This window comes from Tiliqua scincoides, chromosome 5 (assembly GCF_035046505.1).
Source record: "Tiliqua scincoides isolate rTilSci1 chromosome 5, rTilSci1.hap2, whole genome shotgun sequence".
Classification (NCBI taxonomy): Eukaryota; Metazoa; Chordata; class Lepidosauria; order Squamata; family Scincidae; genus Tiliqua; species Tiliqua scincoides.
Window position 1 is genome coordinate 98814628 of NC_089825.1, and position 60948 is coordinate 98875575.

Here is a 60948-nt window from a genome sequence, read left to right on the forward strand (position 1 = left end):
CTCTTGTCTGTTGGGTGGGGTTGGGGCAATGCCATGGTCAGGAAGAGAGCGGATATCTTTGAAAGCACCTCCATTTATATCCTATCTCCCTTTCTGGCCACAAACTACCTACACATATCCGCTTGGACTTGCAGCAGCAAAATCACAGTCACAGTAGATCCATTGCAGCAGCTAAGACTTACTTCAGGACAAAGAAAGAAATGTTCCCTTACACAATTATTTTTGTTCTGCTCAGATGAACAACTCCATTGCCGCACCCCTCTTCCTTACACCTCTTTAGTTTTGTTTCCTTTTCTCATTGTACTTGGAATGATGTTTTTCACTGTACAAGCAAATATCCAATATTGTAGGTGTCATTGTCCCCTAAAATTGAGTGCTGTGCAAACCAGCACTAAAAAGACATTGTTCTTAATGGGACAAGAACCTGACAATGACTGCCCAGAATACACTGCTCTGATTGACAATAGCTGTCAGTCATGCCCAGGATGAACAAAACTATAGCAAAAGAGTACTCAAGGAAATGCCATTGTGGGTGGTACTACTGTAAATGTATATGTGGCGCACATGACAATGTGCTAGACCTTATCTTTGCCTCAATGTCAATCTAATTTCAGAATAGAGTACAAACATTATCAGCATGTCCTGGCCTTCCTTTTTGCCATTCATGAGATCAATAGGAATCCCAACCTCTTGCCCAACGTGACCTTGGGCTTTAAAATCTATGACAACTTTTTTGAAGGAATGGCCACATCTAAGTCCATCCTGGATCTACTCTTCAAACAACAAAGGAATGTACCCAATTACAAGTGTGGTAAGAAAGGTGATGTCTTGTCTGTCATTGGGGGATTCACGGTAGAGTATGTCATCCAAATGGCCAACATTCTTAGCCACTACAAGTTTCCACAGGTATGTACATTTGGATGCATGAATGGGTGGCATAAAACCGCTCTTCACTTCTTATATTATTTGGGACTTTATCAGTGAATGCCTTTTTTTAGCTTGAAAAGTATTGCAAAGGGGCAATGCAATGCAATAAGTATATCATTTATTCAGAAGAAATAACCATTTGAGGAGGTCCTTGAGATCTCAGTTGTATAGGAGGACATAACATGACTGATCTGTAACCCAGATGTGGGCAGAGAGACCTCCAGCTCATAATAATAATAATAATAATAATAATAATAATAATAATAATAATAATAGTCGGGGTCGCTGCCTCCCTCCCACCCTGACTGACCTGGAGAGGCTGGGGGAGGGACCCCCCCACTGACAGCAACAGCCAAAGAGGAGGAGGAGAGGCTGCCTGGACCCTGGGCATGCCTGCCCAGCTGCCTGTTCCACCAAACACGAGGGAAAGAAGGGAGGCAGGGACCAGAGCCCCAGGCCCCTGTAAGGAAGTGGGAGAGGGTGAGGGAGGAAGGGGGGAGCAGAGAGGGCTTCATAACGGAGGCCTGTGATGAGGGTGAGGAGGGCAAGGTGTGGAGCGGTTCCTGCTGCCCCACTGGTGAACACCACCCTCAAGAGACAGAGAGGAGGATAAGGGTGCTGTGACCCCTTCCCTTTGGTCACTCAGCTGAGGCTCCTGAGGCACTCCCCTCCACCCTTCGTTAGGCCTCCTCTCCTTTGCTGGGAAGGCCTGGGAGGAAGGGAACCAAGCTCCACAGACAACAACCACCTCGCCCCCACAAGACACCTGACAATACTAATGTTGGTATTTATATACTGCCTTTCTTGGTCATCCGATTTCTCCTCAGACTTTAATTCAAGGTGGTTTGCATAGCAAGGTTTTCCAAACCCCGTAGGAACCTTTATAATAGAATAGTTCTGATCTTTCATAGAAAGCCTCATTACAGCTGAATTCCTTCCCAGTCTGGCCTCCCTCTGGCTGCTTCGCCTCCAATGCAACTTGACAGCAACTCCTCCCTGCCACTGATGGTCAACTCCTTATCAGCATGTCGAGAGCTCCCAGATACTTCTGGTTGTTCCGAACTGGTGTCCCCAGATCTTCAGGCATACAAGGCAGCAGCTCCACCACTGAGCCAGACCTCCTGCCCTAAACATGCTTTTCAGTGTATAGCACCCAGGTTTGAATCCCAAGAAAATGTGTCATAAATGCAGCCAGTTATATATACTGTTCTTAAGCTTAAGCACGCCAATCCTATCACACAAATTTCAATATTGCTTAGTCATGTCTCATATTCTAGCGATACAAACCATAGAAGTGATTTTAATCTTTTAAAAAATGGGAACTTGAAGCTTGGCAAAACAATAGCTTGATCTGAATCAAATATGTTACCCATTTCAGGACATTAAGTGATGGCTTGTGGACAAGGTAAAAGGAAATGTGTTGTAACTCATTTGGAGCACAACCCTATGCATGACTACTCAGAAGTACACAAGTAAGTCTCATTGTGTTCTATGGGCAGTGGCATAGCTAATGATTGTGTAGTCCAGTGCTAAGTTCAAAATGTTTCCCAGGAAGTGATGTCACAACTGGAAGTGATGTCACACCCTGGCTTTAAAAAAAGTGAAAACTGGAGGAGCACACCTCCTCCTCCAGCAGCTCACCACCCACTTGCTCTGCTGCCTCAGTGGCATTGCTAAGGCATCTGTTTGCTACCTGGGGTCAAAGTTGTTTTTATTTTCTGCTTAATTGGCCACAACTTTTGATAGAATACAGATATTCCAATGCCATTTTTTTCATCGCATTCTGCATTAAATTACCTTTCCAATGATATATAACATGATGCTATTATTCATACATACCAATATTTTCACAACTTTGGTCACTAGTGTCAAGCTCAGCTTGCTGTCCTGCTAAAGCTTGATGCCCAGTGCAACTGCTACCCCCTGTACCCCCTTAGCTAAGCCACTGTCTATGGGGCTTCCTCCCAGGAAACTGTGCATACAATTACAGACTTACTATAATTTAATGATGGGAATGTATAGACAGATACATTATTCAGTACACTTAGCATATCATTGATAAGCAAAAGTCTGGATTGTACAATAAGTACTTTAGTTTGGAAAACGGTGGTTAATTTTCTAAGCTGTTATAAGCCATGTTTTCCCCCATTAGATTACTTATGGTACGTATGAGAAACCAGTCACAAAAAATAATTTCCCTTCTTTATACTGGATGGCAATAAGGGAAGGTACTCTACACACCGGCATAGTCCAGCTACTGCTGCATTTCCAATGGACATGGATTGGTCTCATTGTTTCAGACGATGATAATGGAGAAGGCTTTCTGCAGAGGCTTACACCACTGCTAACCCGGAACAGCATTTGTGTTGCCTTCTTAGAAAGGACTGGAGCCAAGGATCTTAATTCAGATCCCACTCAAAATACATTCTTGCAAAATATATGGAGGATACGCTCCACACTTTTATCCACGACAGCCAACGTTGTTATTGTTGACGGGGACTCTCAGACTCTGGAACCATTGGAACTCCTTTTATATCTAGCTGAATTTATACATAAACATCTTATAGGGAAGGTTTGGATCACATCACCTCAGTGGGATTTCGTCAGCACTGTTTACACTGAGGGCTTCTGTGCAAAAACATTCCATGGGACTTTGTCTTTCACAACCTCCGTGAAGGCCGTGCCAGGATTCCAAGACTTCCTTCAGACTCTAAAGCCTAAAAAGTCACTTGCACATTTTCTCTGCTTTTTTTACAAATTGGCATTCAGGTGTTGCGGTGATGTGAAAATTAAAACTTGTAAACACTGTACCGGAGAGGAGAAACTGGAGAGCCTGCCTCAGACTGTATTTGAGATGGAGATGAGTGATGTGAGCTACCGTATTTACAATGGTCTCTATGCTGTAGCACATGCTTTAAATGCCATATATACGTCCAGGCCAAAAAGAATGCTGAACGGAGACACAGGCAAACCTTTGAACATTGAACCCTGGCAGGTATATTCCTCACTGTATTGAAACTGTTATGTATGGTGCAATCCCAAGCACACTTACTAGGAAGATAATTGGAGCACAGTGGAAATCACTTCTATGTAAACTTGCTGTGGATTGAATGGGTGGTGTGGGTGAAATCATGTTCCCAGGCAAATGGGGGGGGGCATATTGCTAAAGCTAAGCAGATCTGAAGCTTGCAGGACTTTGATGACAGACCTCTTGGATATCCCAAGCACATTGCTTTACAGCCCAAGCCTATGCATGTCTACTCAGATGTAAGTCCATTGCGTTCAATGGGGTTGACTCCTAGGAAACCGAATAGGGTTGATGCCTTAAGTTCCAAAATGTAAGAAAAGTGGAATATAACAGGAACGTGTGATTCAAGCCACAGGTGAGACAGAACTTCCCCTTTGTAGCCCATGGAAAAGTGCCACAGCTGCCCCGCCTGCTTCCACCTGATGAGGCTCTCTTTACAACCGAGAAAGCAGAAGCAAGGAGAGGCTCCTCAAGTGTAAGCAGGCAAGTTTACAGCACCAATGAGCTGCACTGTAGCCCCAAGTAAAGGAACAATTGTTTCCTGACCTCAACAAGGCCTCTGTGACTACCCTCACACTGCAGGATGCAGAGCAGGCCCCATTGGCATAGTTGCATCAGTGCTGCAAAGTTTGGATTGGGCCCATAGATGTGGACAAGTTGGATATGATGGTTAGCTGAGAGGAGAGGAAGATGAGGAAGATCTGCCAAGCGTATTCTAATACGTTTCAATAAATGAAAAAAGTTCTTTTAACTTGAACATCTCAGGTTTACAGGTGCCTTTTCTGACCAGGGGTTTGGTAACACAGTGCGCAATATATATTATCAGGTGTTTTTTATTTTTGTCCAATCTAGATGCACTTTTTTTTGAAGAATGTCCACTTTAACAATGGTGCTGGCCATGAAGTCTGGTTTGCCAAAGAGGGACTGTCTTCTGGACTTGATGTCATCAACTGGGTCACTTTCCCCAATCAATCCTTCCTTAAGAACCCAGCTGGAAAGTTTTCTCCAAGTCAAGATTTTACCATCCATGATGAGGCCATTGTGTGGAATAGCAGATTTCAGCAGGTAGGGCTGAAAATCCTTCAGCAAGGTGACCTCTTCATTTGCTTGGGAACATTCCTGAACATGACAGCATTCCTGGAGGCATGCATTGCATGCTATGGTGGGGGCAGGATGGAGAGGCCTTTGAGATGTAAAGGAGCATACTTTCCCCTGACCTCTGTATAGACCCCTTTACAGCCTAGAGGTCTCCTTTTACCTATGCCAGCTCTATAACTGGTATCAGCCCGAGGAGAGCCCGAGAGTGGGGAAGCTTGAAAACTAGGGGATAGGATTTGACATGCATGACTCCCACCAGATCAACCCCTTCCCTCCCTGACCGACCCCTGTTCCTCCCCTGAAGTGCCCAATTACTCCTCCTCTCTGCCCAATACCCAACCCTGCCAACAACTTACTTGAGTCTCCATTTATGGCAGCCAGAATGTGTCCTGCAATGCTGGAATGTGAATCCTAGCAGTGCAGGGTGACCAAAGGATTTTACCCCTGAAGTGCAATTGTATACCTGACTACTCAGAAATAAGTCTCACTAGGTTGAATTGGGCTTACTGCCGGGAAAGTGTATATAGGATTGCAGCCTTACAGTCACAGTTGGTATTGTACAAGTCTTGAAGGAATGCTGAAACAAGCCATTAGTACATATACCTAAAGTTATTATCCAAATGAATTTTAACTGATCTATTTTCCCCAAACATCCCAGAAGCTCTAAATCTATCCGCACTTACCTCGAGTAAGACCCATTGACTATCACTGTTAAAAGCATATACAAGCTTTTAAAATTACAGATCTGAAACATTTCCCCAACTTACATACCATGGTAGCATAAAGTCTATTAAAAATAGAATGCACATTGAAATGAATGGGGACCCATCCAAAATTGGGTCGCAACTCACCTAATGTGTCCTGACCAACAGTTTGAGAAACACTGAATTAGACTGCAGCCTTAGAGTCACAGATCGGTATTATCCAGGTTTTGTAGGATTGCTACGACTACACCATTAGTACACATGACTAAAGTAAATATCCTCATCCACTTTAATCTAAACTTGTACTGGGTCTTTCCTGTCCTCTACAGACACAGAATAAAATCATTTTAAACATATTTACAAGGCACGTAGCCTCTCACGTTGATTAATCAAACATCTATATTGAGAAAAAGATGGTTAATAAATATACCTATATTGAGAAAAATATCAGATAGATAGCTGGGGTTTGAGTTGGGCCCCACTCACAGGAGGGCCCCACCTTTTCACAAGTTGAAACACACAGAAAAAAGGAGGATGTCCCTAGTGTTGAGTAATAAAAGACAGCTTCCTCTTATGTCCCATTCTTTTTATTCTTAGATGCTACCCCATTCAGAATCTAATTGCTATTGGGCACTCGTGTGCCATGGAGGGTAAAGGGGACAGACGTCCCAGGGTTCCACCCCTCTGCCCCCCTGCCAGCATCCTTGCCTGCATCCATGCCTCCCAACCACCACTTTCACCACTTTCAGCTGCCCTTCAGAGACCTTCTGGGGGCCGGGGAAGTTGCATATGGTCTCCTCCTGCCTCCAGAGGCCTTCTGAATCCTCTGGAAGGCTTCTAAAAGCCCTTATAAGAACTCCAGAGGGCCAGAGGAGACCACGTGTGACCTGGACGCGATGGTAAGGGGTGGCAACCGGTGGGGGGGGGCAGTATTCTCTGATCCTGAGACCGGGCAGCACAGGGGCCAGGAATGCCAGTGCAATTGCCAATTCCCTGATGAAATAAAAGCACGCTGAGTTTTCTGCTAGCAGAAAGGCACTTTGGGATTAAACCAAATCCTGGTGTATTTCCTACTTCTTTTGGACTGTGCTCTGAACTGCTTTGAGACCCAGTAGGAAAAACAAATCTCTCTGCCGACTCTCCATGTAGTCAAATACCACAGGAGTCTACAGCAAGTCACTGGCAAAAGGGGAGTTCTCTGTTGCTGGTCAGGACCAAGTTGATCTCCTGTTCTTGATAAGCTGAAGTGCACTGAAAGAGAAGGATGGTCGTGGTGGTGGGCATCAAATGTTTGCTTCAGCGTTTCTTCCCCTTCTTTCTTCTTAGAATCCGCCTGGTTCAACCTGTGTTGAGAGCTGCCGTGTCGGACATAGCAAGACGGTTCGAGAAGGGAAAGCCATCTGTTGCTATGATTGTACTTTGTGTCCAGATGACATGATATCTAACCAGACAGGTGATTGACAGTGCCCTGAATTTACAGGAAATATTTGCAAATATTTGTCCACCCTAACACCATAACATATGCCTAGGTATGGTCTGTTCTTCTCTGAATACTTAAATCATGATGCACGGTTTCTTAAAGGGAAACTGGTTACAATGATAACAAGGGAGGAACCTTGAAAGACCTCAGAGGCAGTCCATTACACAGTTCAGTGCACTTAACTCCACTGGTGCCTGTCACTTGCTGCGTTTTGTCATTCCCCTGATACTAAGCATTGTTCACCAGGAAAATGAGGAATTCTTGTCCAACGTTTGCTTTCAAGCTTCCATCATTCTTCTGGATTCATAGAGCTACTGACACTCTCTTTGTCCTTTTCAGATGCAGCTCATTGCGTCAAATGCCCAGAAGATCAGTACCCAAACAAGAACCAAGATCAATGTATCCCCAAACAGACAGCCTTCCTAAACTACGAGGAACCCTTAGGAATTGGTTTGGTTTCTATTGCTTTTTCCTTTACAGCAATGACAGTTATGGTGATACTGATCTTCTTAAAGAACTGGAACACTCCCATTGTCAAAGCCAACAATCAAAACCTCACCTGCATTCTTCTCAGCTCCATCCTGCTTTGCTACCTTTCCTCCCTTCTCTTCCTTGGAAAACCTAGCAAGGTGTCCTGCCTTCTCCGACAATCAGCTTTTGGCATCATTTTCTCTGTGGCTGTTTCTTGTGTTTTGGCAAAAACCGCCACTGTGGTCCTGGCCTTCATGGCCACCCAGCCAGGGAACAGGATGAGGAAATGTCTGGGGAAAAAAGTGGCCCACTCCATTGTTCTTTCCTGTTCCCTCATTCAAGTGGGGATTTGCACTGTATGGCTGTACACCTCTCCTCCTTTTCCAGATGTTGACATGCACTCCCAGACTGAGCACATCATAGTGGAGTGTAATGAAGGGTCAATCATCATGCTCTATTCTGTCCTGGGCTACGTTGGTTTTCTGGCCCTAACCAGCTTCACAGTCGCTTTCCTTGCCCGAAAACTGCCAGATACTTTCAATGAAGCCAAATCCATCACCTTCAGCATGCTGGTCTTCTGCAGTGTGTGGGTCTCCTTCATTCCTGCTTACCTGAGCACCAAGGGGAAAGACGTGGTGGCCGTGGAAGTCTTTGCCATCCTGGCCTCCAACACTGGCCTCCTGACTTGCATTTTTCTCCCTAAATGCTATGTTATTGTTCTAAAACCAGATCTCAACTCCAAGCAGCTGCTAACAGAGAAGAGAAGTAATTAAATCGGATTCTAAGATGATAGTTGTTTTGCATGTTTTTCTCTCTATATGTATCCATACTGTATGAATACTGGATCACAGCATATCACATTTTTAATCATCCTGATTCTTTAGAATCCATTTGGTGGGGTGAGAAATCATTTCAGATGCAATAATTGCACCTTCTGGGTAGCTATCCACGGATAATGTTAATAATGCAAGATACAACCCAGAAGTCAAAATGTGGAAACAAGGAAATACCAAGTTCATATTAAAGGCATGATGCTAAGACAGCACAGGTGACCAAAAGAACCCAATGGTTTCCATCCTCTAAGAATCGTCCTCCAAGAAGTCCTTCCTTCACAAGAGGAACAGTTTTTCCAAGTAGGGACCTTTATAGCCTACTTGACTATTGGAAATTTGCATGCAGTATCTACTTTTTTTTCCAGTCATGGATATTTCTGGTCATGATGCAATAACCCAGCTTCTTCTGAACATTATGATGCGCTGCTTCTCAGTCATGTTACTTAGAACTGGTTGTTTTCTTTCAACTTTCATCATCTAGTTCTCGGCCACTTAGTCATAATGAGCTCTAGGCTGGTGCATCAGATCAGAATACGCACCCTACTCTGCTGCACTGGTGGGGTCGCTGGGTCAGAAAGAGAAAGATCTCAATATACCTTCAGAGGCATCAGAGGGGTGTGTGTGTGGAAGGTGTGTACCAGACCAGAGGACACCCTCAGGGGCATGGCACCACTAGTGGCCAACATTTTGGAAACTTTTGGAAAATGTGTATTTCTGAATAAAAGCACAATGTTATAAATCATTGGAATAATAATTTCATGAAGAACGTAATGAAACAAACCATGTTGATTTATCTGTATTCTGTCATATATTATGGCCAACTAATCTGAAAAAGAGAACACAACTGCCTTATGTAACAAAAGTGAATCTCTTAAACTCAAAACTGACCAATGAGACAGATTGTTCCAAGAGCCTATGATGTGTTATTGTGACTCAGCAGGCAACCAATAAGGTGCTCATATGCAGAGATGGGCAAGTGAAGCACAGCTTGACCTGAGTCAAGTTATGAGTCTCCACCCCCTTTAACCTGACACAAAAAGGAGCCCTAACAAGCAGTGGCATAGTTACCTCATTTGACACCCAGGGCCCATCAATTGTTGTCACCCCATAAAACATCATTCATTCATTCATTCCTTCCTTCACATTTTTATACCACTTTTCCTCTAAGCAGCTCAGGGTGGCATGCATGGTTCCTCTCCTTATTTTGTCCTCACAACCCTGTGAGGTAGGTGAGGAAGGTGAGAGATAGTAATGTTCATGACATGAAGTGAATAATAATAAAGGCAGAAAATAAATGCAGTGAATATTTCCCCACAAGCAACGCATGAAATTCTGCAGCAAATGGTGTATTACATGATGGTATTATTCCTCAAAGTCATGATTTCTAGAATTTTGGTCACTTGGGTGTCACCCACCCCCCACTCCCCCGAGGACGTCTCATTGACCTGTTTTGAGTTAAGGCAGTGATTCTCAAACTTTTAACACTGGGACCCACTTTTTAGAATGACAATCTGTCTGGGACCCACCAGAAGTGCTGTCATGACTGGAAGTTGCATGATAAAGCAAAATAAAAAAAAATAATTCAAAATAAAATTAAAGAAAAACAAATAATTAAATAAGGGGAAGCCAGCCCTGTTTCACCAAGTGAATTTTCTCTGTAGCCTGTCTGCTATAACATCCCCTCCCCCAATAGTGAGATTTCCAGCCCTCCCAGTGCCCAGTTCAGTGTAAGTTTTTATATTTCAAGCACATCACTATCAGGACCCACCCGGCTTTACAAGTCTAAAAACAAAGAAAAATTGACCTTACCAGCTGACGCCTCTGTTCCATTATTTTGGGGTTGGGGGGTGCTGCCTTCTGGAGCATTGGTTGAGCTCCGCTTTCATCGGATTGGGACCATGTAGCTAGCCTTGCATTCCCCTTTGCCTGACTTGACCAGCAGCCAAGGCACCGTTGCTTACTCGTGAGTAAACCTGACATGTGGCTTACTTTTGCTTTCCATAGGGCTCAATACATTCGTCTGCTTGGAGGGAGGGACTTCCTTCTTAGGTGTTTTTTGGGGGTTGTTTTCATTCGATAGGAACCATTCTGGTGCCTTTGGATTCCTCTCAGTCTGCTCTTTCAAAGGGACTAAGGAAAGTTTGCCTACTCGTAAGTAAACATGCAATATGTCTCAATTTCACTTTCCATAGGGCTTCATGCATTTTTGGGATTCCTGTTTTTTGGCCATAACATTTGATGGAAAGGAGATACCTTACTCCATTTTTTCCCACTGCATTCAGCTAGAAATTCAGCATCCAACGGTATGTAGCATGATGGGGTTATTCCTAACCTCTGCGATGTTAGCTATGTTGGGTCCCTTGTCCGACCCCTGCCTTATCTGGCTGCAGGCCAGGAGCAGAACCGCCTAGCCACAGAGCCACCACTGCCTCTCCAGCTGACCAGACAAGACACAGGCCAGCTGGATGGGAGAGACTGGCCAACGGAGCTCATCTGACCAGAGAAGGTAGCAGGGCAGAGTCACCATTAACCACCAAAGAGGAGGGAAGCAGGCTAGGGTCAGGGCCCTTTTAAGCCTATAGAGGGAGGAAGGGGAGGAGTCGAGGGTGTGGCTGGGGTGAATAAAATCAGAGAAGCCTGTGATGACAGGCAGTTCTGGAGAGGGAAGTCAGGAGCTCCTGCCTGAAGACCAAAGGCCTTAGGTCCTGCCTCCAGGGAGGAGGACAAGGGTATCGTGAACCCCTCTCCCTGACTTGGTCTGAGGCTTCCCCTGCAAGGAACCCCAGGGAGGTGGACACCCCACCCAGGCGTCCCAAGAGACCATCCAGTTGACCCTTGGCAGCCAGCTGGGTGACCCCAAGAGACCCCCTTTTGGGGCACCCCTAACAGGTCATATGTGGTGTCGCTCCCCAAGGGTGGTACTTGGGGTGGACCACCCCCCTGCTGCTCGCTAGCTACACCGCTGCTAACAAGCAGACTTTCTGAGTTGCCGAGGGCATTTTGGGGACTTTAAAAGACTCCAGTCCCAAGTTTTTCTGCAAAATTGTCAGCTGTGCCTCTGTGGACAAAAATGGAGCTGCTGCCAGGGTGCGTGCGTGTGCGTGCGTGTGTGTATGTTGCAGTTCTCATTTGATACTCCCCTGCTATCCCCATCCCATCTGTAAACAAGGTGGAAGGGGGTGGAACAAACTGCGTGAGAGTAGGGACAGAAGCAGTAAGAGGCAGTGTTGCAAGGTCGAGAGCAAAGTTCAAAAGCAAACTCAGTAGTCAAGAATGGTGATTGTCTACAAGCTTTATTCATTGCCAGCAAAGGGCCTCTTGGGGACTCCTGTCCAAATGAGGAGAGCAATGAGTGCTATGTGGGAACTCTCAGTGCCTGCAGAGAAAAGCAATGTTCCAGTGTGAACCCTTTGTTTAAATAGTATTTTGGCTTCTTTGTTTGAAAATCTCACACTGTCATTGGCTGGGGTTATGACATCAGAGATAGAGCACTTTACAAACATCTGATTGGCTAGTTTCAAGTTATAACTGAAAACATACATTGAGACATATATTTTAACAACCACTAGATGGCACTGTTTACTCAATTACTACTGGCCTTTGGTATGTCTTTGTTTATCTCTGGCCATTCCTCACTGACCCTGACATGTTTCAAACAGCCATCTGCTTATCTATTCAACATTCTTTGTACCAGACACTGTGGAGCTGTGTGCCAACATTGTTTAAACCAAGTCCTCTTTAGTTGTGATTCTCCATATGTGTACTGTTACCTTTGGGTATAAAACTATACAAAACAAACTTAGTTGTAAATAAAGATTTTAAGAGACTTTCCTCCTTATTTTAATTAAATCTAGCTCCTTCTGCCAGCGTTTACCTCTTGACAGAGATTCTTAGGAATGTTTTGCCAGTTAGGGCTTTTCATATTATCTGGTTCCTGTCCATTCCTGCCTCCATTTGTCAAACAAGATAAGAAGTTGCATTACTAAGACTTCCTCATTAAAATGTTCCTAATTGGGTGTCTTCTTAGCCCCACACTCTGATTTATGTTGTCAAGAGATATGTTTTTCCAATTAGTTGGAGCAAGCCATCCTGCTTCCTGACTACTAAATCCCTTTTTGACATGAAACTTTGCTATATTGGCACCTCCCAGCCTTCAATATATGCATACATGACTGTAATTTGATTTAAAGAGAAGCCTAATAAAATAATAGTTTTAGAAATCCAAATGCTTTTTCTCTCTGGTCTAAGAAAGCCTGAATGCAAAAATCCCTTTTAATTCTCTGTTCAGTTGTTCTGACATTCAAGCTTTGGGGGTGTAAAAATGAAACTACAGCTTAGCCTCATTCATCATACCAATTAAACTCCAGCTTCTTTGTCCTTTGAAGCTCAAAATCTTATCTCCTTGTCAGCTTAGCTAAGAAATATTCCTTGCTGATTTATAGCCTGCACTTCCTACATCAGACCAGAGAAACGGATTCTTTGTAAGTCTGTTTGTGAAATGCTAAGCATATGAACATGACATTTTCCTTATTTCTTAATATTTGTTTGTGAAATGCATAACATTTTGTTTTAACTATAAACATCCATAAACTTTTGGTTCATTAACATTATTAACATAAGTAAACATAAATGATTAGTTTCAGCATAATGGCTACTTACATTCACAGCATGGCACAACATTGGCTTCATTAAACATTTGGTCTGTTAGCATGAGTGGCTTCATGGCTTTAAATTAAACATGTGAGACTAATTTGTTTAATTACCTTATTGCCAACATTTGTTTATGCTAAGCACTATTAAGCTTGTATACATTCTCCCATTAACTGCTAAATGATTTAACTTTTAATGACTTGTTTTTGCTTGGTCCAGGGCCTTCACCAGCCTGCATCAGCAGGAGGGTCACATGCAGCAGCTGGTAGGTTTACCAGGATGATGCACTCCTTTGTAGCTCGACTCAAAAGTAGTTCCACTGTGGCCAGTCATTAAATGAGCCTGCTGAAACCATGCCATTTTTTCTGCATGACTATGAACCACCACTACCCTTGGCCAACACCTTCTTCCCACACTTGTTAGGGGGGAAAAAAGCATCCAATGATTATCAGTTCCTTCAGAGATGCTCCCACCTCCCCACCACCACCCCTCCTTCTCAGTGCAAAACCAAAACATTAACCCTTCCCTGTCTCCTGGCTGGAATTTCCCTGCTGCTTGCCCTGTCTGAAGGATGGCCCCATAATGTCTTTCAAGCCTCGAAAAATGTAAGCCAGCACACCCAGACAGAGACAGAGCTCCCACAAAGCTCCCTGGAAACCTTTGAGTAGAGGAACAAATTGAATACTTCAATAGGGCCCAATCCTGTCCAAGTTTCCAGCACCAATGAGCTGCACCGTAGCCCCAAGTAAAGGAACAATTCTTCCCTGACCTTGACAAGGCCTCTGTGACTACCCTCACACTGCAGGATGCAGAGCAGGCCCCATTGGCACAGTTGCATCAGTGCTGCAAAGTTTGGATTGGGCCCATAGATGTGGAAATGTTGGATATGATGGTGAGCTGAGAGGAGAAGAAGATGAGGAAGGGCAGGATTGAGAGGCCTTTGAGATGTAAAGGAGCATTACTTTCCCCTGACCTCTGTATAGGCCTCCTGACAGCCTAGGGGTCTCCTTGTACCTATGCCAGCTCTATAACTGGTATAAGCCCAAGGAGAGCCCGAGGGTGAGGAAGCTTGAAAAATGGGGGATGGGATTCGACATGCATGACTCCCACCAGATCAACCCCTCCCCTCCCTGACCAACCCCTGTTCCTCCCCTGAAGTGCCCTTTTACTCCTCCTCTCCGCCCAATAACCAACCCTGCCAACAACTTACTTGAGTCTCCATTTGTGGCAGACAGAAAGTGTCCTGCAATGCTGGAATGTGAGTCCTAGCAGTGCAGGGTGACCAAAGGATTTTAACCCTGCAGCGCAATCGTACACCTCACTACTTGGAAATAAGTCTCACTACGTTGAATTGGGCTTACTCCCAGGAAAGTGTATAAAGGATTGCAGCCTTACAGTCACAGTTGGTATTGTACAAGTCCTGTAGGAATGCTGAAACAAACCATTAGTACATATACCTAAAGTTAATATCCAAATGAATTTTAACTGATCTATTTTCCCCAAATATCCCAGAAGCTGTAAATCTATCCACACTTACCTCGAGTAAGACCCATTGACTATCACTGTTAAAAGCATATACATAGTATCTTGTTAAAAGTACAGATCTGAAACATTTCCCCAACATACATACCATGGTAGCATATAGTCTCATATATTAAAAATAAAATGCACATTGAAATGAATGGGGATCCATTCAAAATTGGTTCGCGACTCACCTAATGGGTCCTGACCAACAGTTTCAGAAACACTGAATAAGACTGCAGCCTTAGAGTCACAGATCAGTATTACAAAGGCTTTGTAGGATTGCTACGACTACACCATTAGTACACATGCCTAAAGTAAATATCCTCATCCACTTTAACCTAAACTTGTACTGGGTCATTCTTGTCCTCTACAGACACAGAATAAAATCTTTTTAAACATATATGCAAGGCACGTAGCCTCTCATGTTGATTAATCAAACATCTATATTGAGAAAAAGATGGTAAATAAATATACCTATATTGAGAAAAATATCAAATAGATAGCTGGGGTTTGAGTTGGGCCCCACTCAAAGGCGGGCCCCACCTTTTAACAAGTGGAAACACACAGAAAAATGGAGGATCTCCATTGCTTTCTTGTGCCACAGTCTTCCAATTTCCATTTGCAAGTCTTTAATATTTGGCAATTTTCTCCAGTTCTTTATTTTCTACTCAACTGTTACCAGGTATTGCATTGTCTACTGTTCTGACTTTCTTATTCTTCTTATCAGTGATGGTCACATCTGGTGTTTTGTGTGGCAAATGTATTCTAAAATCCCAGAGCACTCTGATTTCTTCATTCTTTGCCACCTTTTCAGTTTTGTGGCAACTGGTAGTTACTCGTAAGGGCCAGATATGATAGAATCATGAAGCTTATTTGTTGTCATTCACTAGGAAATAAGCCACCTTGCTCAGTAAGGTGGGATATAAGTGTATAAATAAATAGTTGTGAATAAATTAGGGAAATTAAAATGCTGTTGGATAATTTATTGTACATTTTGCCCTAAAGGAAGGAAAGCAGTGGAGCAGAGGCAATTTTGATAGGAAAAATGAGTCAGGGGAAATGAGTTAAGGCACCCTTCCACCCTCCACTGTTCTAGTCAAGTTCCTAGTCCCCATTGTTGCTTTTCACTAAACATACACACAGTTAAGTGTCTGTTCATGTATCTGTTGAACCCCATCTAGTTTGATCCTCAGCTCCCTGGCTTAAATAAGGATTCTGCATCTCTCTCAGACAACAAAAAGTGATTTCCCCTTTCAGCTTTGCTCATATGCTCCAGAAAAAGCTAACTAAGCTTTATGTCTGTATCCTTCCTGTGGCTTAGCCAGCAACGTTTTGTCCTGTTGATTGTCCATTAACTTAAGGGACTGCCTTTTGGAATGTGTATCCACAGTATCTTCACCCACAAGGTACTTGCATCTACCAACCCCAAGTGCACCTTTTGACGTGTGCACTTACCCTCCGCCCATCTTGCCTCAATGAAATAGTTCATCTTCAAGGCAAATCCCATGCAATAAAAGAAACTCAGAGGTGTGGTTAACATTCCATTGCTCTTCCTGCTGTTGGGGGGGGCAACATACCAAAACAGCTATTTTCCTTGGCAGAAGCCGAGACACACTCTTTCCCTCATTACTCACACATTCAAGGATTGAGTCCTGCTGACTCTGACTCACATGGAAACATTAACCTTGAACCTCTGGCCATCATACCTTGTCCTCTCAGGTGCACTCAGATCCCCACTAGTCACCTTCACTACAATATTCCAAGTCACATGCAAAAAACAACTCCTGGAGGATTCACCTGGACTCGTCTTCATGTGAGCCAAAGGCAGTCTCCACTGGTGGTTTCTCTGAAGCAATGCTGCTGTTCATTCCTTTGCTGGGTTATCTAATGTCAGTGCCCAACAGTGGGAGATGGGGTCATAGTGCCATCCTCAGGCACTCCTGAGGTATGACCAATTGTTTTCTTTTTTCCTTCTACCAAATTTGTGACTTGTTGCTCTCTTTCTCTGGATATATCTACATGTGAAATGAAATTGGTTTAATAGACATTCCCTTTCCCCAGTGACTGCATGAACTATAGTTCTGAAGAACTGTATAAATATTCATCACCATGCCTTAAGAATAATTTCTTGCAATAATCAGCTTTCAGGGCAGAAATGAGTTTACTATTGTTTGGATCTTACTCCGTATCTCTATCACCAAAGATTTATTGGGATGAATAGCCCAAGAGAAGAGGTTGGAAGAATCAATAATTTCTTCCAAGCAAAGCAAGTCCAAACAGCTCTCCTCCCTGCAACTGGGGTAAGTCAAGTCTCATGACAATGCATCATGTGCCTGAGCGGAGAGATGTTGGATGAACAGTAGTAGACCAGATGAGGACCTCTGTTCTCTTTTGAGTGATGCATTAACATTGGTTGGTTAGGATTGCACCCTTATTGTTCTGTGGTGCAAAGGTACAAACCATCTAATAAAACAACAAGCAATGAAAAAATGAATATTTTTATTAAGATTTAATAAAAGAATCTTCCATTTGAATCCAAAGTACATTTGCCCATTGCATCTGGCAACACTGTTGGTAACTTTAATAGAAGGCCAACTTGAGAAGCAAGAAGATTGTGTGATGTCACAAGAGTTGCCCTTGCAGGAATAATGATTCTGCAGAATATGATATTGTATCTGTACAAGTCTGTGTTGAATTGATTCCAAATCAAATGGGAAGAACTGGACTTCTATAATCCCTCCATGCCTTTCTTGAATTGGACTGGATGGGCCAATGAAATCATACGGACTTTGGTCACATAGACGTGCTCTACATTTTCTCTTGCTTGTCTCTTTTACGTAGACCTTTCCAGGAAAGAGGTGAGGGTGGAAGCAGCCAGAGACTACTCAGACTGCCATCCTTGATGTCTTCCAGCTGGAACTTATAGGCCACCCCATAAGAAAGTTGTACTGCAGGCAAGGGAGAGTTGGGGCACATAAGGCAAGAATAAGAAAAACTTGCAAGCCTGGCTGTGTTTCCCTCTGTCCAAGAAAAGTGCCAGAGTCTAAACAGACACAAACTCCTTCCCACAATTGCCACAAGGACTCCATCAAAACAACAGCAAAACAACTATCTTTCATTATCAGGCTTAATTTGGTCACTATTTCCTTGTGTCATTCCATTTTTCCTTCATTATCAGAGTCAAAGTGCAAGTGAAAAGTGAAAAGTGCAAAGTGCAAAGTGCAAAGTGCACTGAGCTCTTCTTGCTCCCTCATTGTTATATTATCAATCTCTATTTGGCCATAATCCTCTCTCCTTTATTCTTTTTTTCCTCTCCCATCAGTGAGCTCTCTTTTATTCCTGGTTTTCATGCTTTCATTGTCAAACTCTCTTGGGCCATGACTTACCTGTGCCTCATTCCCTTTTTTTCCTTCCCACTGAGCTTTCCTGATTCCAACTCACCCCCATTGATCAGGCTCAAATTTATCACATTTGGCTCTCTTTTATTCCTCCTTTTCTTATCAGGCTCAATCATTAGGTCACCACTTACCTGGGTCTTAGTTCTTTTATTTCCCACTGGCTCTCCCTCACTCCACATTTTCTCCTATGTTACGAGGCTCCATTTCTCCACACTTATGTCTCTTTCATTCCTCTCTTCTTTTTACATTATGAGGCTCTCTCCCTTTTTCCTTTTCTTCCTTCCCACAGTGAGATCCCATTTTCCTCCTCTTTTTTCTTACTTTACATGTTGAGCCTCATTATTCCAGAGGGCTCCTTTATGAGAGAACTCAAGTGAATGGCAAAAATTGCACTATAGCAAATCAGTTTAAAAAACAAAGTCCCTTTGCTCTCCTGATTGAAAAACAGCCTTGCTGACCTTTGTGATGTTAAGATAGAGTCATTAAGACAACAATTCAACAATCACTCTCTCTCCAGGCCCTTAGAAAGGATTGTCTTTCTTTCAGGTGTTCAGGGGAAAGGGAGGGGGTCACTTGGAGAGAGAATGATTGATGGTTTGTCAGCTGGCTGCCCTCTCTCTAACTATTGTAAAGGACTGTTTTCCTTTAATTTAAAGGGCCCTTCTCATCATGTTGAGATAAAAATCTCTACAACAGTAAAAAAAAAAAAAAGCATTTTAAAGGGGTGCATTTTTCCCCTTCTCCAGGGATCAGCACATTCCTTCTCATTTGCAGGGGCCATTTGTGTTGAGTCAAATCCTTGTATAAAAAATCCATGTATAACAAGGTTGGACCTGTATATGGTTAAAATTGGCCATCTCCTATGTCTTTTTTATTCCTTCTTTCCTTTCTTATATTTCCAGCCTGAATTTCACCAGACTCCCCCCCTTTTTTTTTTAATCTTCTTATACTACAAGGCTCAGTGGGGCCAATGCTTACCAGTGTCTTATTCCTTCTTTACCACCAAGCTCCCCACTATTCCTTCTATTTGATTCATGTTATCCGGCTCAATCTGGCCTCAGTGCTACTCAATTGTCTTCTCTCTTACATTTTCAAGCTCTCTTTGGTCACTACTTACATGTGTCCTGTTCCTTTATCTCCTTTCCAGTAAGCTCTCCCTTATTCCACCTTCCCTCCCACCACATCAGGCTCAATTTGGCCACACTTGGCTCCCATTTATTCCTTTCTTTCCTTCTTACATTATCAGGCTCAGTTTGGCCACTACAGACCAGTGTCATATTCTGCTTTTCCACTTCCCACTATGCTGTCCTCAATTCCTCTGCTTTTTTCACCTACTCAGTTTAGACACACTTTCAGTGTTGCATTCCATATGTTGTTGTTTCTATTATTGAGCTCCATATGGTCACACTTAGTTCTTTTGTATTCCTTCTTTTCGTGGTTTGTGGTCACTACATACTGGTGTCTTGTTCCATTTCTTTCTTTCCCCATCATGTCTACCACATACCACCTTCCACACACCTGAGATTTCATGCATTGTTTGATAACAGTTCCCTCTCTCTTTTATTCCTACTTGTATATAAAGGCCTGATGCAGAAGAGGAGAGAAGTATGCACCAAAACTAAGAGGCAAGACCAGGTCCCTGGGACAGTAGTCCCAATCCAAGGTAACCAGGTCTTTCCCAGGAGGGGATAGGCCAATATCTGGAACAGGAGGGAGCTCCAACACATTAATTCTCTCTGCATTGCTTTTCAGGGAGCAAGAAGTGAGAGGTCAGGACTTTGGCATGAGGCTCCGAGGGTTAAATGAGCTGGGCAGATGGCTGGAGAGCAGGATGTGTGGCAAAGCACCCGGACGAGAGCAGGGACTGTGAGAAAGGCAAGTGACCAGCCTTAGCCTGGCGCGGGGGGGGGGGGGGAGGCAATCAGGAAACCAGGTTTTCCCCAGGAGGTGAAAGAGACTCTAAGGACACAATCCTAACCCCTTATGTCAGTGCTTTCCAGCACTGACAAGGGCAATGCAGCTCTGAGGTAAGGGAACAATCATTTAATTTGAGGAAGCCTTCATGAGTGACACCCAACTGCATGATGCAGCACACGCCCCATTGGCACCACTATGCCAGGGCTGGAAAGCATGGACATAAGGGGTTAGGATTGTGCCCTAAAAAGATCTGGGGGGGGGAAGAGCTCCAACACACTAATTCTCTCCCCATTGCTTTTGCAGGAGCCAAGAGAGAGAGATGAGGAACTGCAAGCAGGGCCAGCAAATGGGAAGGGAACACTATAACTATGGGGGGGGGGGAACAGCCCACTGCACAAGAGGGGAAGGGGCTGGATCTGAGCCCAGAGGCATGTCCAGGTCTCTGGGACATCAGCACAGTTCAGCAAAATGGAGAGGGAGGTGGCTGGGCTGAGTGGCTCGCTCACTAAAAGACGAGTGGCAAAACAACCTCATGTAAATAGTGCAGGCATTGCAAACAGGACTGAGAACAGAGAGTGATCATCTTCAAACCCTGGAAATAAGGCTGGGCAGATAGGAGGGGAAGGGGCTGCAGCAGAGCCCAGACTCTTCCAGATCCCTGGGACAGCAGCCCCAACCCCAGGCAATCAGGCTTTCCAGAGGAGGGGAAAGGGCCTGTACAAGAAACAGGAGGAAGATGCAACACTTTAATTCTCTCCCCACAGCTTTGGATGGAGCCAGAGGAGAGAAGTGTTCAGAGCGGCAGGACTAAATCATTTGACTCGGAGTGTCAAAATACAGTGTGTGGCAGAAAAAAGGAGGATGGCTGGTCTGGGCCACACTGGGAAGTTTGGGCAGCTGGCTGGCTGTAGTTTAGGATGTGCAGTGAAAGTCCCTTACTTTGCTACTGCAGAACAAGTAACAGGGGTCTGGAATAGGAGAGTAACCACCCTGAGTCCCTTCAAAGGGAAGGGCCGTTGCACGGGAGGGGAAGGGGCTGCGCCAGAGCCCAGACTCAACTCCAGGACCCTGGGACAGCAGCCCTGTTCCAAACACTCCAAACACACCCAGTTTGCCCACTGCTTACCTGTATCTTACTCCATTTTTTTTTCCTTTCCCACCTCTGAGCTCTCCTTTATTCCTCCTTTTTTTCCCAGCTGCACTTTGCTCTCTTACTTACTTACTATCTAACTGTGCCTTATTCCTTTTTTCTTCCTCAGGATCTCAGCCATATTCCTTATTTTTCACCCTTGAGCTCTCAGCACACCAAGTTCTCTATTATTTCTTCTTTTATATCCTACACTATCAGGCTCAATTAGGTCACATGTGGGTCTCTTTTATTCCTTCCTTTCTGTCTTACCTTTTTTTGCTCTGTTGAGCAAAACTTACTTGTGTCTGATTTCTTCTTAATCTTCCTCAGGCTGCAATCCTAACCACATTTTCCTCAGAGTAAGCCCCACTGAACAAAATAAGACTTACTTCTGAGTAGACCTTGTTAGGCTTGTGCCCTCATTGAACTCTCTGTATTGCTGCTTTCCCCCCTCCCAAATTATCAGGCTCAGGCTGCAATCCTATGCATGCTTACCTGGGAGTAAGTCTCCTCAAACTCAGTAAGGCTTACTTCTGAGCAGACGTGCCTAGGATTGCACTGTCAATTTGCTATACTTGGCTCTCTTTTTTACCTTATTTTCTTTCTCAGTCTCATTTTGACCACATATGGCTCTATTTTATTCATTCTTTTCTATCATATGTTATCAGGCTCCACTTGGTAACTACTTACACCTTTGCCTCATTGTTTTTTTTCTTTCCCATGGAGTTCTCACTTATTCCCCCACTTCATCAGGCTGAAGTACTCCACACAAAGCTCTCTTTTATTTCTGCTTTTCTTTCAATATCAGGCTTTATGTTGCCAATACTTACCTATGCCTTATTCCTGTTTTTCCTTCCCACTGATCTCTCCCTTATTCCACCTTTTTTTCTCATCATTAGCAGACTCACTCAATGTGGTTGCACTTAGGTCTCTTTTCTTGTCTTTCTTACACTATCAGGTTCTGATTGACCACAACTATATGTTACACTTTTTTTTCCTTACCACTGAGAACTCCCTTTTCCCTCTCTGTTTTCAGACTTTGTTGGCTACACTGAGCTGCACTTTATTCTTTCCTGCATTATATACTTAGTATGTCTATGCTTATCTCTCTTTCCTTCCTTCATACATTATTAGGCTCTAATTGACCACTGCTTACTTGTGTCTTATTCTTTTTTTCTTTCCCACTTGTTAGCTCACCTTTGTTCCATCTTTTCTTTTTTACATTCTCAGGCTCAATTTGGCCACTGCTTATGTCTCTCTAATTTCTCCTTTTGGCCCTTTTCTTCAATTTTGCTTCTGCTTCCCACTGCTTAACTCTTTACTATTCTTTTCTCTCCCCCCCCCTTTCCTTCTTCAGTTCTGTTTCAACTTCCCACCACCAGCCTCTCTTTTTTTCTCTCTCACGTGTTCAGGTTGGCCACAGATTGCCTCTGTATCAATCCTGCTTCAATCTCCTACCACCTGCCTCCCTTTTATTCCTTCTTGTTATGTATTTATTTAGTTGAAATCTTTGTACCACAGCCTTGCAGCCTCATGGGGGCCAGCAGGGTGCCTTTCAGACTAAGCAAAGCAGAAGTATTTTTGTTCATGTTTCATAGGATCAAGGTCTTAGTTTCCTACCATATATTCACCTCCTATCTCTGGCTTCCTTTGCTTCACATAGCCTCCATTTCCCACCACATGCCTCTCTTTTCTTTTCTACTTTGTCTTCCCTTCTTTCTTCCATCCTGCCTGAATTTCCCACCTTCTGCCTCACTTGAATTAAATTTTACTTCCTTGCAAGGTTTTACATGCTCTCTCTCTCCCTCCTGCTTTTATTCCCAGAGCCCTGTGTGTTTTTCTGTCCATTTGCCTTTTTCTTTCTGATACTGTATTCTGTTTTGCTTTTCCTCACTCTTTCTGAATATTCCCTGTTTTGTTTTTTTTTAAGTTGGGGGAGAAGTTGGTTTCTTGGGCAGAGGGAGAACAATGCCTGAGCTTGCCATGTTCAGGCTGTGGGAACTCCCAATTCTTCCCTGGTTTCAGAAAAATCCTCATTGCCTATTTGCTAGTTGGCAGACTTAAAGTCCTCATATTACTCCAGCTGGGACATCTGGGGTATGGCAGTCAGGTTTTGGATGTTGACTCACACCTCCTTCTTCTTGTTCATCAGCATCTTTAAATATAATGTCATCTGGGGAGAAGAGAATTGAAAAGAAGTGTTACTTATAAGTTTCTAAAATTTGATTTAGGAAAGGAGCTAGGAGGGTGGTCAACAGACAAGTGGAGGAGGCTGGATTTGATGGGTTGTGCTGAGGTTCCCATAGGAAATGGTAAATGGTTATTTCTATACTTGCCTTTCGTTCCAGAAGGGTCATATTTGTTCTAGGCACAGCTGGGATTTTGGGAGACAGTGATTAAAGACATTGGCATCTGGACCCAATTAGACATGACTTGGATCATTTTATTGGTCCTTATTTATTGGTATCTTTCTCTTCTATAAATATCACATGGTCTGAGGACGACTGAGATAAGGGTTGCAGTGAAAGTGAAGGAAGGTTTGAAGCCTAAATTCTATTGCAGTTTCAATCAGGGCCTCCCTGTGCATGTTGCATGTCTGGGGCAGGAAGCTTCTGTTGACTTCACTGGGTAAATGGCATACAAAGAGCCCCCTGTGTTGGATCTGGATAACAGTGGGAAGTAAAGGCTAAAGGTGGTCGGTCCCCTCAAACAGGAGCAGAAGACTAGAAGGTGAGGGTGAACCCTTCTCTTTGAATATCTTAATAACCTGTGTGCAGAGTCTTGCAATCTCCAGCTGCCTTTCTCTGTTCAAGCAGTTCTTCATGGACCTGGAGACTGAGCTTACAGTCACTCAACAGTAGAAGGCAAGAGATGTGGCATGATGGTGTTCCTGCATCTTTAATTTACCTGCCAAGACAAAGTAGATGATTCTGCTGATGACATGCAGAAAGGCAGTGTTCCCTGGGGAGGCTTTCTGCATCCCTGCCTGAAAGGGAAGGCACATTTGCCACAGGTTCTCTTCTGTGAGCTTACCTTGTCAGTTCCCAGAAGGTGCTCTGTCATGGGGTCCTGCTTCAACCAGCCCTGCAGCAGGATGCTGAATGTTTCAAAAAGGAAGCCATCCTAGGCTGCTTTCCATAGCCTCTTCCTTCTCTGTCTGGGGCACAAATGCCACCTGGCCAGCAGGAGTATTTGTTGTAGTGCTGATGACAGTTGTCCTGACTAAGGTCACCCTCAGGCCTTGAGAGGACAGGAAGGAGCATCCTTAGAGTGGGTCAGAGGAGTGCAAGCTCTGTTCCCATTCAAGGGAAGTCTGGGTGGAAAGAAAAAGAGGACATTGTGTGAAGAGGGAGCACAATCCAGGCACTTGTGCATCTGGCAGTGAGCTGGGGATTGTGAAACCTCACCTGCTGGAAGGCTGCTCCTTGGCTGAGAACTTTGGGCTCCAACACCTACAAGTGGTTAGATCAGCAGTGGAGCTTCTTCCACAGCTGAGGATTCCCTGGTGCAGATGAAAAGGGAGGAAAGCTAGATGCTAAGGGGTGGGGGAATTAAATGGTCCTCTCTTGCCCCTCTCAAAATCAACATTTCCAAACTCTTTTCACTAATGCTACTGCTACTTGTTGAACTGCCTGTGTAGAAACCAGGGCAATGAGACATCCCTTCCTTTCATACAGAATACCAAGTTCCTTTGTGTCTTTTCTGATGGCTTGAATTGTTCTATTTCCTTGCCTGCACAACGAAGAATTCCTACCCTGGTTCAGCATTTACTCCATTCTGAGAAGGTGTATTTGCTGTGAAGAGATGTTCACTAGGGACTAAGGGCCCCTGAGAAACTGCACTTGGTCCCCCCAGGATGAATATCATGGTACAGGCCAGGTCAGCTGCCCCACAACCATTGGCCTGAGAATGTTGCAACTGCAGGCAACTCACACACACCCCACCACCTGAAAAGAACGGTGCCCTAACTTCCAGTTGCCCAGTGACTGGTAAGGGGGATGCAACAGAGCAACAAGCTCTGGCCTCTGTCATTGGTCAGAGGACTCAAAGTTCTTGGCTTGCTTTGTTCTATTATAAGCTGCCAGGGGGATCATTTTGATTGAAAGGCCAGGTATAAAGGTGAAAATAATGAACCATTCTCCAGTCTCTATAGAAGAGGTATTTCACCTTCATTCATATGTGATGATCCTCTCAGCCAGGAGGGCAAGTACAGACTCAGATCTGAGCAGGGCATCTTTCATCACTGCCTGAGAGAGAGCAAGGAGAAGACAGAGAAGATGAGAGGTGGCACCCAGTGGAGTCCAATAGGGTCGCTCAGCCTCCCCACACCCTGCACTTTTCTTTCCTCCAAATGTCACCATTCCCTGGCTTTTTGTGAGTCACTTCTCCTCAAAATTGAATTACTGCCCCACAGTTAATGTTCTTGAAATCGCATTCAGCAGTTTTGTTACAAATGGAGCGTGAGACCAAAAAAGGAGTGTGAAAGGCACTTGGTGAGGCTTTGTCCAATCTTGACCTCATGGTTAGTGTACAATTCCTTGTGGTCCTGGCAGTGGCAGGCCCAGCAGCTACCAACCTATCATTGGGGCCTCTCTTCCTGGAGATGACGGAACTGGGAGCACTTGCACATTTGAGACTACCCCCCCCCCCGCACAATTTTGATGGTAAACTACTGGGGGGGGGAAACCCTCATCTTCCTTGCAGATACTTACAGGATTTATGGCTTTTGTGCCACAAAATCTCCTGTGCTCTCTCCTCCAAAATAAACTGAGTGAGCAGATTTGCCATCAAATCTTCTCACTACTCAAGAAAATGGGGAGCCCATCATAGCAAAGAAGTCTCTTTTGCTGCTGCCCTGCCTCATCTGGTGGGATTCTGAAGATGCCCACAAAGGAAAAGATTGGCTGCCTTGAAGCATTCAATCTGGTCCTGAGCATCAGGTAATTTCTCAGGTAACCTCCCCTGGCTGGCCAGAGACAACTTCCTAAGATTGCCTGAAGTAGCAGAGACGCTCAGGACACAGAAGCCACTGATAAATCCTTCTTAGATCTTTCAGTATGTTATCACCTTTCAATCAGTATAGATAGGAGGAAGAGAATAATAAAAATGCACCCTCTCCTGATTATCAGAACCAACATTATTACTAATACCTTTACACAATAAACAATAAGATCACTAATAAGTCATCCCTCCCTCTTCCTCTCACTAACTCTCTTTAGAATAGTAAAGATGAAAAATGCAAAAATTCAGGTAACTAAAAAGCACTTACTAATCTGGTCTGGTCTGATCTAGTTTTTTCTGGTCTGGTGAGGGCAATGTTCTGACAGTTGAAACAAGAGACTATGAAGTCATAGTGTGATGACCCTCTTGTGACATCACACTGCCAGGAAACCCCTGCATAATCAAAGTGCATAATCATTAGTCTAGCACAGGGGTGCTCAAACTTTCAATTTTAGGGATGCTGGACCTTTAACAAGTGTATAGAAGAGAGAATTTCAGCAGGTGCACCTTGTCATCCCACAGATGACAAGCTGCACCTGCTGAAATTATCTCTCCTACACAGTTTTAAAGGTACAGGATCCTTAAAGTTGAAGGTTTGAGCACCCCTGGTCTAGCACTTTGGTTCCCAAACTGGTGGGTTAAGACCCATCAGGGAAACCAGAAAAGGAATGGCTCAGAAATCAGCAGCAGCACAGTCGGGGAGTGGAGGGTTTTTCAAGTTACTTGGGGATCGCTATGGCTCTCCGGAGGGTCCGAGGAAACTGTGACCCTCTCTGCAGCCCTCCCTAAGGCTTCAGACGCCTGAAAAAAACAGAAAAAATGCACCTGGTTTTGCAATCAAAACAGGAAGTGGGTTTTTTTCTTCCTTTTTACAGGTCTTTGAAGGCCCAGGGAGGTTGCAGAGGGGGTCGCTGGCTCTCCAGACCCTCCAGAGAGCCATAGCAACCCCCAGGTAAGTTGGAAATCCTTCCCTCATCCTGATTGTGCTGCTGCCTCCTGCCTCTTCCCCTCTCCTCTCCAGCAAATACTTACAGGGTTCCCAAAGTCCCGGCAGGACTTTGGGAACCACTGATCCAGCACTCCATTTTGCACAGTGACCAGTGAAAGGCATCTGGGAATCCCAGAAACAAGGTGTCAAGGCAACAGCAAGTGTATTCAGTGGCCTCTGAAGTGAGAGGTTCCACTTGGCTGTCATGATTAGTAGCCATTGCTAGGCCTTCTCCATGAAATTGTCCCCTTTTAAAGCCATTAAATTGGTACCCATCACCATTTTCTGTAGCAGCAAATGCCAGAAGATCATTTTCTTTCTTGTCTGTTATTTATTTTATAACCTCTCTGAATTCCCTGTTTACAACTTACTGCAGTTATTTTGTTGCCTGTAACCTATTCTGTTATTTGGTTATAACTTCTTGGTTGCTTCTCTTCTTCTATCTAATTAACCTCCTTGCTAGCTTTTAGTTTCCTATACTGTAGTGCAGGGGTGCTCAAACTTTCAATTTTAGGGATGCTGGACCTTTAACAAGTGTATAGAAGAGAGAATTGCAGCAGGTGCAACTTGTCATCCCACAGATGACAAGCTGCACCTGCTGAAATTCTCTTTTCTATACACTTGTTAAAAGTCCAGCATCCCTAAAGTTGAAAGTTTGAGCACCCCTGCTGTAGTGCATGCTGTATAACAAAGTCTGAAACTTTCTTGTATTAAAGTCCTCACCAACTCAACTTAGCTTTGTGTGGAACTGATCAATTGAGTCAGCTCTAACTGTTTCATCATCCTGAATAACTTGCAGTAATCTCCCTGTTAGCAATTAACATTCTCTAGTATTCTCTAGGAGAGAGGTATTGGCCAGAAAGTCCCCCTCTTTCTTGTCTGATAGTCTGGGCTGTGGCATCAGACATATTCTACCAAGGCTTTTCCCCATTTAGCTGTGAGTCCAAAAAGGGAAAGAAGAGAACAGGTCTGGAGTGAGCATGCTAACCACTAGGCACAGCTTCCCTGGGTCAGCAAGTGCAGTCTGTCCCTGGTCTGTCTCCCTGGCTATGGGCCTTCCTTCTTTGCCTCAGTCTGTTGGCCAAGTGTCTCTTCAAACTGGGAAAGGCCATGCTGCACAGCCTGCCTCCAAGTGGGCCACTCAGAGGCCAGGGTTTCCCACTTGTTGAGGTTCACTCCTAAGGCCTTCAGATCCCTCTTGCAGATGTCCTTGTATCGCAGCTGTGGTCTACCTGTAGGGCGCTTTCCTTGCACAAGTTCTCCATAGAGGAGAGCCTTTGGGATCCGGCCATCATCCATTCACACAACATGACCGAGCCAACGCAGGCGTTTCTGTTTCAGCAGAAACAGGGATTCATACATGCTAGGGATTCCAGCACATTCCAGGACTGTGTTGTTTGGAACCAGGAAACCATGCAACTTGACAGCAACTCCTCTCTGCCAATGATGGTCAACTCGTTATCACCATGTAGGCAGCTCTCGGATACTTCTGGTTGTTTCAAACTGGTATCCCCAGATCTTCAGGCATACATGGCAGCAGCTCTACCACTGAGCTAGACCTCCTGCACAAAATATGTCTTTCAGTATATAAAACTCAGGTCTATTTCCCAAGAAAATGTGTCGTAAATACAGCCCATTATATTAACTGTTCTTAAGTTTAAGCAAACCAATCTTGTTGCACTGATTTCAATACTGCTTACTCATGTTTCATATTCTGGGGATACAAACCATAGAGGTGATTTTATTCTTTAGAAAAATGGAAATGTGAAGCTAGGTCAAAACAATAGCTTGGTCTGAATCAAATATATTACCCATTTCAGGACATTAAGTGATTGCTTGTGGACATGGTGAAAGGAAATGTGTTGTAACTCATTTAGAGCACAACCCTATGCATGTCTACTCAGAAGTAAGTCTCATTGTGTTCTATGGGGCTTCCTCCCAGGAAAGTGTGTATAGGATTGCAGACTTACTATATTTTATTGTTGGGAATGTCTACAAAGATACATTGTTCAGTACACTTAGATTATCATCAAAAAGCAAAAGTCTGGAGTGTAATAAATACTTTGGTTTGGAAAACGGTGGTTAATTTTCAAAGCTGTTATGAGCCATGTTTTCTCCCATTAGATTACCTATGGAACATACGAGATACCAGTCACAAGAAATAATTTTCCTTTTATATACTGGATGGCAATAAGGGAAGGTACTCTGCACACTGGAATAGTCCAGCTACTACTGCATTTCCAATGGACGTGGATTGGTCTCATTGTTTCAGAGAATGATAGTGGAGAAGGCTTCCTGCAAATTTTGACACCATTGCTTGCCCGAAATAGCATTTGTGTTGCCTTCTTAGAAAGGACTGGCATTGCCAAGAATCTAAATTTGGATCGCACTCAAAAGACATACTTAAAAATATAGATTTAGTATACGCTCCACACTTTTATTGACGACAGCCAATGTTGTTATTGTCAGTGGGGACTCTCAGTCTCTGAGACTACTGGCAGTCCTTTTATATATTGCTGAATTTACATATAAACCGTATATAGGGAAGGTTTGGATCACACCACCTCAATGGGATTTCACCAGCGCTATTGACATTGAGGGCTTCTGTGCAAAAACATTCCATGGGACTTTGTCTTTCGCAACCTCCATGAAGGCTGTGCCAGGATTCCAGAACTTCCTTCAGAATCTAAAGCCTAAAAAGTCTCTTGCACATTTCCTCTATCTTTTCTACAAATTTGCATTTGAGAGTTGCCGTGCTAGGAAAATTAAAACCTGTAAACGCTGTACAGGAAACTGGAGAGCCTGCCTCAGTCTCTGTTTGAGATGGAGATGAGTGATCAGAGCTACCGCATTTACAATGCTCTCTATGCTGTAGCACATGCTTTAAATGCCATATATACGTCCAGGTCAAAAACAATGCTGAACAGAGACACATTCAAACTGGTGAACATTGAACCCTGGCAGGTATATTCCTCACTGTAATGAAACGGTTATGTATGATGCAGTCCCAAGCACACTTACAAGGAAGAAAATTGGTACTGAGCACAATGGAAAATTCTTCTAAGTAAACTGATGTGGATGGAATGGGTGGTGTGGGTGAAATCATGTCCCTGGGCACATGGGGGACACACACTGCTGAAGCTAAGCAGATCTGGATCTAGCAGGACTTTGACAACAGACCTCCTGGGTATCCCAGGTACATTGCTTCAAGTTTCAAAATGAAAGAAAAGTGGAATATAAATATTTAATTTTGAAAACCTGCCACTAGCATTGTTGACACGAAGCTCCCTGGGACTTTGAGTAGAGGACCACATGAAATACTTCAATAGGGCTCAACCTTTCCAGTTTTCCAGCACCAATGCAGCTGCAGTGTAGCCCCTAGGTAAGGGGACAAATGTTCCCTTAACTTGACAAGGCCTCTGTGACTACCCCAAAACTGCAGGATTTAGTGCATGCCCCGTTGGCATAGCTGCATCAGTGCTAGAAGGTTGAATAGGATTGGGCCCATAGATAAGGAAATGTTGGATATGATGGTGAGCTGAGAGGAGAGGAAGATGAAGATCTGTCAAGCCTATTCTGTTTTTAATGAAAGAATAAAATATTCTTGCAACGTGTAATTCTCAGGTTTACAAGTACCTTTTTTTAACCTGGGATTTGGTAATACAGTGTACAATATGAAGGTATCATCTGTTTTCTATTTTCCATTTTTTTCCAATCTAGATACACTCTTTTCTGAAAAATGTCCACTTTAACAATGGTGCTGGCCATGAAGTCTGTTTTGCCAATGAGGAATTGTCATCTGGACTTGATGGCATTAACTGGGTCACTTTCCCTAATCAATCCTTCCTTAAGATTCAAGTTGTAAAGATGTCTCCAAGTCTAGAGTTTACCATCCACGACGAAGCCATTGTGTGGAATAGCAGATTTCAGCAGGTAAGGCTAAAATCCTTCAGCAAGGTGACCTCCTCATTTGCCTGGGAAAATGATTTTACCCACACCACCCAAGCATTCCTGAGCCTCTGAGCATTCCTGGAGGCATGCACTGCATGCTGTGATGGAAGCATGATTGAGAGGCCTTTGAGATGTAAGTGAATGTATTTTCCCCTTACCTCTGCATAGGCCCCCTGACAGCTTATGGGTCTCCTTATACCTATGCCAGCTACATAATTGATTTAAGCCCAAGGAGATCCGAAGGGTGGAGCAGCTTGAAAAATAGGGGATTGAATACGAAATGCATGACTGCCATCAGATCAACCCTTTCCTTCCCTGACACACCCCGGTTCCTCCCCTGAAGTGCCCCTTTACTCTTCCTCTCTGTCCATGGCCAACCCCCGCCGACAACTTACTTGGGTTGGTGGAGATTCCTGAAGCCACAGCTGTACAGTCTGCGCTGCTCACCAGGGCTTTTTTTTTTTTTAATTATTTTCCAAAACAAATATAAACAAACATAAATAACACATAACAAATAACACAAAAAAATATAAAACCACTACACAAAAAACAACGGGTGCAGGAAACCATATGTGTGTGTTGGCAAGCTTCAGTCTCGAAAGACTATGGTATCGCACTCTGAATGGTGGTTCTGGAACAGCGTCTAGTGTGGCTGAAAAGGCCAATTCAGGAGTGACAATCCCTTCCACACTGGGAGCAATTGCAATCTGTCCCTGGTCTGTCTCCCTGGCTATGGGCCTTCCTTCTTTGCCTCTTTGCCTCAGTCTGTTGGCCAAGTGTCTCTTCAAACTGGGAAAGGCCGTGTTGCAAAGCCTGCCTCCAAGCAGGCCGCTCAGAGGCCAGGGTTTCCCACTTGTTGAGGTCCACTCCTAAGGCCTTCAGATCCCTCTTGCAGATGTCCTTGTATCGCAGCTGTGGTCTACCTGTAGGGCGCTTTCCTTGCACGAGTTCTCCATAGAGGAGATCCTTTGGGATCCGGCCATCATCCATTCTCACGACATGACCGAGCCAATGCAGGCATCTCTGTTTCAGCAGTGCATACATGCTAGGGATTCCAGCATGTTCCAGGACTGTGTTGTTTGGAACAAGGAAACCATATATCATCATACATTGCTAAAATTAATAAATCATTACATATCTTCTAATCAATTTCCTCTTCTACATTTACCTCTTAATATCATTTTTCACTCATCATTCATCTATCATATCATATCAAATATAATATATATGCAGTACAATCATCTAAATACCCTATCATTTATTTCTAAAACTTCATTTTCATGCAAGCATAAAAGAGTTTCAATTGCTCATTGTTCAATTTATGTCGGTTTTCATTGTTGATCCAAAATTTCTGTCTGTCCATTTCCATCACAGTCATTGTAATGGAAGATCAGAAGATCATCAGGTGGATGATGTGGTGTTGACAGTGATCCCATGTTTTGACAGCTGTTTGACAGCTCTGGGAAGGGCAGGGCTGGCTCCACAGCTGTAATCAATCAAGGCCAATGGAGACTCTGATGGACACCTGAGCTTCATTTCACCTTGATGGGACTTTGAATGGACTGAAGAGATGGCTCAGCTGAGCCTAACTTGGACTTCTCACAGCTGAGCAGGATTTGGATTTAACAAGGGGCTGCAGGATAAAAGGCAGCTTCAGAAGGAGCAAAGGGCTGGCCAAGCAGGACGCTGACCCAGCCGGAAGCCGTACGCTGACCAAGAGGGCTACCTGACCCAGACCTACAGGAAGAGAGGACTGCCAGGACCCTGCTGGAGGAGACACACTGCTGGAGAGGAGGAACTCTACTGCAGAAGACTGGACTGTGTTTTGGAGACGGATTGGACTTGGAGGCTTCAGACGTTACCCCCGGAGTTAAGTGGAGTTTTGGGGAGGGAAAGCCTCTGGACAAGGGGACTTGCAGGGAGTGGCTGTGTTTGTAGCAATAAATTCTTGTTATTTGCTATAGATAAGGAGTTCTGTGTTCATTCCATTGCACACTGCAGCTGTGCTTCTTGGAAAAGGAGGGTGTTAATTAGCCAAAAAGCGGGCATTAAAAGGGAGTTGGGATATTTGGACGGGACAAATTGCCGTGGTCGGCAGGAGTCGAGAATTTGGCAGAACAGTCATTATTTTCTCTATTAATTCATCTTTCGTGGTATTTTAGGTCCTTGCAATATCTAAGATATATAATCCTCGCTACAGTTAAAATCATAATAACTAGGTACACATTTTTTTTATCTATAACATCTAAAATAATAATAAGCAAAATAATTCACAGACCAGGGAGACAGACCCAAAATAGTTTCAACAGTATAGTAAATCCAACAATCTCTTGAATTGGATTTCTTGCCATCCTCCAATAAATTTACATTTTTTTACATGTCCAGCACATATGATAAAACGTTCCTTCCGCACATTTACATTTTCAACAACTATTTGATATGTTCTGCTTCATTTTTACCAATTTTTTGTGTCAAGTACCATCTTTAAAACATTTTATATACATTTTCTTTAACTTTAATTTCCTCAGGAGCAAGTGGCTCCTTGGGAGTAAGGAATAGGTACTGCCAGGATTCAGCCCCCAGACAAGAAGTAGGGAATGAGAACTCCCCACACATGGGGCTGATGAAACCCAGAAGGGGTGGAGCCCTGGGTTGGCTGGGTTTATAAGGAGCCCAGCAGCCAGCAGGAGAGGTTCTCCAGGGGGCTTGGGCTCCTGGGAAATGGCTGGATGGAGCCTTGGCAAACCCCTGACCTGGCCCTTAACTGAGCCTTGCCTTGGAGGGGCTGAGTTGCCTATCAGTCTAGGGAGGGGGCCTCCACCCTTGCAGGGGATCAGGGGGCAGGCCTACAGGGGCACTCTCAACCAGTGGCCCCTGGGGTGAAGAACAGCCTACCTTGGACCAGAAGCAGAGTGCCCTGATAGATACTGGGAGTAGTTTGGGGGTGCAGAACCCCTCCTGAAGAGCTTAGCAGTGGCGTTACAGGGAAAGGGTGTACGGAGCCCAGACCAGCCTACCTGACTTCTACCGATGTTCACATGGACCAAGTGCCCAACCCACACTCTCTACTCCTGAGGCAGTGGTAGCACAGCTCCTGCTGACCCAAGCCTTTCCAGCCTGCGGACTGAGACTTGATTTGGCCAGCAGGGCCAAATGAGTCTGGACTTTTGAACTGTGAACAAAGCCTACTTGAGGGGCTCATGGCCCAGTGATGTAACGGGAACCTAATGAATGTGAAATACTTGACAAAAATAAATCCCCTTTGCCAGTACCATCAACGCTCCCAGTGGTTCTTCTCAAGACCTGGTAAGTCCTCGGCCCATCGCCCATTCTTGCGGCTGCCCTTGCCACCCCGCGGGGAGGGGAAAGGGGCAGCTATGGGGATACAGTGGGTCTGAGAAGTTTAAAAGGTTTTGAGAACCACTGAATAGGGTTGCAGAGTCACAGATGATATTGCCCAGGTCTTGTAGGAATGCTACAAGTACACCATTAGTACACATGCCTAAAGTTAAATATCCGGGTCCACTTTAATCTAAACCCATACTGGATCATTCCTGTCCTCTACAGACATAGAATAAAACTATTTGAAACGTAATTTGCAAGGCACATAGCATGTCATGTTGATTAACCAAATACCTATATTGAGTTAAACAGTGAGATAAATATCAAATAGATAGTTGGGTTTTGAGGTGGGCCCCATCTTTTAACAAGCTGAAGCCTACTGGAAAAAGAATGGCTATAGTGGGGGGCATTAAAAGATAGCTTCTACTTATGTCCCTATTTTTTATTCTTAGATGTTACCCCATCAGAATCTTATTGCTATTGGAGACTGGCATACCGGGGGGGGGGAAGGTAAAATGCCCTGGGGTGCCACCCCTCAGAGCCAGCTGCCCCCCCCGCCATCATCCCCTGTTGCCATCCTTGCCCCCTCACCACTGCTTTTGGCTGCCCTCGGGAGGCATTCTGGGGACTGTGAAGGGTGCGCATGTCAAATCTGTAACATTTCTCAACATGCATACTGTGGTAGTATCAAGTCTAATATATTTAAAATGAAGTGAATGGGGACTCACCTGAAATTGGCTCATGACCCAACTAATGGATCCTGACCCACAGTTAGCTGCCATCCATACCCCCACCATCATCCACACCTGCACAGTCTGCCCCGTCAGTTTCACAACCAAACAAAAATGGGGTCAAGTCCCACTGGTGGGTTTCAGACTCCCAGTTTGGGAACTGCTGCACAATTTGAAACAGAACCATGTTTGCATTGACAAACCATTTGGTGCTTCTTTTTGTTTAAATTTTCACACAGGAGCAGGATTGGAAATGTAACCATATGTCCTAAAGTCCTAAACCCCCCTACCATCCACCATTGTTTTGTTGCATTAAATACTATCCTCACTGTTTTTTTAAAAAAAATTCCAACAGACCATTTTTCATATGTACTATAATAAAATTTGGCCCATCTGCCTAGCACTCCTTTATCAGATTTATGTAACATATAGCAACTCATCTATGGGAAGGGGTGAAATCTGAATGGGGATCACAACGAAGGCAACCCACATCTCACCGTGATCCCAGTTCAGATTCCCTTCCACAAAATTGCATACCGTTTGATCTTTGTCAACATTTATGTTTTTCATTTCACAAAGACGATCAGGGAGATGTTCAGATACTCTGTAATTATCCAAACTACTGTGATTTCCTTCCTTGCGCAGTTGGTAAGAAATGTGTCCATATTTCAAAAGGAGGTGGATCTATTCTGAACTGTATCAGTGCCCCACGGAGGAACAGAGATCACCAAACATTTCTTCTTCAAAACATTTTGGGGCAAAATCTCTGTGACTACTCATGCTGCTTCCATGTTGCTCCTGAGTGAGGTTCCATCAGGATCCAGCCAGCCAGAGATATCATTGTAGCTGGAACTGTAGTTCAGGATGCAGAAGTTCAGATGCAGCTGGGTTAGACATGCATTTGCAGCCCAGTGGTTGTTTTTGCTCTTCTTGCTGCTTCTTCTCCCTTCTCTTGTCTGTTGGGAGGATGTGCCCAATGAATGTGAATTGGAAGGAAGCTATGGGGATACTAGGCTGGGAGATGCTGTCATTGGTGGGGTCCTCTCTCTTATACATCCTGTAAACTCTGCAATCAATTTTCAGAGATTACCAGCAATGAAGAAAGGCGGATTAACGTAAGTTATTTCTTGTTTGGTACCCTTCATGCTATTTGAAATATGAAGACTAGAGATCAAACAACTGCACTGAGGTGGAATTTCAACAGGTGCAGCTTGTTGGGAAGAACAGGGGCGGTTTGGGGCAATGCCATGGTCAGGAAGAGAGTGGATATCTTTGAAAGCACCTCTGTTTATATCCTATCTCCCTTTCTGGCCACAAACTACCTACACATATCCACTTGGACTTCCACCTGCAAAATCACAGGCACAGTAGATCCATTGCAGCAGCTAAGACTTACTTCAGGACAAAGGAAGAAATGTTCTCTTACACAATTATTTTTGTTCTGCTCAGATGAACAACTCCATTCCTGCACCCCTCTTCCTTACATCGCTTTAGTTTTGTTTCCTTTTCTCATTGTACTTGGAATGATGTTTTTCACTGTACAAGCAAATATCTAATAGTGTGGGTGTCATTATCCCCTAAAATTGAGTGCTGTGCAAACCAGCACTAAAAAAGACATTGTTCTTGATGGGACAAGAACCTGACACTGATTGGCCAGAATACACTGCTCTGATTGACAATAGCTGTCAGTCATGCCCAGGATGAACAACACTGTAGCAAAACAGGGCACAAGGAAATGCCATTGTGGGTGGTACTACTATAAATGTATATGTGGCGCACATGACAATGTGCTAGAGCTTATCACTGCCTCAATGTCAATCTAATTTCAGAATAAATCACAAACATTATCAGCATGTCTTGGCCTTCCTTTTTGCCATTCAGGAGATCAACAGGAATCCCAACCTCTTGCCCAATGTGACCTTGGGCTTTAAAATCTATGACAACTTTTTTGAAGGAATGAACACGTATAAGTCCATCCTGGATCTACTCTTCAAACTACAAAGGAATGTACCCAATTACAAGTGTGGTAAGAAAGGTGATGTCTTGTCTGTCATTGGGGGATTCATGGTAGAGTATGTCATCCAAATGGCCAGCATTCTTAGCCACTACAAGTTTCCACAGGTATGTACATTCAGATGCATGAACGGGTGGCATAAAACCGCTCTTCACTTATTATATTTTTTGCAACTTTATCAGTGAATGCCCTTTTTTTAGCTTGAAAAGAATTGCAAAGGGGCAATGCAATGCAATAAGTAAATCATTTATTTAGAAGAAATAACCATTTGAGGAGGTTCTTGAGATCTCAGTTGTATAGGAGGAAATAACATGACTGATCAGCAACCCTGATGTGGGCAGAGAGACCTTCAGTTCTAAATAATGATAATAATAATAATAATAATAATAATTGTCTGGGTCGGCTGCCTCCCTCCCACCCCGACTGACATGGAGAGGCCAGGGGAGGGACCCCCCACTGGCAGCAAAAGCCTCAGGAGGAGGAGGAGGAGGAGAGGCTGCCTGAACCCCGGGAGCGCCCGCTCAGCTGCCTGTTTCACCAAACACAAGCGAAAGAAGGGAGGCAGGGACCAGAGCCCCAGGCCCCTGTAAGGAAGTGGGAGGAGGGTGAAGGAGGAAGGGGGGAGCAGAGAGGGCTTCATAACGGAGGCCTGTGATGAGGGTGAGGAGGGCAAGGTGTGGAGCAGTTCCTGCTGCCCCACTGGTGAACACCACCCTCAAGAGACAGCAAGGAGGAGAAGGGTGCTGTGACCCCCTCCCTTTGGACACCCAGCTGAGGCTCCTGAGGCACTCCCCTCCACCCTTCGTTAGGCCTCCTCTCCCTTGCTGGGAAGGCCTGGGAGGCAGGGAACCAAGCTCCACGGACGACATCCGCCTCGCCCCCACACGAAGCCTGACAATACTAATGTTGGTATTTATATACCGCCTTTCTTGGTCACCAGATTTCTCCTCAGACTTTAATTCAAGGTGGTTTGCATAGCAAGGTTTTCCAAACCCCGTAGGAACCTTTATAATAGAATAGTTCTGATCTTTCATAGAAAGCCTCATTCCTGCTGAATTCCTACCCAGTCTGGCCTCTCTCTAGCTGCTTCGCCTCCAATGCAACTTGACAGCAACTCCTCCCTGCCACTGATGGTCAACTCGTTATCAGCGTGTCGACAGCTCTCAGATATTTCTGGTTGCTTCGAACTGGTGTCCCCAGATCTTCAGGCATACAAGGCAGCAGCTCTACCACTGAGCCAGACCTCCTGCCCTAAATATGCTTATCAGTGTATAGCACCCAGGTTTGTATCCCCAGAAAATGTGTCATAAATGCAGTCAGTTATATACACTGTTCTTAAGCTTAAGCAAACCAATCTTGTCACACTGATTTCAATACTGCTTAGTCATGTCTCATATTCTGGGGATACGAACCAAAGAGGTAATTTTAATCTTTCAAAAAATGGAAACTTGAAGCTCTGTCAAAACACTAGCTTGGTCTGAATCAAATACGTTACCCTTTTCAGGACATTAAGTGATGGTTTGTGGACATGGTGAAAGGAAATGTGTTGTAACTCAGTGAGAGCACAACCCTATGCATGACTACTCAGAAGTAAGTCTCATTGTGTTCTATGAGCAGTGGCGTAGCTAATGATTGTGTATTTTCTAGTTAATTGGCCATAACTTTTGATAGAATACAGATATTCCAAGCCATTTTATTTCATTGCATTCTGCATTAAATTACCTTTCCAATGATATATAACTTGATGGTATTATTCATAGATACCAATATTTTCACAATTTTGGTCACTAGTGTCAAGCTCAGCTTGTTGTCCCTCTAAAGCTTGATGCCCGGTGCAACTGCTACCCCCTGCACCCACTTAGCTAAGCCACTGTCTACGGGGCTTCCTCCCAGGAAAGTGTGCATACAATTGCAGACTTATTATAATTGATGGGAATGTATACAAAGATACATTGTTCAGTATACTTAGCATCTCATTGATAAGCAAAAGTCTGGACTGTAATAAATATTTTGGTTTGGAAAAGGGTGGTTAATTTTCAAAGCGGTTCTGAGCCATGTTTTCCCCCATTAGATTACTTATGGTACATTTGAGAAACCAGTCACAAAAAATAATTTCCCTTCTCTATACTGGATGGCAATAAGGGAAGGTATTCTGCACACCGGAATAGTCCAGCTACTGCTGCAATTCCAGTGGACATGGATTGGTCTCATTGTTTCAGACGATGATAGTGGAGAAGGCTTCCTGCAGAGGCTGACCCCATTGCTGGCCCGGAACAGCATTTGTGTTGCATTCTTAGAAAGGACTGGCATTTGCAAGGATCTTAATTTGCATAACACTCAAAATGCATTCATGCAAAATATATTGAGCATACGCTCCACACTTTTATCCACTACAGTCAACGTTGTTATTGTTGACGGGGACTCTCAGACTCTGGAACCATTGGCACTCGTTTTATATGCAGCTGAATTTAGACGTAGACATCCTATAGGGAAGATTTGGATCACGTCACCTCAGTGGGATTTCGTCAGCACTGCTGGCACTGAGGGCTTCTGTGCAAAAACATTCCATGGGACTTTGTCTTTCACAACCTCCATGAAGGCCGTGCCAGGATTCCAGAACTTCCTTCAGACTCTAAAGCCTAAAAAGTCACTTGCACGTTTTCTCTGCATTTTCTACAAATTTGCATTCCAGTGTTGCGGTGATGTGAAAATTAAAACTTGTAAACACTGTACTGGAGAGGAGAAACTGGAGAGCCTGCCTCAGACTGTATTTGAGATGGAGATGAGTGATGTGAGCTACCGTATTTACAATGGTCTCTATGCTGTAGCACATGCTTTAAATGCCATATATACGTCCAAGCCAAAAACAATGCTGAACAGAGACACAGGCAAACCTTTGAACATTGAACCCTGGCAGGTATATTCCTCACTGTATTGAAACGGTTATGTATGGCGCAATCCCAAGCACACTTACTAGAAAGATAATTGGAGCACTGTGGAAATCACTTCTAAACTTGCTGTGAATTGAACGGGGTGTGTGGGTGAAATCATGTTCCCAGGCACATGGGGGGGGGCATATTGGTAAAGCTAAGCAGATCTGTACCTTGCAGGAATTTGATGACAGACCTCTTGGATATCCCATGCACATTGCTTTATAGCCCAAGCCTATGCATGTCTACTCTGATTTAAGTCCATTGTGTTGAATGGGGTTGACTCCTAGGAAACGGCATAGGGTTGAAGTCTTAATTTCCAAAATGGAAGAAAAGCCGAATACAAGAGGAACGTGCGATACAGGCCGTGGGTGAGACAGAACTGCCCCTTTGTAGCCCATGGAAAAGTGCCACAGCTATCCAGCTGTCTCTTTACACCCGAGAAAGCAGGGGCAAGGATAGCCTCCTCGGGTGTAAGCAGGCAGGGCAACTGCAGTGCATTTCCAAGGACAATGACAGGGCAGTTCTGCCACACCTGCTGCCCCAAACCACACATCCCTGAAATATTAATTTTCATTGTGAAAACATCCACAAAGCTCCCTGGAAACCTTTGAGTAGAGGAACAAATTGAATACGTCAATAGGACCCAATCCTATCCAAGTTTCCAGCACCAATGAGCTACACTGTAGCCCCACGTAAAGGAACAATTGTTCCCTGACCTTGACCAGGCCTCTGTGACTACCCCACACTGCAGGATGCAGAGCAGGCCCCATTGGCATAGTTGCATCAGTGCTGCAAAGTTTGGACTGGGCCCATAGATGTGGAAATGTTGGATAAGATGGTGAGCTGAGAGGAGAGGAAGATGAGGAAGATCTGCCAAGCGTATTCTAATAGTTCTTCATAAAAGAGAAAAGTTCTTTTAACTTGAACATCCCAGGTTTACAGGTGCCTTTTCTGACCAGGGGTTTGGTCATACAGTGCACAATATACATTGAAGCTATCAGCTGTTTTCTGTTTTTGTCCAATCTAGATGCACTCTTTTTTGAAGAATGTCCACTTTAACAATGGTGCTGGCCATGAAGTCTGGTTTGCCAATGAGGAACTGTCTTCTGGACTTGATGTCATAAACTGGGTCACTTTCCCCAATCAATCCTTCCTTAAGATCCAAGCTGGAAAGATTTCTCCAAGTCAAGGGTTTAGCATCCATGATGAGGCCATTGTGTGGAATAGCAGATTTCAGCAGGTAGGGCTAAAATCCTTCAGCACGGTGACCTCTTCATTTGCTTGGGAACATTCCTGAACATGAGAGCATTCCTGGAGGCATGCACTGCATGCTATGGTGGGGGCAGGATTGAGAGGCCTTTGAGATGTAAAGGAGCGTACTTTCCCCTAACCTCTGTATAGGCCCCCTGACAGCCTAGGGGTCTCCTTGTACCTTGTTGTTGTTGGCAACCTTCAGTCTCGAAAGACTCTGGTATCGGACTCTGAATGTGGTTCTGGTACAGCCTCTAGTGTGGCTGAAAAGGCCGATTTGGGAGTGACAATCCCTTCCACACTGGGAGCAAGTGCAGTCTGTCCCTGGTCTGTCTCCCTGGCTATGGGCCTTCCTTCTTTGCCTCTTTGCCTCAGACTGTTGGCCATGTGTCTCTTCAAACTGGGAAAAGCCATGCTGCACAGCCTGCCTCCAAGCGGGCCACTCAGAGGCCAGGGTTTCCCACTTGTTGAGGTTCACTCCTAAGGCCTTCAGATCCCTCTTGCAGATGTCCTTGTATCGCAGCTGTGGTCTACCTGTAGGGCGCTTTTCTTGCACGAGTTCTCCATAGAGGAGATCCTTTGGGATCTGGCCATCATCCATTCTCACGGCATGACCGAGCCAACGCAGGTGTCTCTGTTTCAGCAGTGCATACATGCTAGGGATTCCAGCACGTTCCAGGACTGTGTTGTTTGGAACTTTGTCCTGCCAGGTGATTCCGAGAATGGGTCGGAGGCAGCACATGTGGAAAGTGTTCAGTTTCCTCTCCTGTTGTGAGCGAAGAGTCCATGACTCGCTGCAGTACAGAAGTGTACTAAGGACGCAAGCTCTTTGGCCCTGTATCTTGGTATGTTCCGTCAGCTTCTTGTTGGACCAGACTCTTTGTGCACCTCTCCTTGTACCTATGCCAGCTCTATAACTGGTATCAGCCCGAGGAGAGCCAGAGGGTGGGAAAGCTTGAAAACTAGGGGATAGGATTCAACATGCATGACTCCCACCAGATCAACCCCTCCCCTCCCTGACCAACCCCTGTTCCTCCCCTGTAGTGCCCTATTACTCCTCCTCTCTGCCCAATACCCAACCCTGCCAACAACTTACTTGAGTCTCCTTTTGTGGCAGCCAGAAAGTGTCCTGCAATGCTGGAATGTGAGTCCTAGCAGTGCAGGGTGACCAAAGGATTTTACCCCTGCAGTGCAATCATATACTTGACTACTCAGAAATAAGTCTCACTATGTTGAATTGGGCTTACTGCCAGGAGAGTTTATATAGGATTGCAACCTTACAGTCACAGCTGGTATTGTACAAGTCTTGTAGGAATGCTGAAACAAACCATTAGTACATATATCTAAAAATATCCAAATGAATATTATTCATAATATTATTATTATGAATATTACTCTGTTCTGTTTTCCCCAAACATCCAGGAAGCTGTAAATCTATCCACACTTACTTTGAGTGAGACCCATTGACTATCACTGTTAAAAGCATATACATAGTATCTTGTTAAAAGTACAGATCTGAAACATTTCCTCAACATACATACCATGGTAGCTTAAAGTCTAATATATTAAAATTAAAATGCACATTGAAATGAATGGGGACCCATCCAAAATTGGTTTGTGACTCACCTAATGGGTCCTGACCAACAGATTGAGAAACACTGAATAAGACTGCAGCCTTAGAGTCACAGATCGGTATTATCCAGGTTTTGTAGGATTGCTACGACTACACCATTAGTTCCCCTTCCCAAAGTAAATATCCCCATCCACTTTAACCTAAACTTTTACTGGGTCATTCCTATCCCCTACAGACACAGAATAAAATCATTTTAAACATATTTGGAAGGCATGTAGCCTATCATGCTGATTATTCAAATATCTATATTGAGGAAAAGATGGTAAATAAATATACCTACCTTATTTTTTGCTCCATAAGACGCACCTGACCATAAGACGCACCTATTTTTTAGAGGAGGAGAACAGGAACAAAAATATTCTGAACCAAATAGTGTAATAAAATATTTAATAAACTATAACAGAATAACATTTGAACCATGTAAAGTGAACAGCAGTCAACAGTGGCATTAAGAACCATTATCACTGTCATTAACAAATGGAGAAACTTAAAGGTTTGAGTACTCTAGTTTTCTGGAAACCCCAAGAACTCATCATCGCTAGAGTCACAATTTATGAAGCTCAGTTGCTCACAATCACTGACATCACTTTCTTCGCTGTCTTCATATAAGATACTGTCTTCACTTCCATCTAAGGCATTGCTAATGCCACATTTTTTGAATGACATTTTTTGAATGTAAGCATAAACTGGCATGAAGATCCCCCCCTTTATTAGGGTGAATGGGATCATAAACTGGCATGAAGATCCCTCCCTTTATTAGGGTGAATGGGATCATAAACTGGCATGAAGATCCCGCTTTATTAGGGTGAATGGGATCATAAACTGGCATGAAGATCCCTCCCTTTATTAGGGTGAATGTGAGCATAAACTGGCATGAAGATCCCTCCCTTTATTAGGGTGAATGGGATCATAAACTGGCATGAAGATCCCTCCCTTTATTAGGGTGAATGGGATCATACACTGGCATGAAGATCCCTCCCTTTATTAGGGTGAATGGGATCATAAACTGGCATGAAGATCCCTCCCTTTATTAGGGTGAATGGGATCATACACTGGCATGAAGATCCCTCCCTTTATTAGGGTGAATGGGATCATAAACTGGCATGAAGATCCCTCCCTTTATTAGGGTGAATGGGATCATAAACTGGCATGAAGATCCCCCCCCTTCTTAGGGTGAATGGGATCATAAACTGGCATGAAGATCCCCCTTTATTAGGGTGAATGGGATCATAAACTGGCATGAAGATCCCCCTTTATTAGGGTGAATGGGAGCATAAACTGGCATGAAGATCCCTCCCTTTATTAGGGTGAATGGGATCATAAACTGGCATGAAGATCCCCCCCCTTCTTAGGGTGAATGGGATCATAAACTGGCATGAAGATCCCTCCCTTTATTAGGGTGAATGGGATCATACACTGGCATGAAGATCCCCCTTTATTAGGGTGAATGGGATCATAAACTGGCATGAAGATCCCCCCCTTCTTAGGGTGAATGGGATCATAAACTGGCATGAAGATCCCTCCCTTTATTAGGGTGAATGGGATCATACACTGGCATGAAGATCCCCCTTTATTAGGGTGAATGGGATCATAAACTGGCATGAAGATCCCCCCCTTCTTAGGGTGAATGGGATCATAAACTGGCATGAAGATCCCCCTTTATTAGGGTGAATGGGATCATAAACTGGCATGAAGATCCCCCCCCTTCTTAGGGTGAATGGGATCATAAACTGGCATGAAGATCCCTCCCTTTATTAGGGTGAATGGGATCATAAACTGGCATGAAGATCCCCCTTTATTAGGGTGAATGGGATCATAAACTGGCATGAAGATCCCCCCCTTCTTAGGGTGAATGGGATCATAAACTGGCATGAAGATCCCCCTTTATTAGGGTGAATGGGATCATAAACTGGCATGAAGATCCCTCCCTTTATTAGGGTGAATGGGATCATAAACTGGCATGAAGATCCCTCCCTTTATTAGGGTGAATGGGATCATAAACTGGCATGAAGATCCCCCCCTTCTTAGGGTGAATGGGATCATAAACTGGCATGAAGATCCCTCCCTTTATTAGGGTGAATGGGATCATAAACTGGCATGAAGATCCCCCTTTATTAGGGTGAATGGGATCATAAACTGGCATGAAGATCCCTCCCTTTATTAGGGTGAATGGGATCATAAACCGGCATGAAGATCCCTCCCTTTATTAGGGTGAATGGGATCATAAACTGGCATGAAGATCCCTCCCTTTATTAGGGTGAATGGGATCATAAACTGGCATGAAGATCCCTCCCTTTATTAGGGTGAATGGGATCATAAACTGGCATGAAGATCCCTCCCTTTATTAGGGTGAATGGGATCATACACTGGCATGAAGATCCCCCCTTCTTAGGGTGAATGGGATCATAAACTGGCATGAAGATCCCCCTTTATTAGGGTGAATGGGATCATAAACTGGCATGAAGATCCCTCCCTTTATTAGGGTGAATGGGATCATACACTGGCATGAAGATCCCCCCTTCATTAAGGTCCCCAACATGCACTCTTTTTTGCAGTATTCGCTCCATAAGACACACACACTTCCCCCCCCCCACTTTTTTGGGGGGGAAAAGTGCATCTTATGGAGCGAAAAATACAGTATATTGAGAAAAATATCAAATAGATAACTGGATTTTGAGTTGGGCCCCACTCAAAGGTGGGCCCCACCTTTTAACAAGTTGAAACACACAGAAAAAAGGAGGCTGTCCATAGTGTTGAGTATTAAAAGACAGCTTCCTCTTATGTCCCATTCTTTTTATTCTTAGATGCGACCCCTTTCAGAATCTAATTGCTACTGGGCACTCGTGCACCATGGAGGGTAAAGAGGGAAAGACATCCCAGGGTTCCACCCCTCTGCCCCCCTGCCAGCATCCTTGCCTGCATCCATGCCTCCCAACCACCACTTTCACCACTTTCAGCTGCCCTTCAGAGACCTTCTGCGGGCCAGGGAAGTTGCATATGGCCTCCTCCTGCCCTCCGGAGGCCTTCTGAATCCTCTGGAAGGCTTTTAAAAGCCCTTATGTTTAAAAGCCCTTATAAGACCTCCAGAGGGCCAGAGGAAACCACGTGTGGCCTGGATGCAATGGTAAGGGGTGGCAACCGGTGGGGGGGGGAGCAATATTCTGTGATCCTGGCCCCGGTCGGCACAGGGGCCAGGAATGCCAGTGCAATTGTCAATTCCCTGCTGAAATAAAAGCACGCTGAGTTTTCTGCTAGCAGAAAGGCACCTTGGGGTTAAAACCAAAAACGGTGTATTTCCTATTTCTTTTGGACTGTGCTCTGAACTGTTTTGAATCCCAGCAGGAAAAACAAATCTCTCTACCGACTCTCCCTGGAGTCAAATACCAAAGGAGTCTACAGCAGGTCGCTGGCAACAGGGGAGTTCTATGTTGCTGGTCAGGATCAAGTTGTTCTCCTCTTCTTGATCAGCTGAAGTGCACTGAAAGAGAAGAATGGTCATGGTGGTGGGCATCCAATGTTTGCTTCAGCGTTTCTTCCCATTCTTTCTTCTTAGAATCCGCCTGGTTCAACCTGTGTTGAGAGCTGCCGTGTTGGACACAGAAAGACTGTTCGAGAAGGGAAAGCAATCTGTTGCTATGATTGTACTTTGTGTCCAGATGACATGATATCTAACCAGACAGGTGATTGACAGTGCCCTGAATTTACAGGAAATATTTGCACTTATTTGTCCACCCTAACACCCTAACGTATGCCCAGGTATGGTCTGTTCTTCTCCAAACACTTAAATCATGATGCATGGATTCTTAAAGGGAATTTGGGGAAAAACAGACTTCTCTCAGGGGCCCCTGGAGACACGTCTGTTCATCCACTGTTGGCTCCTCCTCCTCCTTTATCAGGAGAGATAAGATCTGTCCATGGTGCAGGTACCAGAGATTTTGAAAGCCCAACCGGGGGGGGGGGGGTGTGGCTTTCTGCTCAGAAACCTAATTGTCTGGGACAGTATTGGGGGAGGTGCAGAGTCTGCAATCTAGCTGCTGGCTGTGTGCTAAGATACCATATGGAAGAAAAAGCATGAAGCGTAAAGTTTAAGTTTTAAATTTAAGATAAGTATGTGTTAATATTGTCCCTGGCTTTCATTGACTGATTTGGCTAAAAGCCCTGGATACACTGAAGGCGTTAATGAGAAACTTTTTAAGGATGTTGAAAGTGCTCTTTATCTTTGTGTGGAATAATTCGGTTGTGGATTATAATTAGAAATATAATTTGGTGTGTGGACTAAAGTCCAGAATTACTTGTGGACATAAGTTTTATTAGACTTGAAAGAGTTTTGTCTCCTTGAGACTGTTTTTTTAGTTTTGTTTTTCTCCTTTAATCACACTGTTATCTGTAAGAAAAATTTGAAAAATGCCTGACTGAAAATACATGTGGTGGAAGTAAGGAGAATAATATGCTGTGGGCATCTTGTGGATTAGAGAGAAATTGCAAGATGGAGCCTAATCCAGATATTTGGACTCCAATGATCCTCAAAAATTTGGAAAAATTGCTCACAATGAGAAGACAGCAGTTGAGTTGGTCCTTGCAGATTCAAGCCAGTTTAAAGACTCTCTCTCAACAGATAGATGTGTGCAAGGAGCAATTGGAAGATGTGAAGAAAACAGAAGGAAAAAGCAGAAAAGATGATGGTGAGGAGTGAAATCATCATCAGAAGAGTGGATATAGAAATTAGAAGAGTGGAAAATCAACAGGATCTAGAGGGGACGCTGATGGAGATTGAAATAGAGAAGATGGACAGAGTAACATGGGTGCACAAAATACAAATTTGTTGGAACGAGAAGAAGAAAACATATCCCAGTTAACTGGAAGAATGAACATACCTTATGCAAGAAAATGTGGGTTTATTGGATTCTGCAATGGAGATAAATTATTAAAGATATTACAAGAAAAAAAAATGGAAAGAAACAAAGAAAAAGAAACCTGAGGGTTAACCTGAGAGTTAAAGAAAATTGGAGGATTTTATTTACATAAAAACTGGTTTAAATTTACTTAAAAAATAAATATATACGAAATTGATATATATGAATTAGAATGAATCAGAAAAAAATAGCTGGAAATGGTAGCATGTGGATGAATTGTTTATAGGTGGTTATTATGTTAAAGAAAAAAAATGTATTCTGATTGGAGAATTAGATTGGAGAATGGTTAAGAACATATTAGAAGAGATTGTTGCTTTTATTATAATTTGGAAATTAGATTATTATTATTTGATTTTAATGAGTAATTGAACTAGTTGAGATGATAAAAAGTGAATATTTAGAAAAGATATTATAGGAAATTAGGAAAAATTCAATATATTTGATATAAGAAATATATAAATGAGTAGAAGAGTTAGAAGTAGATGGAAGAATTTTTTTATATGTTGTTATACTTTGGTAATTAGATTATTTTGTTTTAATATTAATGAGTAATTGAAGTAAGTTTATGTTTGATAGAAAGTGAAAATTTAGAAAATATAGTACAGGGCATTAGGGAAAATGTATTATATATTATATAAATTAATGGATAAACTAATGAGAAGCAGAAGTAGATGAGTAATAGATTAGGAGATATAGTATGATTAATGATTAATGGTATATGGTATTTAGCACTCTTAAATGTATATGTTTGTATGTCTGTGGTGTTAATTATAAATAAATAAATAAATAAATAAATAAATAAATGAATGAATGAATGAATGAATGAATGAATGAATGAATGAATGAATGAATAAATAAATAACCAAAGGAAGAAAATTGAAAGATTTCAGAGGCAGTCCATTATACAGTTCAGTGCACTAAACTCCACTGCTGGCTGTCACTTTCTGCATTTTGTCATTCCCCTGATACTAAGCATTGTTCACCAGGGAAATGAAGAAATCTTGTCCAACATTTGCTTTCAACCTCGCATCATTCTTCTGGATTCATAGAACTACTGACACTCTCTTTGTCCTTTTCAGATGCAGCTCGTTGCATCAAATGCCCAGAAGATCAGTACCCAAACAAGAACCAAGATCAATGTATCCCCAAACAGATAGCCTTCCTAAACTACGAGGAACCCTTAGGAATTGGTTTGGTTTCTATTGCTTTTTCCTTTACAGCAACAGCAGTTATGGTGATACTGATCTTTTTAAAGAACTGGAACACTCCCATTGTCAAAGCCAACAATCAAAACCTCACCGGCATTCTTCTCAGCTCCATCCTGCTTTGCTATCTTTCCTCCCTGCTCTTCATTGGTGAACCTGGAAAGGTCTCCTGCCTTCTCCGACAATCAGCTTTTGGCATAATTTTCTCTGTGGCTGTTTCTTGTGTTTTGGCAAAAACCATCACTGTGGTCCTGGCATTCATGGCCACCCAGCCAGGGAACAGGATGAGGAAATGGCTGGGGAAAAAAGTGGCCCACTCCATTGTCCTTTCCTGTTCCCTCATTCAAGTGGGGATTTGCACTGTTTGGCTGTCCACCTCTCCTCCATTTCCAGATGTTGACATGCACTCCCAGACTGAGCACATCATAGTGGAGTGTAATGAAGGGACAAACCTCATGCTCTATTCTGTCCTGGGCTATGTTGGTTTTCTGGCCCTCACCAGCTTCACAGTCGCTTTCCTTGCCCGAAAACTGCCAGATACTTTCAATGAAGCCAAATTCATCACCTTCAGCATGCTGGTCTTCTGCAGTGTGTGGATCTCCTTCATTCCTGCTTACCTGAGCACCAAGGGGAAAGACATGGTGGCCGTGGAGGTCTTTGCCATCTTGGCCTCCAACACTGGCCTCCTGATTTGCATTTTTCTCCCTAAATGCTATGTTATTGTACTAAAACCAGCTCTCAACTCCAAGCAGCTGCTAACAGAGAAGAGAAGTAATTAAATCAGTTTCTAATCGAATCAAATCTTTTATTGCGGTCACTGACCAGTACATAAAATATAAAACATAAAACTGTGCACTTGAAAATATCAGTACACAATGAATAAAATTTAACAATTATACAATTAAAAATATTGAACTAAACAATCACTGTCTTCAGAAGACCCAAACCCAGCACCCATTCTCAGCGGCAAACTTCCCAACGAAGGCAGCAACTCTACTGAATTTAGTCCACTTTCAGTATCAGTGTACTGATGCATATTGCTGAAGCAAAGAATCTCGCAACATTAAAAGTAATAGCTGGACTTGTGTCAGAAAGCAACAAGTTCATATATTGTTGTTATGTATGTCTCAAAAAATGGATCAGCAATGGAGTGATAAGGGTGGCACGAATGTTCCTGTAAAAAGAACAGTGGAAAAGCACATGTTCAGTTGTTTTGATATGTTCTGATCCACAGGGACATAGACGTTGGGTCCAAGGTATCTTTTTGTAACGTCCCTCTGACACTGCTGAGGGGAGTCCTCGGAGGCAGGCCAGTGTAAAAGCTCTTCTGTGCTTATAATTCTCCAGCTGGACAAGGTAGTGTGGGACATCAACAATATATTTAAGATCTCCCCTGACATGGAATTCAGAAATATTAGAAACATCTTTCTGCCTTTCCATATCAAGGGTACATTGTTTAATGGTTGCCTTTGCCCGTTCATATCCCATATCTGATTATTACAGAAAATCCTAGGGCAGCTATTTTCTGTTCTATTAAGTACATCCAGCTGGACTTATAGGTATCATGCAAAAGTAGAGGTGCAAGACCTGCTGGCAAACACCAAAGTTTGAGCCAGTATGAAAGAATGGCTATCCAGATCTTAGCCTCTATTTTAATCTGGCCTGTCTCCAGACGTATCTTGACATTAGATATGTCTCTTGGGACCTCCAGTACCACCCTCAGAAACTTAGATTGCACCCTCTCCAATGCCTTAATATTTGGGGGCGGCCCAAGTTGGGAGCCATACAGTAGCTGAGCCAGTGTCTTTGCTCGGAATAACCAGAGGGCAGCAGGGAGATAACGCCCTCCGTTCGTTTTCATATATTGTATGATAGCAGAGGAGCTCTTTTGGGCATTTAAGGCCACATACTCTCCATGCGCTCTTCTAGAGCCACTTGAGTGTATTATTACTCCCAGGTATTTAAAGTAGGACACCTGCTCTATCCTATGATGATTAATAATCCATGACCGCAGCTTAGGCCTCCTACCGAAGGTCATAATCTTAGTTTTTTTTTATAATTAATCATTAACTGATTCTCCTCACAGTAAGTTGATAGCTTTTGCAATGCTCTCCGAAGTCCAATAGGGGTCCTTGACAAAATGGCTGCATCATCAGCATATAGCAATACAGCTATATGTCTCCCTGCAATTCTAGGAGGATGTAAATCCATGCTGTTTAAATGGCCCACCAGAGAGTTGATGTAAAAAATAAATAAAAGTGGGGCCAGGATGCAGCCTTGTTTAACCCCCTTTTGAGTTGGAACAGCATTTGTGAGGTGGCCCTGAGTACTACATCTCACCTTGAGAGTAGTGTTCCTATGTAGAGCTTGAATAAGAAGAAGCAAGCGTCTATCGATGTTAGAGGCCTCCAGCTTTTCCCATAACTTGACTCTCGAAATTGAATCAAAAGCTGCCTTCAAATCAATAAAGGCTGCATAAAGGGAGGTCACTTTATTAGAACTATATTTCTCAATGAGATGTTGTAGCACCAAACATTGATCGATAGTAGTACGGCCCTCTCTGAACCCCGCCTGTTCTTCTGCGAGCATTCCCTCCTGTTCTAACCAGTCTTTAAGCCTTCTATGAAGATGACGCGTGTATAGTTTACTAATAATACTTAAAAGACTGATAGGTCTATAATTTGCAGGGTCTTCTCTGTTGCCTTTCTTGAAGATAGGGACAATAATAGCAGCACCCCAGTCTTCAGGAATTTGGCCCGTTTTGTCAATGTATGAAAATAATGAAGCTAAAACTGGGCCCCAAAAACCAAGATTATTCTTCACTACTTCAGGTGGGATCAAGTCTCCTCTTGGTGCTTTGCCTGATTTCATCTGAGCAGCTAGTTCATGGATTTCTGTTGCAGTGACTGAAGGCCAGGGTGGAATCCCTGCAAAGTTCAGATCATTGTAAACTACATTAGAGTCTTTTTGAAGATCATAAAAATGTTGCTCCCAAGTTCCAGAATGAATATGGCAGTCTAATGATGTAGGCCCACAGCTGGGAGAGATCTTTACCAATTTCCAAAACAAAGCCGAGTTCTTAAGTTTAGCTGCTTGGATCAAGCCAGTCTAGCTTTCTCTCAATGCCTCCTTTTTCTTGAACAGCTTCTTTTATAGTTGGTCTTCTGGTCTTCTGCATTGTGTGGATCTCCTTCATTCCTGCTTACCTGAGCAGCAAGGGGAAAGACGTGGTGGCCGTGGAGGTCTTTGCCATCTTGGCCTCCAACACTGGCCTCCTGATTTGCATTTTTCTCCCTAAATGCTATGTTATTGTTCTCAAACCAGATCTCAACTCCAAGCAGCTGCTAACAGAGAAAAGAAGTTATTAAATTGGTTTCAAAGATGATGGTTGTTTTGCATTTCTCTCTCTCTATATGTTTCCATACAGTATGAATACTGGATCACAGCATATCACATTTTTAATTGTCCTGATTCTTTAGAATCCACAAGGTGGGGTGAGAAATCATTTCAGAAGCAATAATTGCACCTCCTGGGTAGCTATCCACAGATAATGTTAATAATGCAAGATACAACCCAGAAGTCAAAATGCTGAAGCAAGGAAATACCAAGTTCATATTAAAGGCATGATGCTAAGGCAGCACAGGTGACCAAAAGAACCCAATGGTTTCTATCCTGTAAAACAAAAATTTTATAGTCCTGGAGGCCATTTCTATCCCTGGGGGACCCCCAATCCATCCCACGGAGAGTCCTCAGTCTCCAATGAGCCTCTGGCCCTCCAGAAACTTGTTGGAGCCTGTGCTGGCCCGACGTGTCTACTCTCAGTGGAAGGGCCTACTGTTTGACCTCTTCCGTGAGTTGCAGGCCAAGGGCTTCCTCTGCTACTTGCTATTTTACATCTGTGAAGCAGCAGCAAAGGCCAGCCTGGCTTTGTGCAATGTCTTTTATAGGCCTTGAGCTATCATGAAACCTTAATTTATTCATATAAGTTCCATCTCCATCTTCATATATATCCCCAATATATTCATTTATGTGAACTTATTCAAATTTTAAATGTAAAGGAATTCTTTCTTTCTTGGCCCCCAGCGCATATGTCAGAGAGATTATGTGCCCTCCCTGTCAAAATGTTTGGACACCCCTGCTCTAAGAGAAGAATTGTCCTCCAGGAAGTCCTTCCTTCAAAAGAGGAATGCTTTTTCCAAGTAGGGACCTTTATAGCCTACTTGACTATTGGAAATTTGCATGCAGTATCTACTTTTTTTTCCAGTCATGGATATTTGTGGTCATGATGCAATAACCCAGCTTCTTCTGAGCATTATGAAGCACTGCTTCTCAGTCACGTTACTTAGAACTGGTCCTTTTCTTTCAACTTTCATCATCTAGTTCTCGGCCACTTAGTCATAATGAGCTCTAGGCTGGTGCATCAGATCAGAATATGCACCCAACTCTGCTGCACTGGTGGGGTCGCTGGGTCAGAAAGAGAAAGATCTCGATATAACTTCAGTGGCATCACAGGGGTGTGTGTGTGGAAGGTGTGTACCAGACCAGATGACACCCTCAGGGGCATGGCACCACTAGTGGCCAACATTTTGGAGAGCTTTGGGAAAATGTGTATTTATGAATACATGCATAATGTTACATATCATTGAAATAATAATTTCATGAAGAACATAATGAAACAAACCATGTTGAATTATCTGTATTCTGTCATACATTATGGCCAATTAATCTGAAAAGGAGAACATAACTGCCTTATGTAACAAAAACTGGATTTACTAAACTCAATAATAATAATAATAAAAAAAATAATAAAACTTTATTTTTATCCCACCCTTCTCCCCAAAGGGACCCAAACTCAAAACTGATCAATGAGACGAATTGTTCCAAGAGCCTATGAGGTGTTATTGTGAATTAGCAGGCAAACAATAACGGCAAGAGATAAGGGCATAATATGCAGAGATGGGCAAGTCAAGCACAGCAAGTGATGTCATGTCTGGAAGGGACATCATCAATCAAAATAAAATAAATAATTAAAAAATTAAATTAAGGAAAAACAAATAATTAAATAAGGGGAAGCTGTCATTTGACACCCAGGGCCCAACAATTGTTGTCACCCCATACAACATCATTCATTCCTTCCTTCCTTCCTTCCTTCCTTCACATTTCTTTACCAGTTTTCCTCTAAGCAGCTGAGGGTGGTGTACATGGTTCCTTTCCTTATTTTGTCCTCACAACCCTGTGAAGTAGGTGAGACTGAGAGATAGTAATGGTCATGACATGAAATGAATAATAATAATGGCCAGAAAATAAATGCAGTGAACATTTCCCCACAAGCAACGCATTAAATTCTGCATCAAATGGTATATAACATGTTGGTATTATTCCTAAAAGTCATGATTTCTAGAATTTTGGTCACGAGGGTGTCACCCACACCCACTGCCCCGAGGATGTCTCATTGACCTGTTTTGAGTTAAGGAAGTGGTTCTCAAACTTTTAACACTGGAACCCACTTTTTAGAATGACAATCTGTCCGGGAAACTAATGATATGGAAGTTAATAGAGTGGAAACAGGGCCTATATGGATTTCTGATCATGCACCAATTATTATAGAGTTTGGTTTGGAGGAAGAGCGAAACGCTAGACGCTGGAGGTTTAACCCTAAAATATTTTTGCAACAGAAGGACAGGGAGGATTTAATAACAGTGGTACAGCATTATTTTAAGGGAAATAAAGGGTTTGCAGAGGAAGATATTGTATGGGATGCTGCAAAAACAGTAGTTAGGGGAATATGTATTACTAAAGAAATATATTTTAGGAAGAAAATGAATATTAAAAGAGAACAAAAATTAAAGGAGATAACAGAATTACAGAACAGATTACAAAGGAAGATGGGAAGGCAAACTCAAGATAAGCTGAGTAAGTTGAAAGATGAATTTCAAGAATTAGACAAATTTGCCCTATGGAAAAAGGATCTATTAGTGAAGAATGAGTATCAGAGAATAAATATAAGCTCGATGAAGACTTTGGCAAATTATCTGAAGAAAAGAAAGGAAAGACAAAAGATAGTGTGCATGAGAAATGAAATGGGAAAGAAGGTTTATAAGGATAGTCAGATAAGAGAGATTTTTGAAAAATTTTATAGCAATTTATTTAAAGCAGAGGAAAGGAAACAATTTGATGAAGTTATAGTCAATAAAATTAAGGAAGAGGATTTGTTAGTATTAAATGATGATATTACACAACAAGAAATTTTGAGTGTTATACAGAAGTTAAAAAATAGGAAGTCACCAGGTTTAGATGGATTGACAGCAGAATTTTACAAAATGGTTGGAAATTTAATAGTTCCGGAACTACAGAGTTTGTTTAATAAGATATTGAGGGGAGGGAAAGCGCCAGATTCTTGCAGGAATACTGAAATTAGGATAATTTTGAAACAAATGAGGGACCCAGTGGATCCTAATTCTTATAGACCTATTAGCCTGGCAAATCAGGACTATAAAATTTTTGCAAAAATCTTAGCAAATAGACTGGAGGACTGCTCCCAAGGAGAGGATCAATATGGTTTTGTAAAGGGAAGATACATTGGACACCCTATAAGGAATGTTATTAATACTTTATATCATGGAAGTATAGATGGAAGGTTTGCCTTCTTGAAATTAGATGTATATAAGGCATTTGATACGTTAGATCATGGGTATTTATTTCCAGTATTAAGTAAAGTTGGTTTTGAAGGTTGTTTTTTTTTTGAATGCTTTAAAAGAAATCTACAAGGAAGGCAAAGCCATGATTAAAGTTAATGATGGTCATACTAAGGAAATACAAATTCAGAGAGGAGTAAGACAGGGCTGCCCTTTATCCCCAATGTTGTTTGTTTTAGCGATGGAGCCCTTAGCTGATAGAATCAGGAATAGTATTAGAATACAAGGATATAGGGTAGGGAAGGAGGAAATTAAATTAAATTTATATGCAGATGATATACTTTTGGTTCTTGGGAATCCTCTGGAAGCATTGAGAGAATTAATGATAATTTTAGAGGATTTTAAATCATACTCTGGTTTAGGGGTAAATATTGAGAAATGAGAAATAATGTTTAGGAGGATAGAGTTAAAGGAACAAGAAGAAATAGCAAAGTTAACAGGTATGAAATTAGGAGTTAAGAGAATTAAATATTTAGGAATAATAATAACAAAGAACCCCAAAAACTTGGTGGATGCAAATTATAAAACAACATGGAGGAAGGTACAAAAAAAAATTAAATCAATGGAAAAATAGATATTTAAGCATTTTGGGGAAGATAAGGGCAATTAAAATGTTCATTTTATCCAAGATGCTATATCTATTTCAGGTGCTTCCAGAGTGGATTCCCAGGAACCAACTAGTTATATGGGATCAAGAAATAAAAAATTGGGTGTTTGGGAAGAAGAAAGCTAGAATTTTAAGGAAAGTTGTGTATTCACCACAGGAAGATTTAGGATGGGGATTGCCACATTTGGAAAGTTATTATGAAGCTTTTCAAATTAAGATGTTGATGGAAATAGATGCAAAAAATTTGGATAAATGGGTGAGATGGGAAGATACAATAAATAGAGGAGGAGGTAATTTTGGAATATTTACAGAGAAAGTGAAAAAGGAAATTAAAATTACAATAGGACCAAGACAGTTAGCATTAAAAGTTTGGGGAGAAATGCAACCCAATTGGATGCCAAAATTTTCTAAATGGACCCCACTTGAATTTTAAAGTGAGGAATTTAAAAACGTTGAAAAAACTTTTTGGGAGAAGTTAAAGGGTTGTTTTAAAGCAGGGGTACCCAAAACCCGGCCCTGGGGCCACATGCGGCCCTCGAGGCCTCTCAATGTGGCCCTCATGGAGCCCCAGTCTCCAATGAGCCTCTGGCCCTTCAGAGATTTGTTGGAGCCCACACTGGCTCGATGCAGCCACTCTCAGCATGAGGGCGACTGTTTGACTTCTCGTGTGAGCTGTGGGATGAGGGCTTCCTCCAATGCTTGCTGTTTCACGTCTGTGATGCAGTAGCAGCAGCAAAGGAAAGGCCATCCTTGCTTTGTGCAAGGCCTTTTATAGGCCTTGAGCTATTGCAAGACCTTCTTTCATTCATATAAGTTCATCTTTAATATATTCATTTATGTATACTTATGTAAATGTATTCAAATTTCAAATGTAAATTAATTCTTTTTTTCCCTGGCCCCCCAACACAGTGTCAGAGAGATGATGTGGCCCACCTGCCAAAAACTTTGGACACCCCTGTTTTAGAGTGAAGGATTTATACAATCCTCAGGGGATATTGACTCCTATACAAGAATTATTGGAGAAAGTGGGAGGAAAATACTGGTTAAGGATCTTGGCTTTATATAATATTTTAAAACAAAGATACTCCCGAGTTTTGAATGAAGAGGATACTCAATTTGAAAAAAATATATAGTCTTAAAGAGGATAATAAAAAAGGGTATGGCAAAACAGTTATACAATTTAATGAATAAAGATAGAGACTATATGATTAAGTCAATACAAATTAAATGGGAAAGAGAGGTGGGCATGTCAGTACAGGAGATAGACAAAATAATGAAAGGAATATTGGAGATTAGAATGGAAAAATTTAGAGAATTGGAGATAAAATTAATATTGAAATGGTATAGGACACCTGCCCAACTGGCTTATATGATTAAAGGAAGGAATTCAAATTGTTGGCACTGTAGGAGGGTAAAGGGTTATTATGCCCATCTTTGGTGGGAATGTTCTAAGGTAATTGATTTTTGGCAATTGATATTTGAAAAGGTGGAGGAATTATGTAACCCTAAGCTGGAGCTCTCTGGGAAAATGTTATTTATGGGAGTTTTGGGAAATAATAAAGTAATAAAACATTATCAGGATTTATTCAAAGCTATGATTCTAGCTACCCATGCAGTTATACGTAGCATATGGGTGGAAAGATGCATCAAAATGGACTGTGGAAAAATGGAATTGGTATTTATATGAATGGATACAATCAGACATAGTATCAATACTGAAACAGGATAACACATGGGAAGACAAGAAAACCGAGATAAAAAAGAAATGGTTCAGATATATAAGATGGGTAAGGGAAGGGGGGGGCCAATACTGTTATAATGGATAATATCCAAAAGGTGTGCTTATGGCTGCAGATATAAATACTTAATGTTAATGGTCGCTGTTCATGGGGGGAAGGAAAAAAGGGGGGGAAAGATTGTTGATTTATGATTATGTAATATATACTTTAAAAAACTAAACATCAATAAAAAAACTAAAAAAACTAAAAAACCAAGAAAATAATTTAAAACCATTTGTACAAAAAAAAGAAAAAGGGAAAAAAAGGCAGTGGTTCTCAAACTTTTAACACTGGAACCCACTTTTTAGAATGACAATCTGTCCGGGACCCACCAGAAGTGATGTCATGACTGGAAGGGACATCATCAATCAAAATAAAATAAATAATTAAAAAATTAAATTAAGGAAAAACAAATAATTAAAATAAGGGGAAGCCAGCCCTGTATCATCAAGTGAATATTCTCTGTAGCCTGTCTGCTATAACACCCCCTCCCAAATAGTGAGATTTCCAGCCCTCCGCAGTGCCCAGTTCAGTGTAAGTTTTTATATTTCAAGCATATCACTATCAGGACCCACCCGGCTTTACAAGTCTAAAAACAAAGAAAAATTGACCTTACCAAATGATGCCTCTGTTCTATTCTGGGGGGGGGGGTGCCTTCTGGAGCATTTGTTGAGCTCCACTTTCATTGAATTGGGACCATGTAGCTAGCCTTGCATTCCCTTTTGCCTGACTTGACCAGCAGCCAAGGCACGATTGCTTACCTGTGAGTAAACATGACCGTGTGTGGCTTACTTTTGCTTTCCATAGGGCTCAATACATTTGTCTGCTGGGAGGGAGGGACTTCCTTCTTAGGTGTTTTTGGGGGGCTGCTTTCATTGGATAGGAACCATTCTGGTGTCTTTGGATTCCTCTCAGTCTGCCCTTTTGAAAGGACTAAGGCAAATTTGCCTACTCATGAGTAAACATGCAATATGGTTCAATTTCACTTTCTATAGGGCTACATGCATTTTTGGGTTTCCTGTTTTTTGGCCATAACTTTTGATGGGAAGGAGATATCTTACCCTGTTTTTTCCATTGCATTCAGCTAGAAATTCGACATCCAACAGTATGTAGCATGATGGGATTATTCCTAACCTCCGTGATGTTAGCGATGCTGGGTCATTTGTGGTGTCACCCCCCCAAGACTAGTACTTGGGTTAGACCACCCCCCGCTGCTCGCTAGCTACACCACTGCTAACTAGCAGACTTTCTGAGTTGCCGAGAGCATTTTGGGGACTTTAAAAGACTCCAGTCCCATGTTTTTTGGCAAAAAAGTCAGCTGTGGCTCCGTGGACAAAAACAGAGCTGCTGCCAGGGTGTGTGTGTGTGTGTGTGTGTGTGTGTGTGCGTGTGTGTGTGTGTATGTTGGAGTTCTCGTTTGATAGTCCCCTGTCATCCGCATCCCATCTGTAAACAAGGGGGGAGGGGTGGAACAAACTGCGTGAGAGTGGGGACAGAAGCCGTAAGAGGCAGGAGGGTCACATGCAGCAGCTGGCAGGTTTACCAATATGACCCACTCCTTTGCAGCTTGACTCAGAAGTACTTCCACTGTGGCCAGTCATTCAATGAGCCTGCTGAAACCATGCCATTTTTTCTGGATGACTATGAACCATCACTACCCATGGCCAACACCTTCTTCCCACACTTGTTAGGGAAAAAACCATTCAATGATTATCAGTTCCTTCAGAGATGGACAAGAGAGCCTGCTCCCACCACCCCCCCTTCTCAGTGCAAAACCCAAACATTAACCCTTCCCTGTCTCCTGGCTGGAATTTCCCTGCTGCTTGCCCTGTCTGAAGGATGGCCCCATAATGTCTTTCACACCTCCGAAAAAGTAAGCCAGCACACCCAGACAGACTCATGTCTGCATGTGTGGGGACTTAATTCCAAGACAGTGACCTGTACTCGAGACAGTGCTAGTGTATATCGATAGAGATTTGAGATGGTTAATTTGTCTTCTCTTGTTTGAGAAAAATAACTGAAATTGGAGCCAAGAGAATGACTGGTGTTTCCTTTAAAAACAGGATAGCCATTATGTCAGAGTGACCTGAATAAAGAGAACATGTGGATCATGACTTTCCCAGGGGAGAGAGTTCTAGGTACTTGTGTGGCCAGGTTTGTGGGCCAGGAACATTTGAGATGCAGGGCAAAATGACCTCCTAGTTAGAGCTGGAACCATGCACCAAATAGTCATAATATGCCCAATAAGGAGGTGGAAGTGACATACAGTGTCACATGGGTAACTTGTTTGTTTCATGTTTTTAATATGATTTTCTGGGTGTGGTTCTTTGAGAGACAAGATGGGAAGTGAAGGGTAAACATCTGTATCCAAACTGAAATCAATTGGCTTGTGTGTAAATAGCTGTAAATAAAGCCTTGAAACCCTTTTCATGAAGTCTGTGACTATTTGGCATTGCATCAGTGAAAAGAATTTGAAAATCTTTCCATCAATATAATTTAAGACACTAAGCTCAGAATCCTAATCAGGTCTACTCAGAAGTAAGTCCTATTTTGTTCAATGGGGTTGACTTTCAGGTAAGTGTAGTTAGGATTGCAGCCTTAATTCATAGCATGGGATGGCTGTTTTGCCTTCTTTTTTAATTTTATATAAGTCACTGGTTCCCAACCTATGGTCTGGGGACCACAGGTGGTCCATGAGGCCCTGAGAAGTGGTCCATAACATCACAAGAAAAAAAAAAAATTATTTG

At 43.0% G+C, this 60948-nt stretch overlaps 2 protein-coding genes across 2 annotated transcripts in view; both read left to right on the forward strand.

The window, feature by feature from the left end:
- LOC136652542 (vomeronasal type-2 receptor 26-like) overlaps positions 1-8481 on the forward strand; it is a 15138-nt gene extending 6657 nt beyond the window's left edge. Inside the window, exons 2-3 of the mRNA XM_066629481.1 lie at positions 7084-7210; positions 7577-8481. Of these exons, the coding sequence (XP_066485578.1) occupies positions 7084-7210; positions 7577-8481 (1032 nt within the window). The remainder of the gene's footprint in view (positions 1-7083; positions 7211-7576) is intronic.
- A 21490-nt stretch (positions 8482-29971) lies between these two features.
- Positions 29972-49900, forward strand: LOC136652543 (vomeronasal type-2 receptor 26-like). The gene is made up of 4 exons (XM_066629482.1): positions 29972-30112; positions 30869-31081; positions 46557-46683; positions 48996-49900. Exons 1-4 carry the CDS (start codon positions 29972-29974, stop codon positions 49898-49900), a joined length of 1386 nt encoding a protein of 461 aa, XP_066485579.1.
- The last annotated feature ends 11048 nt before the right edge of the window (positions 49901-60948 follow it).

Excerpts from the sequence above, each read along its gene's own strand:
- LOC136652543 (XM_066629482.1), top strand. The coding sequence starts at position 29,972 with ATGGAGATGAGTGATCAGAGCTACCGCATTTACAATGCTCTCTATGCT. Across the intron at positions 30,113-30,868 it reads TGAACATTGAACCCTGGCAG|ATACACTCTTTTCTGAAAAA; the intron begins GTATATTCCTCA and ends TTTCCAATCTAG. Across the intron at positions 31,082-46,556 it reads GGAATAGCAGATTTCAGCAG|AATCCGCCTGGTTCAACCTG; the intron begins GTAAGGCTAAAA and ends CTTTCTTCTTAG.